We start from the raw sequence: 70,954 nt of genomic DNA, 5'->3' as shown, positions 1-70,954 counted from the left end.
GAGATGTCCTTGGCTTGGTAGAAACACTGCTCTGCAACAATTAAAACATCGGGATGTTATCAGCACTCTTCTCATCCTAAGCCAAAACACAGCATTCCACCAGCTACTAGGAAGAAAATTAACTCTGTTCTAACTGAAACCAGGACATCTATCCACCCCTTATTCCATACCATTTACGTCATGCTCAGGTTACACTCTTTTCCATACATTCTAATTAGTCACCTATAGTAGTCATGGTAGTGATAACATACAGTATTATATAGTAATTAACATGGTACAATTCAGTTCATGGGCTATTCTCACCCAGTATTAAATCTCCTTGAGGTACACACCGGACCTCTCCATTCTTTTGCATCACCCACCAAGTGTATCCAGGTCCCTGAGCAAAAGCAATTCCACGGATAGGTTTGCCTTTTCCTGAGGCAGGAGTAGCCCAGATTGTTTTACCCAGCATATTTCTTACATGCACTGCAGGGACTTTATCCCCATCTACAGTACGTAACAGGTTTGATTGGGCAGGTCCAGCTCGGTTGGCAGATCCCCTAGTATTGACTAACCAGGTGGCCTTTGCCAAATGCGTATCCCAATTTTTGAATGTCCCAACGCCCGTTGCTTTCAATGTAGTCTTTAACAGTCCATTGTATCATTCAACTTTCCCGGAGGCTGGTGCATGATAGGGGATGTGATACACCCACTCAATACCATGCTCTTTGGCCCAAGTGTCTATAAGGTTGTTTCGGAAATGAGTTCCATTGTCTGGCTCTATTCTGTCTGGGGTACCATGTCGCCATAGGACTTGCTTTTCAAGGCCCAGGATAGTGTTCCGGGCGGTGGCATGAGGCACAGGATATGTTTCCAGCCATCCGGTGGTTGCTTCTACCATTGTAAGTACGTGGCGCTTGCCATTGCGAGTTTGAGGGAGTGCGATGTAATCAATCTGCCAGGCCTCTCCATATTTATATTTCAGCCGTCATCCTCCATACCAAAGAGGCTTTGTTGTAGTTCTGCTCGAGTGGGCAGCTGAGCTCCACCACAGCCACTCTCTCACTCCCCCTCCTCAAAGAGGAATGGGGAGAAAATATGTGAAAAGGGGCCCAAGGGTTGAGATAAGGACGAGAAAATCACGCAATAATTATTGTAACGGGCAAAACAGACTCGGCATAAGAAGATAGTAAGATTTATTGCTCATTGTTAACAAGCTAGAGAAGTGAGAAACAAAGGAAAGAAACCAAAAGCACCTTCTCCCCCCATCCACCCTCTTCCACCTCCTCCCCCCGAGCGGCGCAGGGGAACGGGGGAATGGGGGTTATGATCAGTCTACAGCATTTCTTCTCTGCCGCTCCTTCTCGGTCACTCTCGTCCCCTTTGCTGTGGGGTCCCACCCATGGGACACAGTCCTTGATGAACTGATCCGGCATGGGCTTCCCACAGGCAGCAGCTCTTCCAGAACTGTTCCAGATATGGGTCCGTACCACGGGGTCCATCCCTCAGGAGCAAACTGCTCCAACCTGGCTCCCCCACGGGCAGCAGCTCCTGCCAGGTCACCTGCTCCTGTGTGGTCTCCTCTCCACAGGATACAGGTCCAGCCTGGGACCTGTTCAGGCAGGGATCTTCCACAGGCGGCAGCTTCCATCGGTGCAGGGCCACCTGCTCCACCATGGTCTCCTCCACGGAATGCACCATGGAACCCTGCTCCACCGTGGTACTCCATGGGCTGCAGGGGGACATCCTGCTTCACCATGGTCCTCACCACAGGCTGCAGGGGACTTCTGCTCCGGAGCCTGGAGCACTTCTCCCCCTCCTTCTGCACTGACCTTGGCACCTGCAAGGCTGTTTTCTCACTCCCTTCACTCTCCCGGCTGCTGTGTGCCGCAGCTTTTTTTTCCCTGTCTTAAATATGCTCTCACAGAGGCGCAAAACAACATCGCTTATTGGCTCAGCTCTGGTCAGCAGTGGGGCCCTTCCCAAACATGGGGCAGCTTCTAGATCCTTCTCACAGAAACCACCCCTATGGCTCCCTGCTACCAAAACCTTGACACATAAACCCACTACACGCATCACCTTCCCATAGATTGAGATCAGATTTGTCAAGCAGGACCTGGCTTTGATAAACCCATGCTGACTGGGCTTCAACACCTGATTGTCCTGAAAGTGTTGTGTGATGGTACTCAAGACAATCTGCTCCATGAGCTTCCCCAGCTCAGAGGTCAGACTGACAGGCCTGTAGTTCTCGAGATCTTCCTTCTGGCCTTTCTTTTACATGGCTGTCACATTTGCTAGTCACCAGTCAACTGGGACCTCCCCTGATAGCTAGGACTGTTGGCAAGTGATGGAAAGAGGCTTGGTGAGCACTTCAGCCAGCTCCCTCAGTACCAATGTGTGGAGCCCAAATAGACTTGAGTACATCGAAGCAGAATAGCAGTTCTCTAACCATTTCCTTGTGGATTATGAGGGCTTCATTCTATTCAATATCTTTATCTACCAGCTCAGGGGGTTGAGTACAAGGGGAACAACTGGTCTTGCTGCTAAATATTGAGGTAAAGATTGCACTAAGTACCTCAGTCTTTTCCTCATCTCTTCTTATTCTGTTTTCTCACATCCAATATAGGATGAAGATTCCCCTTAATTCTCTCTCTCTCTATCTCTCTTTTTTTTTTTTCCTTATGTATTTATATTTAAAAAACAAACAAACAAACAAAAAACATTTTTATTGTCTTTAAAAGTAATAGATGTATTGAGCTCCAGTTGGGCTTTGGCCCTTCTAAATTTTTTCTTTGCACAGCCTAACAACATTTAGGACTCAGCTTCCGAGAAATAACAGCATACATGAGAAGAACAGAAAGGTGGAATCTGGCAGCCTTCCATCCTCTACCCTTCTATGACACTGTGCTGGAGCTCCATTCAACTGGTTACTCCTCTACTGCCCAAAATCTCTGCAGCTGCTGATGCTTTTATCTTGTGAGAGACAGCACAGTTAGGATGAGACATCTCCCTGCAGACATTAACAGTTCACAGAGTGGGGCATTTGTCCAGGGGAACCTTGAGAAACTGCAGGATCTTACATACAAAAACCTCTTGACATTTACAAGGAGAAGAGCCTAGTCCTACAGAAGAGGAAGAGGAACCCCACATATCAGGGCAGACGGGGACCCTGCTGAGTGAGCAGCGCCCAGGAGGAGGAGGGGAGCACCATGAGGGATGCCATATGAACAGTGGTGCCTGCTCACCAGGAGCCAGGCCAGCATCCTACAGAGCTGCCTTATGAGGAGCATGTCCATCAAGAAAATACGAGTTATCAGACTCAGCTCCAATATGGTGTTACCCCACCTGCACAAGGCTGTCCCAGTGAGTAGCTCCTCATTTACGAGAGATGCAGGACTGTGCCCAGAGAGGTTGTGCCAAGGTGGGGTTCAGGGCCTAAAGCACCTGCTGTGTATAGAGTGTCTGAGAGACTTGGGTTTCTCTGGCCCAGTGGCATGGAGCATCCAAGTAGAGCAAAAGTAGCCTGAGACTGCCTGAAGGGTGTTTTTGGAGATGTTTTAGCTTTCCTCTGTAGGGAAAAATGGCATGACAAAGAAATAATGCTACAAAATTGACTTCAGGATGTTGAGACTGGACTTGAAGAGAAAGAAATTCTCATCTCCTACTGCCGCAGGGGGAGCCCTGAGCAAGGTATGAAAGGAAAATATCTCCCTTCCCAGAGGGTGGGCATCAAGGCCTACCCTTGTGCTTGGTGAAACACATCCACTTTGTCTACACCTCAGTGTCACCTTCACATTGCCTTTGTCTACTTGTCCTCACTGCCTCCAATATTCTGCTCTAACGAGCTCCAAGGGAGGCTGTGTCAGTGCTCGCCTCAGGGGGAAACTCCAGGAAACTTGCATCTAATTTGGGCTTCTGGAGAGATGTCTTCAATTGTCTCTGAGTGCCTGAGGTTCATGGGCTCATCACCAAAGCTACCAGAGGAGTCATTACAATGCTTTGGGCTGGGTCTCTGGTGCTGAGCTGGGCCGGGCTCCTGGGACAGAGAGCTCGTGGCAAGAGGACCCTGGTGCAGAGAGACAGCTCTGCCCAGGAGCAGCTCCTCTGCACAGTGCAGCAGGGCTGGGAGCTCTGACCGCAGCTGGCACAAGGAGAGGAGAGAAGGAGAGAGGGCTTGGAGGCAGTTGGCAGTGGGAGGATGCTGAGAGCTGCCTGCAGGAGAAATCTGCACAGCCCTTGACAAGGTAAGTGTCTGGCTGCAGGGCCATGCAGCTGCAGGTCCTGGAAGGGTCTCCTCCTGGGTCTTGCTTATGGGAGGGCAGTGAGCAATGCAGTAGGCTTTGAGACTGCTTCTGGGTTGCACTGCAACATGAGGAAGTCTGGCAGAAACCACTTGGAGTGCCATATCCCAGCTGCCCCTGGTCTTTCACAAGCAGGGTGGCCAAACCTCCTCCAGACACTGCAGTGGGATACTGGGACACCCCAGCTTGTGAATATCCAACTCTCTCTGTGGGGTGTTCTCCTGGGCTGCATGTTCCTCTCCGTCAGGTCTTACCTCTCTCATGGCATACTTGTGTTATCCAGGATCCTGAAGGAGAAGACACCTCCATGCTAAGGCGCTCTCCATGCTGCTGGATGGCTGTCTGTGGGCAGCTGGACTGAGGCCTCTGCACCCCCGGCTAGGAGGGAAGAGCTGAGATTCTGATCAGGTATACCAGAAATGAGGTGAGGATTCTGTGCAGCCTCACTTCGACTGGGGCTTCTCTGCTCTCAGCTGTCTCCACTTTCATCTTGGAAAAACACGGAAGTGTGATCATCGTCCTAAGAATTATAGGGCTAACTACTAGAAAATAAAGCAAAGAATTTACACCTTGCTCTACAGTGTTTTCAGAAGAGTTGCTTGTAACAACACTGCAAAGCTCATTGATCTGATAAGTGGATTGCACTTGAGTTTCCCCCACGTTCCTGCTTTCCTTCTGCTGCACAGCAGGAAGGACTCCTCTGCAGCCCAAACCAGCCCCTGCTCCCAGTGCCACTCTCAGTCAGCCCCAGCCACAGCTCAAGCAAGAGAGCTGCAGAAAGGTTTTCCTGCAAAGAGAGAGGCTCGAGCTGGAGGGTGCTTTTAGACTTGAAATAGGTTTTCCTCAGAGAGGTTTTCTGATTTTGCTCTACATACTCCTCCTTAACAGAAAACTGTGTTCAATGTCAGACAATGCCCAACATCAGCTCTGTGAGTGAGTTCCTCCTGCTGCCATTTGCAGACATGCGGGAGCTGCAGCTCCTGCACTTTGCGCTCTTCCTGGGCATCTACCAGGCTGCCCTCCTGGGCAACGGACTCATCCTCACTGCCGTAGCCTGCGACCACCGCCTGCACACCCCCATGTACTTCTTCCTCCTCAACCTCGCCCTCCTCGACCTGGGCTGCATCTCCACCACTCTGCCCAAAGCCATGGCCAATTCTCTCTGAGACACCAGGACCATCTCCTATCAAGGCTGTGCTGCACAGGTCTTTATATTTGTCATCTTGATTACAGCAGAGTTTTATATTCTCACCATCATGGCCTACGACCGCTACTTTGCCATCTGCAAGCCCCTGCATTACGGGAGCCTCCTGGGCAGCAGAGCTTGTGCCACCATGGTAGCAGCTGCCTGTGGCAGTGGCTTTCTCCATGGTGTCCTGCACACAGCCAGTACATTTTCCCTGCCCCTCTGCCACGGCAACGCTGTGGACCAGTTCTTCTGTGAAATCCCCCAGATCCTCAAGCTTTCCTGCTCAAATGCCTACATAAGAGAATTTGAGCTACTTGTTTTCAGTTTTTCTTTACTCTTCAGTTCTTTTGTTTTCATTGTGTTATCCTATGTGCAGATTTTCAGGGCAGTGCTGAAGATGCCCTCTGAGCAGGGCAGGCACAAAGCCTTTTCCACATGCCTCCCTCACCTGGCCGTGGTCTCCCTCTTTGTCAGCACTGTCCTGTTTGCCCACTTGAAGTCCCCCTCCATCTCTTTCCCATCCCTTGACCTTGTGGTGACAGTTCTGTACTCAGTGGTGTCTCCAGCAGTGAACCTCATCATCTACAGCATGAGGAACCAGGAACTCAAGGATGCCTTGAGGAAACTAGTGACCTGATAAGACCTGATAATCTTTAAAAAAAAAAAAAAAAAAAAGCCCATTGTCTTCTGCATATGACTCATAAAGCATTTCAGGAACAAGGTTATCTTTTGGTCATTTTTCATACTCTGGAGATTGCCATCACAAGCTCAGAGCTGTGGGGTGTACGGGCAGGGGGTTCAGCAATGACTGAGTAGGCCATTGCTCATTGTTCACTTGCTCTTCGGGGGATAGGATTTCCCAGAAGAGCAGGGCCTGATGTATGTGCATGGAAGACATGGAAAGAGAAACCCAATGCTGGTTCCAGCAGGCACATCATATGTGTGTGGAGAGATGAACACGAAGGAGCACAAAGGCCATCAGCTATTCCTAGAAGTCTCATGAAGGCCAGCTGGACAGATAGTGTCACAAAACCAAGTAACGTCCCCTGGGAAGCCACCTGAAGGCAGCTCTGGGATGTGCTTCCTTGAACGTCTCTGTGCCCATTCCTCATGCCTTGGGGTATCTCGGAGGAGGGCAGAGCAGGGCGAGGCACCGCAGGGCTGAGGTGCCTCCCAGCCTCTGGCAGTGGCTGCAGGAGCCAAAGGGACACTGCAGGCACTGCAGTGCACTGCATGTGGATGTGCAAGGCAGGGACCTGTGTCTCCCAACAGCCCCATGTGTATGAGGAGCATGGGAGGCCAGCTCAGACATAGGCACCTCACAGAGCCCTGACGCTGCCCTGTGTGACTCCAGAAACAACCCCTGTTGTCCCTGTGAAATTTCTGTCATGCCTCTTGCACAGATTCAATGCACATGCTCCTCTCCTCCATGTCACACTACCATGACTTTCTGGACTGGGCTTTCTGTCAGAGGTTTGGCTCAGAGATTTCTGGGGACTTGGAAAAGGCAGGCATCAAAAGCATCTTATGGAATGACAGTAAATAAATAATTAAATAAAAGGGCGAGGAGAATTGCAACTGTCACCTCTGCTCCTGCTGACATGATGGGGAAAGTCCTGCCACAGCCATCTTCAGGTATGTGGCATAAAAAATAAAGAAATTGCTGAAGCAGTAGGGAAGGGGAAAGAAGGCAATGTGGTGAACCTGGACTTTATCAAGGCCTTTGCCATGGTCTTCTGGAGTCTCCCTTTAGCCAGACTGGTGATATTTGGACTGAAGAAAGGGATGATGATGTGAGGGGGAGGGTGGCTGGACACTAGTGGTACAAAGTCCTCCTGCCACCCAGATACCAGCAGCACCCCTCAGTGATGGGCACTTGGGTCAACAACATTGACCCTCTTTTTTATCTCCCTTTATGATGACACGGAGTACATTTTCAGCTCAATTGTGGCTAATGCCAAGCTAGGAGGACTCCTTGAGCAACTTCACCTTGCACAGAGCACAATACTATGTGGGCTGCTGCAGGGCAAGTTAACTCCATCCCTGTCAGACCCAGTACAAGCAGACACTCGATTGCCATGCCGACTGTGAGATCCCCTCTGCCTACATACCCAGTAGGACCCTTACAGGAAGAAGACCTGGCTATAGATCGTCATGTTCCTTCTTGGTGGTACGGAACTGGACAGGCTTGAGAGGTTGCTTGCGGGAATCTCATGAGACTCCCACCTGCTCTCATGAGACACCACCTGGAGTACTGCGTTCAGCTCTGGGGCTCCCAGTACAAGAATGACTTGAAGCTATTAGAGTGAGTCCAGACAAGGACTACAAGGATGATCAAGGGGCTGGAGCAGCTCTCCTATTAAAACAGGCTGAGGGAGTTGGGGTTGTTCAGCCTGGAGAAGGCTCTGAGGAGACCTTATAGCATCCATCCAGTACTTAAAGTGGGCCAACAGAAAAGCTGGGGAGAGACTTTTACTCAGGGTGTGCACTGATAGGACAAGGGGAATGGCTTTAAACTTAAAGAGGGTAGATTTAGAGTGGGTAGTCAGATGAAATTCTTGATTTGGAGGTGAGGCACCAGAACTGGTGCTGTGGGTCCAGAGGTCACCCAGAGGGAGTTTGGATCAGCCCACACCCTTGTGTTTGAAGGAACAGCTGGCAGGAGTGGAGAGGCGTCATGGAAATCATGGCAATACAGGAGTGAGAGCAAGGTGGGGAAGAGAAGTGCCTGTCTGCAGCCTTCAGAGAGGTGTGGGACGGCATAGGAAAGTCTGCAGAGGAGAAGGCAGAGGGCTTTGACAAGAATGGAAGGCTGTAGCAGCACTGACACCTTTGTCCCCTTGGCCATGGCTTATGAGGAGACATGTTATACTTGCAATAAATGACTGAGTCCCAAATAGGATTGCAATTAAAGTTTACAATTTATTAAAGGAATAGAGGCAAGGAAACAGCACTGGGTGTGCCGGGAGTCTCTGATCCACCAAGACACACACCTATTACATCAGGTGGCTGGTTTTTATGCTCCTAGGCTAATACATATTCTACCCCACTTTTTGGAAAAGGCAGGGTTATTATAATTAGTTTCCCAGGATCCAAACCACCCCATGTGCGCATGCGTATCAGTCTCCAGTGGTTCCTCTGAGGGGTCGCTCGTACTGAAGGCTCATAGTCTTCCTTCCAGGCTTTGTCCTTCGATTGTTCTTCATCTTCCCCCCTTCTTCTTATTTGGTCATATCTTAGCTGGATATCAGAGACCCGTGCAGCGCCACATGCAATAGTTAGCAGTTATTTTGAAACCCCTTTGTTCTCTTATCCCAGATATCAGAGACTTGTCCCATGGAAAAGTCAGCAGTTTTTGGAAACTCCTTTGTTCTCTTATCCCCTAGACCCGAGTCTCACGATTTACCCTTCAAACCCTCTATTGACACAAACTTCTAGACTCTGTTTCACTTAGACGTGTGGTTATCCAAGGGTATGTAAGACAGAAAGTCACATTCATCATACCATGCAGCCCTAGCATTGTTCCATATTGACACGAGTCAGATGAACATATTTCACATACTCATGGCATTCGGACAATGTATTCTCCTTTCAACCATGTGAAAACGCTGGATGGTGTCATAATACTGTCCTTCACATGATATTATCGGCATCGTCCCCTACCCCACAGACTCCAGGAAGAGCCCTGAGTGAGACATGGAGGTGCTGGGGGTGCAGGATCTCCCCTCCCAGTGGCTGGGGTCAGGCCTTGGCCTTCTGCTTCGGCAAAACAAACCGAGACTTTTCTCAGCACAGTGTCTTTGACTGTCTGTAATCAGGGCCTCTAGTTATCTGCTGTAACAGTTCCCATGCGAGGCTTTCATAGTAACAGACTAGAATGGCCAACAGAGTGTAGAGAATAGAGCAGTCTAATACTACGGAATAGAGTAGCCAGCAGAGGTGAGACAGGTACTTTGATATAATGAAAGCCATCAGAAAGCTGATCCCAGTTAGATGACTGATATGGGGAGGTCAGGAGTAACCTGGCCAGGACATATGTGAGATTTGGGGGAGGGAAGAGAAAAGAGGAGGAGCTCAGAAGCTTACCTTTGCAGAGGTAAGAGGGTTCATGTCATGTTGAGGCTGCTGTAACACTGACTTCAAACAGTCTTGTAGGGCCTATAAACTATTTTCAACAGTAACAATAATCCCTAAACCTAAACATTACACAAACACCCTGACAGGACTCCACTATTGTAATGCAGAAATCAAAGTATCACCTGAAGAAAAACTCAGCCCATAGCCCCTTTCCCTTACATTTACTCTCTTGCTCACCTGAATCACTGCCCCTAACACTAACATTAAATTGCTCTATTTCATCCTAGACTTCTTGACAGATGTAAACAAAACCCTTAAGCATAATGTGTGCCCATACCCTAACCAGAGACCTGACACCACAAGCAGAACGCCAAACGCTCCATCTAAAATTTTGCTTAATCTCTAACCCAGAAAGGTCAAATCTAGTCCCTAGGAGAGTAGAGAGAGGTCAGCTCTACCTCAGGATCTCCTGCCCCAGCAGGAGGAATGTGACTGTGGCAGGGACTGTGAGGTCACTTCTGCCTCTGCACTTGATAGGGCAGCAGCAGGAACGTGTCATGGAAAGGGACTGTGAGGTCACTTCTGTCTGAAGCTGACAGGTCACCCTTACCTTCTCCCTGGGATCTGTACTTTTGTGCGGACATGTGCCAGTGGCCCTGCTAGGCCAGCAGAAGGCACCTGGTTGGCATGCTGACTGGGGGATCCCCTCTTCCTCCAGACCCAGGAGGATCCAGACAGAAAGAAGGCCCCCATATGGGTTGTCCTGTCCCTTCTGCTTGAGTCCATGACTGCACAGCAGGAGGCACAAGGCTTGGCTGTGTGTAGCCACGAAGCTGCAAGGCCAGCAGTAGGCCCATGGCATGGAAGAGGCTGCTGAGGTGACTTGTGTCTGGTTGGCTGCCAGGCCGCAAGGAGCCTGATGGGTTGGGATGCCTCTTCAGGAGTGGTTTCCACCCTGATGGAGCTTCCTTTGATATTAGCAAAGAAGAGGAGAGAATAAGCTGCCACAGAATGCAATATGGAAGGTTGGCACTGGCCTCAACGAGGAAGAAATGCTGGGATGAGAGCAAGGTGGTAAACAGAGATGGGTTTCTGCAGACTTCAAGAAAATAGGGCAAAGTGTGGGACAGCATTGGAAAGCTTGCAGAGGAGAAGGCAGAGGGTGCTGGCAAGAATGGAAAGCCCCAACAGCCCTGAATTTTTTTCCCCTTGTCTAGAGCTTATGAGGTGATGAGATGTAGTCATTACAGTGGGGCCTCCTTCCTTCCTTGCAATCCTTGCAGAGGCTGGAAGGTGTCATTCCAGTGTTCTTATGGCATCACGCTTCCCAGAACATCCCACAGATCGCCAGGAAGAGCCCTGAGCCAGACACGGGGTACAAGATCTCCCCTCCAGCAGCTGGTGGCAGGCCTTGAATCTTCTGCTTCACTAAAAGAAGCCAAGACATTTCTCAGCATAGCGCTTTGTCTGTCTGTAATCATGGCCTCCAATTATCTGTCCTAGCAAGGCCCTGGGGAGGCTTCGTTAGTAACAGCCCTCAGTGGGGCCCATTAATACTCCAAGTCACTTCAACTTTTGTGCCTCCTGACTTGACATGCTCAAGCGCTTACATCACTCTCCTCTCAGTACCTGAGCTTCATAGACTGAGCACCAAAATACACCATGGACCTCATTAAAATGGAGAAACTCCTAACATCTCTACCACAATTTTCTTAAAGACTTCAGGATTTGTTCAGCTAATTGCAGAGCTTGCATGATGTAGTTAAAGAAGAAGATTTCAAAAAGCACCTAATAAAAACTTCTTGTTTCAAAGTCTGAATTTTGCTGCATTTCAGTTTTGAGCATTGTTCTCCTATTGCTGTTCATTCAGGGTGACTTCTTTGGAGACCTCTATCAGGAGAAAAAGCAGAGTCTGGAGGTCTTACACCTCCACTGCCAGCAGTGGTCTTTGTCCCTGTAACTGCAGCTCAGCCCAGCACATGAAACCCTTTCTAAGACAAGTCAGTTGTACTTTGGGAACAAAATAAATAATAAAATAAAATAAAATAAAATAAAATAAAATAAATAAAATAAAATAAAAGCAAGGTAGACAACTGTTTAAGATCCTCCATCTCAAAGGCAGGTATGCCAAAGCCCCAGCGGTAGTGCCCTCTTGGAACTTTGAAGTTCCCTCTCCTGAAACAGTCTATGCTGAGAATGCACAGGCCAGTCCCAATGGGGTGTTTTTGCCATTCCTTCCCAGTTAGACTCCCTTCAGCCTCCAGACAGTTAACTGCTGGGATCCCCTTGTCACTCCAGAAATATAGGTGGGTTCTACCTCTTTAAGTCTTGATGGCATTAGGGTACACTGTGTAGAGCCTGAGACATTTGTGGGTGTGATGTGCCAGAAAACACCAGGAGAAGCATCCCAAGGGGTGGTGCTGCTGGTGAGGACACGTTTGTGCCAGCAGCATGAGTGGGCAGCAGCTGTGCGCAGGCGAGGGGAGGCCAGGAAGTGCATGCCAAGAGCACTCCTGCCAGCAGAGACAAGGCCGGGCCAAAGCCAAGGGGAGAGGCAGGTCCAGGGCAGGGGGCTTCAAGGGCCATGCTGAGCTCCCTGCCCCAGCAGCAGCCGCACTGGCCCTCAGCAGATGTGCTGGCTGGCACACACGGGGAGGTGCTGGCGTGCATCAGAGAGCAGCAAGGAAGGCGCTGGAGAGGGCCGGGGCGAGGTGGGTGGCAGAGCCCCATGCAGGGGCTGGCTGGGGTTCCCCTCTGCTGCAGCCACCGCACGAAGTATGGCAGGAGGAGGGCAGGCAGGGCTCATGGCCATGGGGCAGATCCTGGCCCTGGACGCTCTATGAGCGCCTTGCAGCTCCTGACAGGCTGCAGTGAGGTGCCCCTCAGCCTTCCTTCCTGTGCTCCCAGGGCACATGGCTGCCTCCTGCCCAGCTCACTGCCCTCCAAGAACGTCTGACAGTGCTGCTTCCCAAGCTGGGCCTTGCCCAGCATTAGTCCCCTGCAGGGGCAGAAAATGGCCCTTGTCTTCATGGCTTTTCATGGTGTTCCTTTTGGTACATGCTCTTCTCATCCTTTATCTCTTTTACTGAATAAAGAGGCCTAGGAGAACTTTTTGGTACAGAGTACTACAGAAAAAAACATCGAGTCCCTCAGCCACATCTCTGCTTTTCCCCCACATTGCAGCTGGTTTCTTCATTCTACAACCTCTGCTGTACCTGAAGAGAAATTATGAGAAACAAGACTCACAGAAAATGACTACCTGCTGGTTATTTTATTTGGTTAATTACAAAGCTTACCAGCACCTGTAAATGAGGTCTTTGGGTTAAAAAACAAGAAAGACAACAACAACAAAAGGTTGAAGAAATGAGATGGAGAAAAATATTTTTATTGGACTAGTATTGCAAAGAATGAAAAGCAATTTTGAAATACATGAACAAAGGTGTTTCTGCCTTGTCCAGGTTTATGTGAGGAAGATGTGCAGGTACCTCATTGATGGGGAAATACTGTAGATTAGAATAACATCCTCAGTGCCTCCTTTAGCTCCTTGTTCCTCGTGCTGTAGGTGAGGGTTTCGCTGCTGGAGGCAACACCGAGTATAGAAGTGAAACCGCCAGGCCCAGGAATAGGGAGGTGGTGGAGGGAGGCTTCAGGTAGGCAACCGTGGCAGTAATGCTATGCAGGGAGACCACGGCCAGGTGAGGGAGGCATGTGGAAAAGGCTTTGTGCTGGCCCTGCTCAGAGGGCATCCTCAGCACAGCCCTGACAACCTGCACATAGGACAGAGCACAATGAAAACAAAACATCCAAATGCTAAAAAGACACTGAACGCAAGTACCCCAACTTCCCTGAGGTAGGGATCTGAGCTGGAGGGCTTGAGTTGAGCTTTGAGGAGAGCCTGAGGAGAGCTTTGAATCAAAACAGAGCACTTTGACATGAAACAGCATATCTTTACACTTGCTGAGCACTCTTCTCAGCACTCTTCTCATCCTAATCCAAAACATAGCACCCTTCCTGCACCTGGGGCGCAATAACCCCAAGCAGAGCTACAGGCTGGGAGAGGAATGGTTGGAGAGCTGCCAGGCAGAGAAGGACCTGGGAGTGATGGTGGATAGTCGGCTGAATATGAGCCAGAGGTGTGCTCAGGTGGCCAAGAAGGCCAACGGCATCCTGGCTTGTATCAGGAACAGTGTGACCAGCAGGGCTAGGGAGGTGATCGTCCCCCTGTACTCAGCTCTGGTGAGGCCGCACCTCGAGTACTGTGTTCAGTTTTGGGCCCCTCGCTACAAGAAGGACATGGAGGTGCTTGAGCGGGTGCAGAGAAGGGCGACGAAGCTGGTGAGGGGCCTGGAGAACAAGTCCTACGAGGAGCGGCTGAGGGAGCTGGGCTTGTTCAGCCTGGAGAAGAGGAGGCTCAGGGGTGACCTTATCGCTCTCTATAGGTACCTCAAGGGAGGCTGTAGCGAGGTGGGGGTTGGTCTGTTCTCCCACGTGCCTGGTGACAGGACGAGGGGGAATGGGCTTAAGTTGAGCCAGGGGAGTTTTAGGTTAGATGTTAGGAAGAACTTCTTTACCGAAAGGGTTGTGAGGCATTGGAACAGGCTGCCCAGGGAAGTGGTGGAGTCACCATCCCTGGAAGCCTTCAAAAGACGTTTAGATGTAGAGCTTAGGGATATGGTTTAGTGGGGACTGCTAGGGTTAGGTCAGAGGTTGGACTCGATGATCTTGAGGTCTCTTCCAACCTAGAAATTCTGTGATTCTGTGATTCCACCTACTAGGAGGAAAATGAACTCTGTCCTAACTGAAACCAGGACAAGGGTGCACTCTATTCCATCATCCAGGCCACTGACAAATAACTTGAACAGGACTGGACTCAGTGTAGGTCCCTGGGAGACACTGCTGGCTACAGGCCTTCAACTAGACTCTGTTCCACTAAGCACGACCCTCTGAACTCTGCCATCCAGCCAGCTCACATCCCACCTCACCGACCACTCCTCCATCTCACACTTCCTGAGCTAGCCTATGAGGATGTTATGGGAGACAGTGCTGAAAGCCTTGCTGAAGTCAAAGTAGACAACATCTGCTGCTCTCCCCTCACCCACTCAGCTAGTCATTCCATCATAGAAGCCTGTCAAGTTGGTGAAGCATGGTTTCCCTTGGTGAACCTATGCTGACTACTCCTGATCACCTTCTTCTCTTCCACATGCTGGAGATGACCTCCAGGATGAGCTGTTCCATTGCCTTTCCAGGGATGGAGGTGAGGCTGACCAGCCTGTAGTTGCCTGGGTCCTCCTTCTTGCCCTTGTTGAAGACCGGTATGACATGAGCTTTCTTCCAGTCTTCAGGCAGCTCTCCTGTTTTCCATGGCCTTTCAAAAATGATTGGCCAGCAGTAACATCTGCCAGCTCCCTCAGAACTCATGGATGTATCCCATCAGGGTCCATGGATCTGTGGCTGTCAGGTTTGCCTAAGAGATCTCTGACCTGATCCTCTTCAACCAAGGGAAAGTCCTCATTTCTCCAGATTTCCTCCCTTGTCCTGAAGGTCAGAGATTCTGGAGGGCTGCTCTTAGCAGTGAAGACTGAAGCAAAGAAGGCATTCAGTAATTCTGCCTTCTCTGTATCCTTTGTCACCAGGTCACCCACCTCGTTAAGCAGTTGGCCCACATTTTCCTTCCTCTTCCTTCTGCTATTGATATATTTGAAAAAGACCTTTTCTCAGACAATGGCCCTATATTCTTCCCAAGTGGCTTGTCCCTTTTTTCCACATTATGTATACATCCTTCTTCCATTTAAGTCACTCCAGGATCTCCTTGATCATTCAAGCAGGTCTCCTGCCCTCTTTGACATTTTGCTCACAGGAATACATAGTTTTTGAGCTTGGAGGACTTGGGGGTCAGTGTGCTATCGCTGCCGGTGCACCATTGTGGCAGCCATCAGCACCTGCTCTTCAGCTCTCAGCAACCCCACAACAGAAGGGTCCCGTGTGAGACCAGGCAAGGTAGACAACTATTTGATGTTCTCTATATTCATGGCAGTTATGCCAACAGAACTATGGTACTCTTTTGTTTAGTTGTTTGCCCTTGGAAAAAGCCAGAAACGCAGTCTGGAGGCATATCATTAGGGTTACCCAATGATGTTCACATCACTCAAGAGCTATCATGACCAGCCCGAAAGAAAGAAGGGGAAGGTGCCATGCCTTGTTCCCTTCACCAAGTGGATTCATGAGCGTCATACCAGTAACACCTCAAATAATATTCATTGGTGCAGATTTAGGGAAAGCATCACAAACCCATATTTGCTTTCCTAGTGGTAACTTAGTAGTTTCTTGCAATATGTAGTTGCTTTACAGGGAAGGGTTGTACTGGGTCTGGCTGGAATGTTAACTTTCCCTGCAGCAGCCCATACAGTGCTGTGCTCTGCACTTGTAGCTGGAACAGCAGTGTTATCACACCAGTGTTGTGTCTACTGCTGAGCAGTGCTGGCACAGCATCAGGCCTCTCTCTAACCCTCCTAGGGGATGGGCAAAAAGTGAGAAGAGAAACATCACCAGGGCAGCCGACCTCAACCAACCAAAGGGATATTCCATACCATGTGATGTCACACTCAGCAATAAAAGGTGGAAACAGGAAGAAGAGGGGAGGGGTGCGCTCTCATTGTGAAAATGTCAGTCCTCCTCCTGAATACCGGCTACATGCGTTGTGGCCCTGCTTCAAGGACGTGGTCAAGCACCGCTCATTTGTGGGAAGTAGAGAGTAATTTCTTTCCTCTGCACTTCCACATAGACTTCATCTGTTTTATTTGTTTGTCTTCCTCCCTTTTCCTTTCCCTTTTTATTTCCCTTTAGTTAAATTGTTTAGTTCATAATAATCTTTCTTTAATTATTATTTCCCTTTAATTAAATTATCCTTATCTCAACCCGTGAGTTGTTCTTTGCTTTACTTCTCCCCCTCCTCATCTAAAGAGGGAGAGTGAGAGAGCAGTTGTGGTGTTTAGCAGCCCAGCACGGTAAAACCACCACAAGGGTTTGTAGCAATTTGTAATACAGACATTCATGAAAACAGAGCAACGAGGTGTCCGTGTCCTTGTGTACTATGGAATCCTACCAACCTACTGCTGTGATCCATGGGCGAGCTGACCCTTCTAGGTCCTGACCGTTGATACTGTGATGCCCTTGGAGAGGTCCTCAGAGCTGCAGGAGCAACCACAGACCTGGGGCTTGGTGACATCCCTTTGCTGCAGAGAACAGAATCAACCACAGGGGCTGGACGCTTCAGATGCTGGAGTGACAAGAAACTGTCTTTTTTTCTGCTCAGGTCTGCTGCCTCCTCGCACACAGCCAGGCCTGTGGCTCATCTCCCTGTGGAGGACAAGGAGGCAAAGCTCTGCTGGTGCCCAAGTAAGAGAAAAATACTCCACCTGTGGAAGGGCAGGGCTGGCAGGGAGGTGGCACAGGACAGGCACTGGTCTCTTTCTTCTATTGCCACTCAGGGAGGCTTGAGACCGCAGGTCAGTGTCCATACTGCCCACAGGTGCCTGCAGTCCTGTATCCTGAGATCCATCTGCTCTCCTTCTGTACAGAACATTTTTACTTTGTTTCTCACAGTTTGGGGGCTGCATTGGTGGACCTGGAACATGGCACTGAAAGGCTGTGTCTCCCACTGTGGGTTTTTTGGTGAGTTTTTCCCATTGCAGCAGCAGAGCAGCAGCTAATTGCTCCTGGAAGAAAACTGAAACAGCTTCTTCAGTGCATGTTTGAGCTCCTGGTTCCTCATGCTGTAGATGAGGGGGTTCACTGCTGGAGGTACCACTGAGTACAGAACTGCCACCACAAAGTCCAGGTATAGGGAGGAGGTGGTGGGGGGCTTCACACCGGCAAACACAATAGTGCTGACAAACAGGGAGACTACCACAAGGTGAGGGAGGCATGTGGAAAAGGCTTTGTGCAGGCTCTGCTCAGCAGGGATCCTAAGCACAGCCCTGAAGATCTGCGCATAGGACAACACAATGAAAATAAAACAGCCAGCACCTAAACAAAAGCTAAATGCAATAAACCCAACTTCCCTGAGGTAGGCATCTGAGCAGGAGAGCTTGAGGATCTGGGGGACTTCACAGAAGAACTGGTCCAAAGCATTGCCTTGGCAAAGGGGCAGGGAAAATGTACTGGCTGTGTGCAGGACACCATGGAGAAAGCCACTGCCCCAGACAGCTGCTGCCATCTGGGCACAAGCTCTGCTGCCCAAGAGGCTCCCATAGTGCAGGGGCTTGCTGATGGCAACATAGTGGTCATAGGCCATGGTGGTGAGAACATAAAATTCTGCTGTAATCAGGAAGACTAATAGAAAGACCTGTGCAGCACAGCCTTGATAGGAGATGGTCCTGGTGTCTCAGAGAGAATTGGCCATGGCTTTGGGCAGAGTGGTGGAGATGCAGCCCAGGTCGAGGAGGGCGAGGTTGAGGAGGAAGAAGTACATGGGGGTGTGCAGGCGGTGGTCGCAGGCTACGGTGGTGAGGATGAGGCCGTTGCCCAGAAGGGCAGCCTGGTAGATGCCCAGGAAGAGCGCAAAGTGCAGGAGCTGCAGCTCCCGCATGTCTGCGAACGCCAGCAGGAGGAACTCACTCACAGAGCTGATGTTGGGCATTTGCTGGTTCTGGACATGGACACTGCCAAATGAGAAAAATAAATAAATAAATAAATAAATAAATAAATAAATAAATAAATAAGGAGTGTTAGGAGTAAAGTCTGTGAGAAAAATTCAGTTAATTCCCAGTTAAAACCTTACATTTCCTGTTTCCAAGAGGACCTTTGTGTCTCTCCCTATCTGGAGCCCTGCTGTGTGCTTCCTGAGTGTCCTGTACACTGCAGCCTCCTCTCCCCATCAGCTCCCAGTGAGGCTGCTCTGCTGCATTCGAGGTTCCAAGAAGGAAGGTTCCTGGGAAGTGGCTCCCTCTGTTGAGTGAGGGGCGTTTGGCTGTGTGACTCTGTGTGCGTCTTCCCTGTTCAATACTCAGGAGACAAAATCAGCAGGTGGATCGTGCATGTCTGGCAGGGAGCATCTCCTCCTGCTTCACCCGCCGTTCACAGCACTCCTTGTCAGAATCAGACACCACCAGCTGCCATGCTGGGGAAGGGGGAGCAGCAGGCATGGGCAGGTAGGGCAGACCCAACCCAGTGCAGAAGCTGCGGTGTTGGTAAGGTAGAGGCTGTCCTCACAGACCTGTGCCATCTGGCTGGCACAGCCAGGAGAGGGACAAGAGCTCTGGCGTGGAAGAAGCATTTGGAATATGCTCCTTGTCATATGGTAGGAATTTGGGGGTAGGACCTCTGGGGAGCCAGGAGCTAGACTCGATGATCCTTGTGGGTCCCTTCCAACTCGGGATATTCTATGATTCTGTGATTCTGTGCCTTCTTCCATGGAGGAAGGTGGAAGGGGCCTGCAGCAAATGTGTCTACTTACACAGAGATTTAGGGTTCAGACACCCCATATTTTCAGCCCATAGGTTATATATGCCATGACAGAAACTGTGAAGGAGTTTCTGGGGAAGAGATGAGACCAGGGGCTGCTGCAAGGAAGGTGCCTGCACTGCAGGGAATGGCAGGGAGGGAGCAGCTCCCTCTCACTGCCTGCCAATGTCCCTGCTGCCTGCAGCTGTCCTGTCAACATCTCTTTATCTGTCCCCATGTCTCCTCCTGTCCATGCTCACAGACCCCATCCCATCCTCTGCGTGCCCAGCTCTGTCCTGCAGACACCTCCCGGGGATGGGGACAGCTCTGGGGACATCCCCCTCTCAGTAGGTCCTAAAGAACGGTTCTAAAAACGCCCTGGAGCAGTCTGTAAGGAGAGAGAAGGGAAGGGACACTCTCAGGTTTGTCACTAACCTGTTTATGTCTCATTCCAATGCAATAGGAAGCTCCACTACCTGTGCAAACCCAACCATTCTCTTAACACAGCCTACCCCACAATCAGACTATGAAAGCGCAGGCAGAGAGTGCAGAAAGAGCCTTCTCTTTGCAGGCAGCACCTGCCCTGCCCTTCCTTTGCTCAAGCCCCTGGGCAGCTCGTCAGGCAGGCTGAATGCTGTGTCTGGCAGGCAGCAGAGGCCATGCCCCGGCACACAGCCCCTGGGGCACAGCAGGGACCCTGCTCTGCACCACAGCCCTGGGCACCCCTGCAGCTGCCCTGAAGCACCTTCTCCTCCACACCGCACAAGCCACATGAGACATCCTGGCAGCTCCTGGCCAAGCATAGACATCCCGCATCCAGAAGCCTTTTCCAGGAACCTCCCCTGCACTGTCCTGCAGCCAGATACTTACTGTGGGCAGAGCTGTGAAGGTTTCTCCTGCACTGAGCTCTCCCTCCAGGCTGCCTGGAATCCCTTTCTGCCTGGGTGCCTGTGGTCAGAGCCCCCAGCCCTGCTGCGCTGTGCAGAGGAGCTGCTCCTGGGCAGAGCTGTCTCTCTGCACCAGGGCCCTCTTGCCACGAGCTCTCTCTGTCCCAGGAGCCCGGCCCAGCTCAGCAGCACAGGCCCAGCCCAAGACATTGGAATCACCCCTCTGGGGGTTTTGCTGATGAGCCCACAAACCTCAGGCACTCAGAGACAATTGAAGACATCTCTCCAGAAGTCCAAGTCAGAGGCAAGTTTCCTGCAGTGTCCCCCTGAGGGCCAGCACTGACACAGCCTCTCTTGGAGCTTGTTAGATCAGAACACTGGAGGCAGTGAGGACAAGGAGACAAAGGCAATGTGAAGGTGACACTGAGGTGTAGACAAAGTGGATGTGTTTCACCAAGCACCAGGGCCAGGCCTTGACCTCCAGCCTCTGTGAAGGGAGATCTCTTCCCTTCACACACTGCTCAGGGCTCTTCCTGGGGCACTAGGAGATGGGGATGTGCATTGTCAAGTGCAGGAGAATGGTACGACCCCTTCCAGGTTCATGGGTGGGGACAAGGAGACAATGAGGCCCTGGTGCTTTAGCAATAAGCCGTCTCCTCATAGGCCTCAGTGACAGAGGCAACAGCCATAGCCATGTACACAAAGACTTTGGTTCTGTTCAGACTTTCAGCCTTCCATAGCCCTTGCTTCTCTCCAAACCAGGATATCACAGAATCACAGAATCACAGAATTTCTAGGTTGGAAGAGACCTCAAGATCATCGAGTCCAACCTCTGACCTAACCCTAGCAGTCCCCACTAAACCATATCCCTAAGCTCTACATCTAAACGTCTTTTGAAGGCTTCCAGGGATGGTGACTCCACCACTTCCCTGGGCAGCCTGTTCCAATGCCTCACAACCCTTTCGGTAAAGAAGTTCTTCCTAACATCTAACCTAAAACTCCCCTGGCTCAACTTAAGCCCATTCCCCCTCGTCCTGTCACCAGGCACGTGGGAGAACAGACCAACCCCCACCTCGCTACAGCCTCCCTTGAGGTACCTATAGAGAGCGATAAGGTCGCCCCTGAGCCTCCTTTTCTCCAGGCTGAACAAGCTCAGCTCCCTCAGCCGCTCCTCGTAGGACTTGTTCTCCAGGCCCCTCACCAGCTTCGTCGCCCTTCTCTGCACCCGCTCAAGCACCTCCATGTCCTTCTTGTAGCGAGGGGCCCAAAACTGAACACAGTACTCGAGGTGCGGCCTCACCAGAGCTGAGTACAGGGGGACGATCACCTCCCTAGCCCTGCTGGTCACACTGTTCCTGATACAAGCCAGGATGCCGTTGGCCTTCTTGGCCACCTGAGCACACCTCTGGCTCATATTCAGCCGACTATCAACCATCACTCCCAGGTCCTTCTCTGCCTGGCAGCTCTCCAACCATTCCTCTCCCAGCCTGTAGCTCTGCTTGGGGTTATTGTGCCCCAGGTGCAGGACCCGGCACTTGGCTTTGTTGAACTTCATGCAGTTGACCTCAGCCCATCGGTGCAGCCTATCCAGATCCTCCTGCAGAGCTTTCCTACCCTCAAGCAGATCAACACACGCACCTAGCTTGGTGTCATCTGCAAACTTACTGAGGGTGCACTCATTGCCCTCATCCAGATCATCGATGAAGATATTAAAGAGGACCGGCCCCAGCACCGAGCCCTGGGGGACGCCACTAGTGACTGGCCTCCAACTGGACTTGGCTCCATTCACCACGACTCTTTGGGCCCGGCTATCCAGACAGTTTCTAACCCAACGAAGTGTGCGCCAGTCCAAGCCAAGAGCAGCCAGTTTCTTGAGGAGAATGCTGTGGGAAACGGTGTCAAAAGCCTTGCTGAAGTCAAGGTAGACCATATCCACAGCCTTGCCCTCATCCACCCAGCACGTCACTTTGTCATAGAAGGAGATCAGGTTCATCAAGCAGGACCTGCCTTTCATAAACCCATGCTGACTAGGCCTGATCGCCTGCTTGCCCTACAAGTGCTGCGTGATGACTCTCAGGAGGATCTGTTCCATGAGCTTCCCTGGCACTGAGGTCAAACTGAAAGGCCTGTAGTTTCCCGGGTCTGCCCTCCGGCCCTTCTTGTAGATGGGCGTCACATTTGCTAGCCGCCAGTCGATTGGGACCTCCCCCGATAGCCAGGACTGCTGATAAATGATGGACAGTGGCTTGGCCAGCTCCTCTGCCAGTTCTCTCAGTACCCTTGGGTGGATCCCATCCGGCCCCATTGACTTGTGCACATCCAAGTGCCGTAGCAGGTCACCAACCAGTTCTTCATGGATAGTGAGGGCCACATCCTGCTCCCCATCCCCTTCCACCAGCTCAGGGTACTGAGTATCCAGAGAACAACCGGTATTGCCACTAAAGACTGAGGCAAAGAAGGCATTGAGCACCTCCGCCTTTTCCTCATCTCTTGTAACTAGGTTTCCCCCCGCATCCAGTAAAGGATGGAGATTCTCCTTAGTCCTCCTTTTTGTGTTGATGTATTTATAGAAACGTTTTTTGTTATCTTTAACGGCAGTAGCCAGATTGAGCTCCAGATGAGCTTTGGCCTTCCTAATTTTGTCCCTGCACAGCCTCGCTACATCCTTAAAGTCCTCCCTAGTGGCCTGCCCACTTTTCCAAAGATTATAAACCCTCTTTTTTCTCCTAAGCTCAAGCCACAATTCTCTGTTGAGCCAGACCGGTCTTCTTCCCCGCCAGCTCGTCTTTGGGCACGTGGGGACAGACCGTTCCTGCGCCATTAAGATTTCCCTCTTGAAGAGCACCCAGCCTTCCTGGACTCCTCTGCCCTTCAGAACCGCCTCCCAAGGGACTCCACCAACTAGTGTCCTGAGCAGCTCAAAGTCAGCCCTCCGAAAGTCCAATACAGTGGTTTTACTGGTCCCCTTCCTGGCCTCGCCAAGAATAGTGAACTCCACCATTTCGTGGTCACTCTGCCCAAGACAGCTCCCGACAATCACATCCTCCACCAGTCCTTCTCTGTTTGTGAAGAGAAGGTCTAGCGGGGCACCACCCCTGGTAGGTTCACTAACCAGCTGCGTCAGGAAGCTATCTTCCACGCTCTCCAGAAACCTCCTAGATTGCTTTCTCAGGGCTGTGTTGTGCTTCCAGGATATGTCAGGGAAGTTGAAGTCCCCCATGAGAACAAGAGCTGACGATTTCGCAACTTCTGTCAGCTGCCTGTAGAATTCCTCATCCGTCTCCTCATCCTGGTTCGGCAGTCTATAGCAGACCCCGACCAGGACACTAGCCTTGTTGTCCCTGCCGATCCTAACCCAAAGGGACTCGACCTTGTCATTCCCAGCCTCGAGTTCCACAACCTCGAAAGACTCTCTAATATAGAGAGCCACACCACCACCCCTTCTGTTCTGCCTGTCCCTTCTAAAGAGCTTATAGCCAGTCATTGCAGTACTCCAGTCATGAGACTGGTCCCACCACGTCTCCGTGATGGCAACCAAGTCGTAGCCTGCCTGCTGAACGATGGCTTCCAGCTCCTCCTGTTTGTTACCCATGCTGCGTGCATTGGTGTAGATGCACTTCAGCTGGGCCATTGCCTTATCCTCCGGCCTTGCCATTGTTCCCCCTGGCACAGCCCCAACAATCCTACCTTCAGCCCCATCCCCCTTCCTACCTAGTTTAAAGCCCTCTCAATGAGCCCTGCCAGCTCCTGGCCCAGGATCCTTTTTCCCCTAAAAGATAGGGACCTGTCTGCGGCCATCAGGCCAGGTGCTGAGTAAAGTGCCCCATGATCAAAATACCCAAGATTTCTGCGTTGGCACCAGCCCTGGAGCCACGTGTTTAACAGGTGGGCTTTCCGTGTCCTCTCTGAACCCCTCCCTGCCACCGTAGGGATGGATGAAAACACCACCTGCACTCCCGCTCCATCCACTAACCGACCCAGTCCCCTAAAGTCTCTTTTGATAGCCTTGAGGCTTCTCTCTTCGATGTTGTCACTGCCCGCCTGGACTATCAAAAGAGGGTAATAGTCAGAGGGGTGTACCAGGTTGGGAAGCTTCCTGGCAACGTCCCTGACCCTGACCCCAGGGAGGCAGCAGACTTCCCTACGAGTAGGGTCAGGCCGACAAATAGGGCCCTCTGTTCCCCTAAGAATCGAGTCTCCAACAACAATAACCCTCCTGTCTTTCTTGGTGGAGGCAGTCCTGAGGCATGGAGTCAACCTCCTCGCCCTAGGCATCCTCCTGGGAACACTTGCTACCTCTTCCTCAGCTACTGGTCTGTCGAGCTCCAGGGCCTCAAACCTGTTGTGTAAGGGCACCTGGGAATGCAGGGCTGGAAGGGGAGGGCGTCACCTGCGATGTTGAGCAGGGACCTGTTTCCATTCCTCCTCAGCTCCCAGATCCCCTCCCTCTGCCCTACGGCTACAGGGCAGGGGGTCCACCCCCATTTGAGGAGTCTCACCTCGGTACCTCCCCTTGAGGCCCTGCAGGGAGTTACTCCAGAAGTCTATCTCTCGCTCACACTCCCTGATGGCAGATTTAAAAAAAAAGAAACAAAAAACAAACAAAAAAACATCACAGCTGCTGCTGTGCCTGCTCTCTTCCTACTTTCTTGTGCTTTGCCCCTCCCCTTTACCACTTGATTGGGTTTGGGTGCTGGGCGGGGCCAAAAGGTATATGAGCCCCAGGCATGGCATTAGAGAGCTTATTCTGCCTGGGCTGCTCCTTGGAGTAAGTGCTTTGTTTTTCCTTCAGTCAGTTGCAGGGTTGTTTAGGCAGGCTGGGGTCTATGGATTTCTGGATTTTAAGTGCTTGGAATTCACTTAATAGAGGAATATTAAGTAGAGGCTGCTGGCTCACTGTTTTTTGGGGTGGGGGGATACTCTTCTGGTTTTGATCTATATGTTAATCTCTAGATGTATACACCCACATGTGTAACTCTCCAGAGGATTAAAACCAGCTTGATTGCATGGTACAAGAGGCTCAACCACGTAGGTGCAGTATTACCAAGAGACTGAGCAGGATCACCTTTTTCATCTGCAAAGGGTAATTCTGTGGCTACCTCTGTTGGAGCTGCTGTGCATTCATGGCCTTTTGGCATTTGTTGACTTTAGGGTGTTTATTTATTTATTTTTTCTTCTAGCTCTGGTCTCTGTGTTTGAGTTTTCTGTAAGGAGCTATACTGTTTGCATGTACATCGTGGATATGACCTTCTCTCTTTGTTTCTTGTAGCTCAGGGCATAGGCACGGAAACATGAATGAGGCATGATGGTGAGTGGATGTCAGTGGGGACTCTGGGTTTTTTGGTGGACTGTGTTAGTCTGCTTCTAGAAACACCCCAGTTCTCTTGTCTGCACTCTGCATTCTGTTGCGCTAAGTCATATAAATAAGTAAAGAAACCACAGCTACTACTCCCCCTCTTTCTGTTTTTTTTTTTTTTTTTGTATTTTCCCAGGTGATTGGCTTCAGGTTCCAGGTGGGACCTAATGGTAACTGAGTTGCAGGTATGCCATCAGAGAGCTCCTTCTGCCTTGGCTGCTCTTTGGGGTAAGTGCTTTGTTTTTCCTTCAGTCAGTTGCAGGGTTCTTTAGGTGGTTCAGAGTCTATGGACTGATGCATTTTCAAGTAGAAACGGGTACGCATGTCTTTTTTGGGTGGCAACTGGCAGGATCTGTCACAGTAAAGCAACCTAGTAGTAGGTGCTTCTATTGCATGCAGCTCTTCCTCAGGTGAGTAATTGTTATAGCAGTGTTACAGATAGTATGGTGATGTTACTTTGTGTGTTTGCTTTGTGGTTCTGGGTCCCTTATGATATTGGCAGAATTACGGGGCTTTCTGTGAGTCTTTGCCTATATGTCAAATCTTACCAAAGCCACAACGTTGGTGGAAAAGTGATGGAGCATGGTTTAGGAGAAATGTGTCATGGAGGCTCCCTGTGTGAGCATGTATATGAAAAAGGCAGCAGTGGGCATGTAAAGGGTAGTCTGTTTCAGGTTTAGGGACAGTTTGTTATATTTTTGGATCTTTTGCATGTGGGTTTACTTGTGGGTTGAGTCTTTAGATCTTGCAGCCTTCTAGGCTTTAAGTGCTTGGAATTCACATATTCGATGTTCTTTTATGAGGGGTTGTCAGGTACGTTGTTTTTGGGAAACCGTGGGGTACAGTTTCTTGACCGCATAAGGGCAGTAGTGCCTAGGGAGTGAGCAGGGCACGTTGCGGCGCGGCGCCGCCCGGGCACGTTGCGGCGCGGCGCCGCCCGGGCACGTTGCGGCGCGGCGCCGCCCGGGCACGTTGCGGCGCGGCGCCGCCCGGGCACGTTGCGGCGCGGCGCCGCCCGGGCACGTTGCGGCGCGGCGCCGCCCGGGCACGTTGCGGCGCGGCGCCGCCCGGGCACGTTGCGGCGCGGCGCCGCCCGGGCACGTTGCGGCGCGGCGCCGCCCGGGCACGTTGCGGCGCGGCGCCGCCCGGGCACGTTGCGGCGCGGCGCCGCCCGGGCACGTTGCGGCGCGGCGCCGCCCGGGCACGTTGCGGCGCGGCGCCGCCCGGGCACGTTGCGGCGCGGCGCCGCCCGGGCACGTTGCGGCGCGGCGCCGCCCGGGCACGTTGCGGCGCGGCGCCGCCCGGGCACGTTGCGGCGCGGCGCCGCCCGGGCACGTTGCGGCGCGGCGCCGCCCGGGCACGTTGCGGCGCGGCGCCGCCCGGGCACGTTGCGGCGCGGCGCCGCCCGGGCACGTTGCGGCGCGGCGCCGCCCGGGCACGTTGCGGCGCGGCGCCGCCCGGGCACGTTGCGGCGCGGCGCCGCCCGGGCACGTTGCGGCGCGGCGCCGCCCGGGCACGTTGCGGCGCGGCGCCGCCCGGGCACGTTGCGGCGCGGCGCCGCCCGGGCACGTTGCGGCGCGGCGCCGCCCGGGCACGTTGCGGCGCGGCGCCGCCCGGGCACGTTGCGGCGCGGCGCCGCCCGGGCACGTTGCGGCGCGGCGCCGCCCGGGCACGTTGCGGCGCGGCGCCGCCCGGGCACGTTGCGGCGCGGCGCCGCCCGGGCACGTTGCGGCGCGGCGCCGCCCGGGCACGTTGCGGCGCGGCGCCGCCCGGGCACGTTGCGGCGCGGCGCCGCCCGGGCACGTTGCGGCGCGGCGCCGCCCGGGCACGTTGCGGCGCGGCGCCGCCCGGGCACGTTGCGGCGCGGCGCCGCCCGGGCACGTTGCGGCGCGGCGCCGCCCGGGCACGTTGCGGCGCGGCGCCGCCCGGGCACGTTGCGGCGCGGCGCCGCCCGGGCACGTTGCGGCGCGGCGCCGCCCGGGCACGTTGCGGCGCGGCGCCGCCCGGGCACGTTGCGGCGCGGCGCCGCCCGGGCACGTTGCGGCGCGGCGCCGCCCGGGCACGTTGCGGCGCGGCGCCGCCCGGGCACGTTGCGGCGCGGCGCCGCCCGGGCACGTTGCGGCGCGGCGCCGCCCGGGCACGTTGCGGCGCGGCGCCGCCCGGGCACGTTGCGGCGCGGCGCCGCCCGGGCACGTTGCGGCGCGGCGCCGCCCGGGCACGTTGCGGCGCGGCGCCGCCCGGGCACGTTGCGGCGCGGCGCCGCCCGGGCACGTTGCGGCGCGGCGCCGCCCGGGCACGTTGCGGCGCGGCGCCGCCCGGGCACGTTGCGGCGCGGCGCCGCCCGGGCACGTTGCGGCGCGGCGCCGCCCGGGCACGTTGCGGCGCGGCGCCGCCCGGGCACGTTGCGGCGCGGCGCCGCCCGGGCACGTTGCGGCGCGGCGCCGCCCGGGCACGTTGCGGCGCGGCGCCGCCCGGGCACGTTGCGGCGCGGCGCCGCCCGGGCACGTTGCGGCGCGGCGCCGCCCGGGCACGTTGCGGCGCGGCGCCGCCCGGGCACGTTGCGGCGCGGCGCCGCCCGGGCACGTTGCGGCGCGGCGCCGCCCGGGCACGTTGCGGCGCGGCGCCGCCCGGGCACGTTGCGGCGCGGCGCCGCCCGGGCACGTTGCGGCGCGGCGCCGCCCGGGCACGTTGCGGCGCGGCGCCGCCCGGGCACGTTGCGGCGCGGCGCCGCCCGGGCACGTTGCGGCGCGGCGCCGCCCGGGCACGTTGCGGCGCGGCGCCGCCCGGGCACGTTGCGGCGCGGCGCCGCCCGGGCACGTTGCGGCGCGGCGCCGCCCGGGCACGTTGCGGCGCGGCGCCGCCCGGGCACGTTGCGGCGCGGCGCCGCCCGGGCACGTTGCGGCGCGGCGCCGCCCGGGCACGTTGCGGCGCGGCGCCGCCCGGGCACGTTGCGGCGCGGCGCCGCCCGGGCACGTTGCGGCGCGGCGCCGCCCGGGCACGTTGCGGCGCGGCGCCGCCCGGGCACGTTGCGGCGCGGCGCCGCCCGGGCACGTTGCGGCGCGGCGCCGCCCGGGCACGTTGCGGCGCGGCGCCGCCCGGGCACGTTGCGGCGCGGCGCCGCCCGGGCACGTTGCGGCGCGGCGCCGCCCGGGCACGTTGCGGCGCGGCGCCGCCCGGGCACGTTGCGGCGCGGCGCCGCCCGGGCACGTTGCGGCGCGGCGCCGCCCGGGCACGTTGCGGCGCGGCGCCGCCCGGGCACGTTGCGGCGCGGCGCCGCCCGGGCACGTTGCGGCGCGGCGCCGCCCGGGCACGTTGCGGCGCGGCGCCGCCCGGGCACGTTGCGGCGCGGCGCCGCCCGGGCACGTTGCGGCGCGGCGCCGCCCGGGCACGTTGCGGCGCGGCGCCGCCCGGGCACGTTGCGGCGCGGCGCCGCCCGGGCACGTTGCGGCGCGGCGCCGCCCGGGCACGTTGCGGCGCGGCGCCGCCCGGGCACGTTGCGGCGCGGCGCCGCCCGGGCACGTTGCGGCGCGGCGCCGCCCGGGCACGTTGCGGCGCGGCGCCGCCCGGGCACGTTGCGGCGCGGCGCCGCCCGGGCACGTTGCGGCGCGGCGCCGCCCGGGCACGTTGCGGCGCGGCGCCGCCCGGGCACGTTGCGGCGCGGCGCCGCCCGGGCACGTTGCGGCGCGGCGCCGCCCGGGCACGTTGCGGCGCGGCGCCGCCCGGGCACGTTGCGGCGCGGCGCCGCCCGGGCACGTTGCGGCGCGGCGCCGCCCGGGCACGTTGCGGCGCGGCGCCGCCCGGGCACGTTGCGGCGCGGCGCCGCCCGGGCACGTTGCGGCGCGGCGCCGCCCGGGCACGTTGCGGCGCGGCGCCGCCCGGGCACGTTGCGGCGCGGCGCCGCCCGGGCACGTTGCGGCGCGGCGCCGCCCGGGCACGTTGCGGCGCGGCGCCGCCCGGGCACGTTGCGGCGCGGCGCCGCCCGGGCACGTTGCGGCGCGGCGCCGCCCGGGCACGTTGCGGCGCGGCGCCGCCCGGGCACGTTGCGGCGCGGCGCCGCCCGGGCACGTTGCGGCGCGGCGCCGCCCGGGCACGTTGCGGCGCGGCGCCGCCCGGGCACGTTGCGGCGCGGCGCCGCCCGGGCACGTTGCGGCGCGGCGCCGCCCGGGCACGTTGCGGCGCGGCGCCGCCCGGGCACGTTGCGGCGCGGCGCCGCCCGGGCACGTTGCGGCGCGGCGCCGCCCGGGCACGTTGCGGCGCGGCGCCGCCCGGGCACGTTGCGGCGCGGCGCCGCCCGGGCACGTTGCGGCGCGGCGCCGCCCGGGCACGTTGCGGCGCGGCGCCGCCCGGGCACGTTGCGGCGCGGCGCCGCCCGGGCACGTTGCGGCGCGGCGCCGCCCGGGCACGTTGCGGCGCGGCGCCGCCCGGGCACGTTTCTCAGGTGGAGCTGTTGAGCAGGTGAGGTAAAGGAGCTGGGAACAGAGAGGTATTGCACAACTGTATGTTCCATCAGTAGTAGTCAGCGTTGTGGTGTTGGTGGGTATTAGGGCTGGCATGCTAGTGAATGCTGGTTCTCTGCGTTTACTGATGGGGATGAGCCTGTTTAAACTAATTCTAGTTGAGAAAGTTTCAGTTACTAGCTTGGTGATATTGTAAATCCCTTATTAAAACCTGCAGAAAAAGCAAAAGGGGATTCGTGCTTCTAGAATCACCAGAGATATCTTGTCTGCTCTCTGCATGCTTTTGAGATAAAGTTGATTTTAAAAAAGAAAGAAAAAAACCCAGCTGCTTTTCTTGCTCTCTTCCTACTTTCTTGTGCTTTGCCCCTCCCCTTTCCCAGCTGGTTTGGTTTGGGTGCTGGGCGGGGCCAGAAGGTATATGAGCCCCAGGCATGGCATCAGAGAGCTCCCTCTGCCTGGGCTGCTCTTTGGGGTCAGTGCTTTGTTTTTCCTTCAGTCAGTTGCAGGGTTGTTTAGGCAGGCTGGAGTCTATGAATTTCTGGATTTCTAAGTGGTTGGAATTCTAGATTTCTAAGTGCTTGAAATAGAGGGATATTTAGTAGAGGCTGCTGGCTCACTTTTTTTTTGGGATGGTGGCATATGCTCCTGTTTTTGAGCTATATTTTAATCTCTAGAGGTATAAAACCACTTGTTTTAGTCCTCTGGAGAGTTACCCCCGCTTGATTACATGCTACATATGGCTTGACAGTGTAGATGCAGCATTACCAAGAGACTGAGCATGGTTGTATCAGAGTCACCTTTTTCATCCGCAAAGGGTAAGTCTGTGATTACCCCTGCCAGGGCTGCTGTGTGTGCATGTCTTTTTGGCATGTGTGTGTGCATGTCTTTTTGGTGTGTTGTGTGGCCTGGGCAGAGTTTGCAGTGGCGCTGTGAGCGAAGAATCTCAGAGCTGGTGAGCAGCTGAAGTAACAGAGCTGGGAAGAGAGAGGTATTGCAGCAGGTACACTGTGGCTATGAGGTGCCTCAGAGTGTGCTTTCCTCTTGTCTTTGCAGGTGCTTTGTGCAGTCGTGGACAGGGAAGGGAAATCTTCATGTTACGAAGCTCTGAGGGAAGGTGAGTGTTGTCGGCCTGGTCATCCCTTATCCGAAGTGAAGGAAAGATTGTTTGGTGTTTGATTGCTTTGGCGTATAATCTGTTCTGCACCTAGATGTTTCTTTCTACGTAAAAAAATGTTTGAGCTATTTCCAGTTAAGCAAGTTCCATTTACTTGCTGGGGGCGGTATTGTCCTTTTAATATTCAAAGCTGCACCAAAAGCATGGGGATTGTTCCTTCTAGAAACACCCCAGTTCTCTTGTCTGCAGTCTGCATGCTGTTGAGCTAAAGCAGATTTCAAGAAAAAAAAAAAAAAAAAAAAAAAAACAAAGAAAAACACACACACAAACAACAACAAAAAAACACCATTGGGTGACTTCTTGTGAACGCAGCGATCATTTAATCCCTTTGTTTTCCCAGGTGGTGTGGATGATACTGGCTGCACTGTTGGAGTTTGGATTTGGAGAGGATCACATGAGCACAATCATATGTAACATCAGAAGTAGTCAGCATTGTGGAGAAGGTGGGCATCATGGCCGGAGTGCTAGTGAATGCTGGTAGTCTGTTTTTGCAGCTGATGATGAGCCTGGCACTTGACTAAGATGACAATCGGTGCTTGTGCATTTCTTGAGGTGGAGGAACTTTACCATCCAGCAACCTGAGAGCTAAGTTGGGGGGCACCTGGTATTTGCATATCTGGGGTGGCTAATGGGAGCTGGGAGTCAGAGCAGCGTGGAGCCAGCTGGCTGAATAGACTTGGTGCCACTGTGAGGGTAGTTCAGGCTGGGTCACGTTCAGGCTGCTTGTGGCTGGGTCACCAGGCTAATAGAAGCAGCGGGATTATTTTGTAGCTTGAGTGCGTGTGCCAGGCATGACAGTTTCCTTCTGTTCGTCTGTCCTGTAGTGTTGCTTCTGCAATGTCTGTTCTGTGCTTCTTGGGTCTTGATATCCTCCTAGCTTTTTACACTGGACTGACTAGACATGCGACTTGATAGCGGTGCTGAAGGGCCTCAATGCTTGTTTTGTCATCATGACTCTGATCCAAGCACTTCTTGTCTTGCAGTTGCTGCTTGAAGTGCAGATCTGTTTCAGGTCTTGTGCATTGTATTCTGTTTGAGATCACATCTGTTTCCATCCTCACTCTTGAAGAAGTCATCTGGGCTGCATCAGGAGCTCTTGCTTTGGAATTGATTTCCTAAGTGTCTTCTTCAGGGGTTTTCACTCCCCATCCTTCTGGTCTCTTGTCTTGAAGGCAGGCTTTTTAGGCCTCCATCATCCCAGTTCTGGCAGTTGCTTCCAGTCTCCTGTCATGATATTTGAGTCTCTCCTTGGGTCTGCTACAGAGCACCTGTTCTGACTTGCTGTTGCCATAGGGCTTCCCTCTGGGGGTCGCTTTTTCTTGTGCATTGTGTTGTGTGTTTTGTTTGTAGTGTTTGTGGCGTGCCTGTGTGTATGTGTTTGGTCTGGAGCTGTCCTGCCTGGCAGTTAGTGATGGTAGCTAATGTCCATGGGTGTACTAATACATTGTCCGGGCTGTTTTGGCAAAGACATCCGGTCTGCCTCTGGGCATGTACTGAAGGGCAGCTGGCACAGTCATCTCTATGGTGTTTGGCAGATTTGGGGGGGAGGAGAGTAGTGCTGCTTGCGAGCAGCTGCTCGCATAGCGCTTGAACGGTGTGCTTGAGGAGGTCTGTCGAATCTTGAAAGCTTACAGATACGGGGTTTTGAAATTCTTATTTTTATTTCTTTTCTGTCCCCAGTAGAGTGTAAAGCTTTGGAGGAACCTGTCACAGGAAAGAGCTCCTTCTGGAACTGTCCAGCACTTGGTAGGCAACTCAGTGACTGGCTTGATCCCCTTTCCAGGTGCTGAGGCAAGGGGGCTGCTGTTTTGAAATGATAATATTGTAAATGGGGTTCCTTTGTGTTGTTGAGGGATGGGTGCTAATGCTGGCAGCTGAATGATTATCTTGTGACTGTGTTTTCCTTTGTTCAGGCTGAAACTCAGTATGTAGTCCAGGATGTCATGACCCGAGGTGCCTCTGGAGTGAGTGGTGTGATGAGCAGAGGTAGCTGTTATTTTTGGGGTGCGGTTGTCACTGCAGTTATTTTCTTACATCCAATCGAGTAAAATTCCACTTTCTCTTTTAGAGGTGCTATAAGTGGGTAAAGAGAACAGATGGAAGCATGTGCCATGTGGGGCAGGCAAGCGGCAGAGGTACAGGAGGGGATGAGAGTAACTGTCCCGAGGGCGCTGTGGCTTTTGCTCCTGCGATTGCTTTCTCTCCTGTTTATGAGGTGCCACAGACAAGGTGGGCTGAGATAGCCTTTAGAGTAGGAGGAAAGCAGGTCACTGGAATGCTGCGTGGTTCCTGAGAAAGGTGTTGTGTAGGAAAAAGGTTGTCTGGTGTGGCAGTTCCTGATGTCGGTCGTCTTTGGTAGGCAAAGAGGTGCCCGAAGCCCTGTCCTGTGTAGCCTGAGCACGCCTCACTGAGGATGAAGCCTGCTTTCCAGCAGTTTGCAAAACTGTTGAGGCTGAAATGCTGCATCTGTGTTTGGGTTGGGGTTGCACCTTGGTGAGTGTAGGGATGGGTTTTAAGCTGGTGCAGCGGAGGGCCTGGCCCCAGTGTCCTGTAGCGTGTTTTGACCCATCAGCATAGCCTTTGGTTTTCAGATAGCCTACTGAAGTAAGTGATTTTTCCTGTGAATGGAATGGAATTGATTTTGTTGGTGTATAATCTGTTCTGCTCCTAGAGTTTTCTTTAAATGTAAATAAAAGTTTGAGCTAATTCCAGCTGGAAAAGCTTCAGTTACTTGCTTGGTGGTATTGTCCTTTTAATATTAAAAGCCGTAGCAAAAGCATGGGGATTGTTGCTTCTAGAAACACCCCAGTTGTCTTGTCTGCAGTCTGCATGCTGTTGAGCTAAGCCTTATAAATAAGTAAATAAACCACAGCTGCTGCTCCTCCTCTTTCTACTTTCTTGTGCTTTGCCCCTCCCCTTTCCCAGGTGATTCCTTCAGTCAGTTGCAGGGTTCTTTAGGCAGGCTGGAGTCTATGGATTTCTGGATTTCTAAGTGCTTGGAATTCACTTAATAGAGGGATATTTAGTAGAGGCTGCTGGCTCACTGTTTTTTGGGATGGTGGCATACGCTCCTGTGTTTGAGCTATTTTTGAATCTCTAGATGAACCAACCCACTTGTGTAACTCTACAAAGGACTAAAACCAGCTTGATTACATGCTACAAGGGGCTTGACCACATTGGTACAGTATTACCAAGAGACTGAGCAGGGTCACCTTCTTCATCTGCAAAGTGTAAGTTTGTGATTAGCCCTGTTGGAGCTGCTATGCATTCATGGCCATCTGGCATTTGTGGACTTCAGGGTGGTTTTTTTATTTGTCTAGCTCTGGTCTCTGTGTTTGAGTTCTTATCAAGGAGCTGTACTGTTTGTGTGTCCATCGTGGATGTGACCTTCTCTCTCTATTTTTTGTAGCCCAGGGCATAGGCACGGAAACTTGAACGAAGCATGAGAGTGAGTGGACAGCAGTGGGGTCCCCGAGTTGTTCGGTGGACTGTGTTAGTCTGCTTCACCTGTTGGGCCGGCTTTGCAAGCGCCTTGCGACAGCAGAGTACGTCTCCTGCCACATTTCTGAGACCTGCCAGACATCAGCAGTTCCAGTTCCTGAAATGCTGGAGCTGCTCAGGGCGCAAGAGGAGCAGGGAGCATGATGCATCTCCTTGAGATGTTAGGTGAGCGAAGCGGTCGTAATGGGTTGGGGTACGTGGCTTTGGGGCTTCTTGGCTGTTGCAGTAGGGGAGGAAGGAAGAGGAGTGGGGAAAGACTGTTTTGTGGATCGTCACGTTTGTCTGTTCTTTCTCCTTGGTCTAAGCCCTATGACTTTGGCTCGGCACACTGAATGGAAGTGCTAAGCCTGGATCGGGAAGGTGAGTGGAGAAAAGGTGGAAAACAGGTATTGTTTTTGGTGTTGTAGTCTATTGGTGCGCCTCTGGGTGACTCCTCTTTTGCAGGGACGAAGAAGGTACTGGGAACATCCTAGCTGGCCTTTGTGGTCCACGTTGATGGTGGATTCTGAGCCCTGAGAATTAAGTCCGGGGGCAAATATTGTATGTTGGGGAGTGGTTGGCAGAGGGAGGCGGGGAGTTTTCTAGAGGGTATCTATCTGGTTTCAGAAGCGGAGCAGGTCAGTTGACTACGACTGTTTCTGAGGAGGTTGTTCTACTGGAAGAAATTTGGCTGGTGTGCTGGTGCCTGATGGCACTTTATTTCTGCAGGTGAAGAAGAGCCTGGTGCCTGAGGCAATGTCCTGGCTAGCGTTTGTGTTCCTTGGTGAAGATGGAACCTGCCTCCCAGCATTCCCAAGCTAAGTTGGGGGGCAAGTGCTATGTTTGAGTTGGGGTTGTGAATGCACCCATAGGGCGAGGGTCTGTGCTTCTAAGTCATTGCTTTGGATGGGGCCTTTCAGGATCGATCAGGTCAGGCAGAGAGATTATGTGTGGGGAGTTCTGTCACGTACAGTGTGAACACATGCCAGGCAGGGCAGTCCCAGTTTGTCATCTGTGTTCTGTGTTGTCTGTGCTGTACTGTGCTGTTGCTCTTGGTGTTTGGCAGGCCCTGGGGAAGCCATCCTGAGGGTACTGAACACTTAACATCATCAGAATAATGCTGATGTTCAATTGGGAGCTGAGCACCTCTCATCTTGCAGTGGGAGTTTAAAGGAATCACTTCTGTGTGTGTAATACTTTTTTGTATCAAACGTTTCTTGATATGATCAACATATGTTACATGCTCCTCAGGTCTTGATATCCGCATTTCCTTCTTCCACTGGACAGATTAGACGGGCAACTTGGTAGCCACACCGAAGTTCCTAAATGCTTGTTTCATCATCGTAGGGCTGATGCGAGCACTTGTCTTGCAGTCGCTGCTTGAAGTGCAGATATGTTTCAGGTCTTGTGCATTGTATTCTGTTTGAGATCACATCTATTTCCATCCTCACTCTTGAAGAAGTCATCTGGGCCGCATCAGGAGCTCTTGCTTTGGAATTGATTTCCTAAGTGTCTTCTTCAGGGGTTTTCACTCCCCATCCTTCTGGTCTCTTGTCTTGAAGGCAGGCTTTTTAGGCCTCCATCATCCCAGTTCTGGCAGTTGCTTCCAGTCTCCTGTCATGATATTTGAGTCTCTCCTTGGGTCTGCTACAGAGCACCTGTTCTGACTTGCTGTTGCCATAGGGCTTCCCTCTGGGGGTCACTTTTTCTTGTGCATTGTGTTGTGTGTTTTGTTTGTAGTGTTTGTGGCGTGCCTGTGTGTATGTGTTTGGTCTGGAGCTGTCCTGCCTGGCAGTTAGTGATTAACGTGGTAGTGCATCGGTGTACTAATACATTGTCCGGGCTGTTTTGGCAAAGACATCCGGTCTGACACTGGGCTACTGAAGGGCAGCTGGCACAATATATCTGTTTGCGAGTAACTGCCCGCGTACCTCTCTTTGTTTAGTAAATTGTAAACTGTAATTGCAATCGAATTTGGGACCCAGTCGTGTATGACAACTGGGGGATCGTCCGGGAGGGCTTTGGTTCCTGAATTCTTACTTGATCTAGGAGAGGCGCCCCACCATGTGGTGGCTGCTGTTCGAGTCGGGTCGGGACTAATGGCATCTTGAACCTGAATAAAGGTAAGCAAAGGTTGTGATTTTTCTTCAGCTCCCTTGCTGGTTGCAGCACTCTATTTTGCCTGTAATTCTGCGTGTGAAGATCCAAATGAAGACAACGTAGTCGTAAGCGTTTAAAGCATATACTGTTCTGTTGGGTGGGATTTGGTTGCCTGTGTAAGAGTGTGACTGAGATGGAATTTAGTTCCAAAGCGATTGTGGAGGTCTTCTAACCGCGGTTCCAATCTCCCGCGAGGGACTTGGCCGGTGAAGGACCGAAGCGATTCCTATAGGATTTGTGGGTGTGTGATAGATCTTAAACCCTCTGTAAGACACTCTTACTAATGTAACCAAGGGCTGTGGGAATTGCCACAGTAAAATTCCTAGATGGGTCAGACAAAATCGAAGACCAGGGACCAGAAGAAAGGGAGCAAATTACCAGACACACCACCAGAAAGTCCATTAGGAATAACGGTTAGAAATTGGAACGATAGAGGCCCCAGAAAAGGAAAAAGTAAAAAACAGTCCAGTATTGTGTGATAGAACGGCCAAAGGAGCCTTTAAGATCACGTCTTTCGGTCTGTTTTTCGATCCTTTGAAGACTGGATTTGTCACGCCTGAAATACACATGTTAATTCGAAGGAACCTTTTTGCCAGGAAGAAAGCGATTATGCAGGATTATGGATCAGGAGGACTTCATGTCCTTTTCCAGCCTCAATATTTACACTAAAAGCAGATAAGAAATTTGAAGAAGAAGAACAGGAAAAAGAAAAAGATAATAAACGGGAGCCGTTGGATAACCTACCATCTCCATATCCTAACAATCCACCTCCGGTGGCTGTGGTATCTCTAGCAGTACCACCGTTGCCCCTGCTTCCACCACCATCAGCACCAGAATGAGACCGACCTCTGGCTGCATGCATGAGAAGTAGGACTGCCATATCTGAGAGAGCTCCTCTATATCCCTTAAGGGAGGTAACTGGTGTATAACTGGGTTGGAGTTTTAACAGTTAGGGTTTTAAGGGTTTCAGGGTTATCGTGTTAGGGTTTTAGAGTTTTTTGGGTTGTAGTGTTGATAGGCTTTTTAGTGTTAGGGTCCTAGGGTTTTATTTTTGGTCAGTTATTCAGGGTTTTAAGATTTTTTTTTTTTTTTTTTTTCAGGTTAGGTTCTCCAGGGTTAGGGTTTTGAGTGTCCTAATTTTTTGGGTTAGGGTTTTGAGCATCCTACTGATTTGGGTTGGCTTTGGGTTTTGAGCGTCTTAATTTTGGGGTTAGGGCTTCAAGCGTTCTAATTTTGTTGTTTAGGGCTTTGAGAATCCTAATGTTTTGGGTTTGGGTTTTGAGCGTCTTAAGTGTTTGGGTTTGGGCTTTTAGGCATAGGACTTCAGGGGTTTAGTGTGGTAAATAGTTTGGGTTATGCCTGTAGGGGTTTCAAGGACTTTTAGTGTTAGGGCTTGTGGCTTTTTTGAAAGGCCGGTAAGTGCTTGGGTTACAGTGAGTGCTGGTAAAAGGTATTTCTCGAACACTCGGCCTGTGATTGGTCAGGCCAGCTGCCTGGGGAATGCTGGTAGGCGTAGTTTTCCGGCACTGGGTATCCGGGAGGCCATGTTTGGTGCCCATAGCATGCCGGGAGATGTAGTTCTCGGACTCCGGACTTCCTGGAGGCCATGTTGGGTGCCCAGAGCATACCGGGAAATGTAGTTCTAGGGAACTGGGGTTAGGGGTTGGGGTTGGGGTTAGGGTTAGATCCGGGTTAGGGTTGGGGTCAGGGGTGCAGGGCTCTGTGCAGCAGTTATTTTTCATTCTAAATCAGGGGAGTCGGTCAGGATGGCCTCATCCTTCAGCATCCTACTATCAGTTAACCATTTTTCAGCCTTCTGCTGGAGTACTTCCCTAACATTATGTGGAGTATGTATCTTCAGAGGTGCCCTACAAGCGACTTTTCTAGCTTCCTCAATCAGTAAGGCAGTAGCCACAATTGCCTGGAAGCACACTGGCTACCCCCTCCTCACAGGGTCTAAGAGTTTGGAACAATATCCCACAGGTTTCTTGATTCCTGCCCATTCTTGACTTAGCTGTAATTGCAACTAACGTATGCAGTTTGGTTAGAAACACTTACAAATAAATAAAAGGGTCTTTGTAAATCTGGGAGGCTCAGCACTGGAGCTTCTATTAACGTTTTCTTCATCAACCTCAACTTTTCCTCATCTTCCTCGTTCCACTTAATTTTTTCTCCAGTCAATTTTTCATATAAAAACTTTGCCTTTTCACTAAACCCTTCAATCCAGGGTCTACAATATCCCAAGAGCCCGAGCAGTTGCCTCACTTCCTTCTTTGTTTTGGGTGATGATAGGGCTAAAATCCCAGATACCCTGTCAGCATCCGATTTTTTCTTTCCTTGGCTAAGCCCATGTCCTAAGTACCTTACTTCTTTTTCCACGAATTGTAATTTAGATTTTGAGACCTTCAACCCTTTTTCCCTAAGAAATTAAGTAATTGGATAGTGGTTCTCCGTGTCTCTTTTTCAGTCTCCCCAGCTATTAATAGGTCATCCACATGTTGCAACAATTTCACTTCCCCCTTTACCTCAAAAAGTTGTAATAATTTTTCTAAAGTTTGGCCAAATAAATGTGGGGATTCAGTAAATCCCTGAGGAAGTACAGTCCATCTAAGCTGTTGTCGCCTTCCTGTTTCGGGGTCTTCCCATTCAAAGGCGAAGTAATTCCAAGACCCTTCACTTAATGGGCAGGCCCAGAAAGCATCCTTCAAATCTATTACACTATACCATTTATGCAGAGGTGTTAGGTGGTTTAATAAAGTGTATGGGTTAGCTGCCACTGGAAATTTGGTTATGGTTCGCTGATTCACAGCCCTAAGATCCTGAACCAACCTGTATGATCCATCAGCCTTTTTTACTGGCAAAATGGGGGTATTATGTGGGGACATACATGGTTCCAGCATCCCCTTTTGGAGCAACCTGTCTATAACTGGTGTTATAAATGGCTAAATCCCAAAATAGGATAATAATCAACGTTTACAATTTATTAAAGGAATAGAGGTAAGCAAACAGTGCTGGGTGTGCTAAGAGTCTCCGCTCCACCTAGACGCACACCCGTTACATCAAGATGATGATTTTTTTTTGCTCCTAGACTAATACATATTCATTACTACTTCTAAAAAAACAGGGTTATTATAATTAGTTCCAGAATCTGAACCCCCCTACTGGAGCATGCGTATCAGTCTCTGGTGGTCCTTCTGGGGGTCTCCCATGCTGAAGGCTCATAGTCTTCCTCTCACGCTTTTTTTCTTGTCCTTCTTTGTACTTCTTGGGTGCATGTCAAAAGCTTGCACAGCGTTCCCTGCAAGCTTTGTCTTTTAGCCGTCCTTCAGCTTTTCCCTTCTCCTTCATCTCCTGGCCAGGTATCAGGGGCTTGCATAGTGTCCCATGCAAAAGTCATAATAGTTAGCAGTTGTTCTGAAAGCCCCGGATATCAGAGACTTCAAGGAAAAAACTTACGAATACATTTTCCTTCAAGCTCTCTATTGACAAGAATTGTTCAAACATTCCTCACAGTCCCTTATCTTCTTTTTAATATCCTCAATTCGTGTCTCTTTTTCAACCTTTTCCATTAATAACTGGATTTCATCAGTCTGTTCTCGGAGGGTCCAGTTCTTAAGCATCATAACTGACATATCCCCTTCCTTTTTTAATGAAGTCATTACAAATGTACTATTTATTATCGGGCGTATCAATAATGTAAAGCAAGGTATCATACAAGGTATGAATAATAACATCATTACACCACATAAAAATAAAAATAACATCCTTTTAACCCATGGTCCACCAGGCAGCCATGAAAATAAATCCCTATCCATACCCTTCCAAGTTTGTGCTGGGACGTGGGCTCATTCCTAATTTCTTTTGTTATCTGTTTAACCACTTTCCCATTATCGTCAATTTGTAAGCAACAATTAGAATCATTTAGTTTCCCACGCACACCCCCCTCTTCTGCTAGTAAATAGTCTAAAACCATTCTATGTGGAAAGATAGCATTCCTCATCTGGGTGGACTGATCAGCTAAAAGATCCAAAGCTGTCGCTGTTTGGTTATTATTTCGAGGACAGCTTGCAACCTAATTATTCGATTCAAATTATAAATAGGTTCTCAGGCTCCAGATATTATCTCATTTGGGTTCCAGGTAGCTGGTCCATAATACTGTATGATTCTTTCAGGGGGCCATTCATTTTCTCTCCGTTGTTGAGCACTACCTCCGGCTAAGGAAGCATCAATAGATCGTTTTTCTCTATTCAGATCATCATATAATTTTATTCCTAAATGATTTCCTTGTATTTGTGACAATAAAAAGAACAAGGGTCTTATGTAGCCCACGTAGCATATTCCTGACCAGTCCTTTGGTAGCCTTTTGTAGGCCTGTTTGCCACACACCCAATAATGTCCCTTTAGAGCCCACGTCCCATTTGGAAAAGGACAGTCCCATTCTCTTTTATTCCTTGGGGTGTGAAAATACAAAGGGTTTTTGTTACCAAGTGGTCCTGTTACAATGTTTGCCCCATTAGTACTTGTATATATACACCTCCAAGCTCCCGCACTAGATTCCCACTCACAATTACAACTAAGTTCTCCTTCACGACTTGTCATACCACGAGCTGACCAGAAATGTTTAAAGAACACTTGTGTCCCATTCTCATCTTGCCGCCTCCAGCAGTAGACTCTTACCACATGCTGCTCCCTAGTGGTGTTATCACGCTGACAACTCGGGATTTGAACGTCAAATTGTCCCTTTGATTGTGCTCTTGCCATGGCTTCGCATCCAGGTCCAAAAAATTTCTTATATGAGCATTTCAGCCAAGTCCCATTTTTCAGCTGGACATGTGTAGCGTTCCATTTTCCTTTACTTGATGTACAGTTTATAGGTCCACATTCAGGATCAGTACAATCATATCCGGGAGATAGAGTCCATTTACAAAAGCTTTTTCCCACCTTTACTGTTCCTGTTCTGGTTAAACAGTATATACCCTGCTCTGACAAGTGCAATTGCCATGGGCCTTCTTCCTCTTTCCAGAATTGTGTACCATTATGAACTTCACTCAAATTACTAACCCACCACTTAGGTTCAACCGGGCCAGCTACCCAGGGCCAACTTTCAGTTCCCTGTGATCCCCCACAAACCCAGCAATTGCTAAGGTTAAAAGCCTTGGCCACTTCTTCCCCCAGAATGAACAAGTTATTCCCGTGGCTTAATTGCCCCTGTAAAAATAGTACCAGGAAGTATAACATCCTTCTGCGTCATCCAGGGGTTATCGTGGGGGTGTGAGAAATGCCTCCAATCAAGGGGTTGGGCCCACTTCAAGGATCTATTTGAGCTTGGGTTACTGTTCAGCCTTTGAGGGTGATCCAGCTCCTGGAAAACTAATTACAATAGGTTAAAAAATAATAATAATAATCATATTTATTATATAAATATATTTTTGTTTGCTTGTTTGTTTCTTTTTCCTGGGACAATCTGGCTTTAGTGTGGGCAAAGTCCGGTTGAGGCCCTCCCACTCGGCAGTCAATACCCGTAGGGGTTGCCTCCCTTGGTAGACTATACACACCACAGTGGAGGGTCCTGCCCCGGTCTTGCCTTCTCCCTTTCTTCCCTTCAGGCTTGTCCCCTCCTTCTGGCATTCTTAATTTATGCAGAGCCTTATTGCCAGAACATTAGTTCTTTTTTAGCTTTAATTTCAGTTCCCCAGGAGCAGACTCAACCCTCCAAGTTCGGGTATTTATTGGTCCTTTTACTCTAGATGCATGGGTCCAACCCCTTTCTGCTGTTCTCACAGCTGTTTCAGTGGTAAGTAAAACAAGGTATGGTCCCTTCCACCGGGCGTGTAATGATTCTTCCCTCCAAGTTTTTATTAAGACCTTGTCCCCTGGTTGTATTTGATGAATAGCAAACCCTAAAGGTGGTGTCTGAGCCATTCTTCCAATTTCTCTTAGCTCTTGCAATCTTTTCCCAATAGTAATTGCGTATTTCTGGATACTACAATCCTCAACTACATTGTTTCCCAGAGGCATTCCCTGTGAATAAGGCATACCATATAACATTTCATATGGTGATAATCCAGTCTCACTGTGTGGTTTAGTTCTTATGTTTAGAAGTGCCAATGGTAAGCATTTTGTCCAGGGCATTTGTGTCTCAATCATTAATTTAGCCAATTGTTGTTTCATTGTTTGATTCATTCTCTCTACTTTTCCTGAGCTTTGTGGGTGCCATGGAGTATGATATTCCCATGGATTACCTAATGATTGACACAATAATCTTACTATTTTAGAAGTAAAGTGTGTGCCCTGATCAGAATCAATGTACTGGATTATCCCATATCTAGGTATCAGGTGTTCTAATAAATTTTTTGCCACCATTTGTGCCGTAGCTGGTGCTACGGGATAAGCTTCTACCCATTGTATTAAATGATATACTATTACCAATAAATACGTTATCCTCCCTACCATGGGCAATTCAGTGAAATCAACTTGTACTTTCTCAAAAGGCCTATAAGCTGTTTTTCTTCCTCCCGCGGCTGCTTGTCAAAACACTTTCTTATTTATCTTCTGACAAGTTAAACAACCTTGTGTGATTTGCTTTGCTATTTCAAATACCCCTATGCAACCAAATTGTTGAAGTAAGTGATTACTTAATGCTTTTGTACCCCAATGTGTTTGTGTATGCAAACGTTCCAATCTTTGCCTTGCATAAGCTTGTGGTAATATCTCTCGCCCGTCTGGCAATGTCCATTTTCCTTGTTCTAATCTAGCACCTGTTTTCTCCAGTTTTGTCTGTTCTTCAGGAATAAACTTTTTTTCTTCTCCCTCTCGTCTTTCTTCCTCCTGTACTGTATTAATTTTAGCAGCCTGAGTTCTCAAGGCTGCTTCCTGAGCTTCTTTATCTGCTAGATTGTTCCCTCTGGTGTGGTAATCTAATCCTCTTTGGTGTCCTTTTACATGTACCACTGCTATTTCTTTTGGTTCTCTTAATGCCCTTAAATTTTTTATTATTAATTGTTGATGTATAAGATTCCTCCCTTGAGTAGTAACGAAACCTCTTTCTTCACAAATTTTTCCGAAGGTATGAACCACCCCACATGCATATTTAGAATCTGTATATATAGTTCCACTTTTCCCCTTTAATAGTTCCACGGCCCTATATAGGACATACAGCTCACGAGCCTGAGCTGACCATGATAGACTCAAGGGTCCTGATTCCACAGGTTCCAGGTGCTTATTAATTATTGCATATCCTGATTTTCTTTTTCCCTCCACTACTCAGGAGGAGCCATCTATGAACAGTGCTTCTCCCTTCTCTAATTCAGTATCTCTTAAATCGGGTCTTCCTTTAGTCTGGGTCTCAATTATATCTAAACAGTTATGTTGTAATTCCTCTGATGGTTTTCCGAACAAAAATTGTGCTGGACTCTGAGCAGAGCTTACCCTTAGTTCTAAGTCAGGGGAGTCAATTAGTATAGCTTCATACTTTAGGATCTGGCTGTCTGTTAACCATTTCTCTGCTTTCTGTTGTAAGACACTTCTGACGTTGTGTGGAGTATACACTTTTAAGGGAGCATTACAAGTGATCTTTCTAACTTCCTCTATTAATAATGCCGTAGCGACCAAAGCTTGGAGACAAGCAGGCCACCCTCTACTTACTGGACCAAGTAACTTAGAACAATACCCCACGGGTTTCTTAATTCCTGCCCAGTCTTGAGTATGAACTCCATATGCCGCCTGGTTTGATGTGTTCACAAAGGGATAAAAAGGTTTTTCCAGATCCAGAAGGCTCAACACAGGTGCTTGTATTAATGCCTCTTTTATTTCTTCAAATTGTTGATTATCTTCTGCAGACCACTTAAGTTGGTTCTTAATTAATTTCTCATATAAGAATTTAACTTTTTCACTGTAGCTTTCAAGCCATGGTCTACAGTATCCTAATAATCCCAATATTTGCTGGATTTCCTTTTTAGTTTGTGGGGGTCTTAAGGATAGGATCCCAGATACCCTGTCAGGATCTAACTTCTTTTTTCCCTTACTTAACCAATGTCCTAAGTATTTTACTTCCTGTTCCACAAATTGAACAGGAAGTAAAATACTTAGTAATTTTGTAAATACTTAGTATTTACTTTATTTTTATTTATATATAGTAAGTATTTTAAAATACTTAGTAATTTTGATCGAGACACCTTGAATCCCTTTTCTCCCAGGAAACTGAACAATTTCATAGGAGCTTCTCGGGTTCCCTCTTCAGTTTCTCCTGCTACTAATAGATCATCCACATACTGCAATAATTTTACCTCCCTGGGTAATGCAAAATCTTGTAAAACTTTTTCTAAAGTTGGTCCAAATAGATTTGGTGACTGTAAACCCCTGTGGTAGCACGGTCCACCTTAATTGTTGTTTCCGTCCCGTTTCAGGGTCCTCCCACTCAAAAGCAAAATAATCTCTGGATTTTTCATCCAGAGGGCAGGCCCAAAAGGCATCTTTCAGATCTATTACGCTATACCAAGTATGTTTGGGAGAGATATGACTTAGTAAAGTATAAGGTTTTGCCACCACAAGGAATTTAGTGACTGTTCGCTGATTTACAGCTCTCAGGTCCTGTATGACCCATCCGATTTCTTTACAGGGAGGATGGGTGTATTATGAGGTGACATACACGGTTCTAGAGTTCCTTTTTCCAGAAGTCTATGGGTTTTAATCCTTTTCGACCCTCCATTGGTATAGGGTATTGTTTAATTCTAATTGGACGATGTGGATCCATGTGAACATTGAACGATGTGAACACTTATGGGGTCCATTTCTATTTTTCCAATTTCCCCTTCCTTATAGCACACTGAAGGGTTAATGAATTCTTCGTCTTTTTGTGTCAAAGTGTATAATTTAATCTGCAATTTATCCCCTTGGCTTTGAATGCTTAAGTTTAATTTTAAAATCAAATCCCTTCCTAGTAAATTGTACTCTGTTTCAGCGAGCAAAAGTAAATCATTAAGACAGATTTTTTTATCTGTTTCTGTCTCTACATCTTTCAAAACAGGTACCTTAAAGGGCTCTCCTTTTGCCCCTATTACAGACATGCAACTCTTCCCTTCTTCTATTCCTTTTGGAAGTTTTTGAATAGTGGATTTTTCAGCCCCTGTGTCTACTGAAAATAAGACTTCCTCTTTATGGGGACCAATTAATAGTTTTATCAACGGCTCTGTTGATGTTGAAGTCCCCAGAAGATATAGCCCCTGACACCCCTATTCTTCTTTGAATATTTTCTCATCTTGTTCCCGCTTATGATATTTCCTCTGAACGTGTCTCTTCTTGTTGCAATAGTAACAGACGGGAATTGTCGATTTCCCTCGACAAGGCTGACCCCTAGGGTTTTTTTCTATTACTTTTTTTCTCCTCTCCCCGGACAAGGTCTTGTGGAATGAGGTTAAGCCACGAAAGACTGTATGAACTTGGAAGTGATGGGAAAACTTACAGTTTTTAAGAAGAATGTTAGTTGTGTTTAAGGCAGTAAATTAGATCATCCTCGTAGGAGCTTTCTAAACAGATCAGAAGAGGGCAAGAGTGTACTTAAGGACCGAAAAGGGTGTTGCAGTAGATAGCTGATGAGTTAGATTATGTGATAGAGCTCAGCTGCACACCTGCAAAGGAGCTCAGAGAGACAGTGAGAGGAGGCTGAGCCCCAGAAAATACTTTGCTCCTCCCTTCAGAGGCCCAGAGGAGCAGAGAGATGCACAGTGGCAGGTGGGAACCCGAGGGAAGTTCTTCAGAGGAAGAATGGCTGGGCCATGGACTAGTAAGGGAGAAGCAGAGTTGACTCCTTTGGAGGTTTAGTTAGGAAAACATTAGCTCAAAGTCTTAATAAGAGTAGCTTGAATACAAGGCGGGCGCCAGTCTAGAGGGAGAAGCTTGGTTAAAGTGTGTGGGTTTCAGGGAGCTGCGCAGTAGAGACTTGTAGAGAGGAATTTTAAATAGCACGTTGAATGGGAAATGAGCCCGGGGCAATTAATTGATGATCAAAATGCAAACTACAATTTTAAATCAGGAAAGAGCTAGACTATACTTTTATAATGAAAAATACGCCAGAAAAGAGTGAGGAAAGTGTCGGTGTTGTTATAAAGGAAGTTACTGGAACAAAGGAAAGGGTTAGAGGAGCAATAAAGCAGAGAAATTCATGCTTTTGTGATAGAAGTGTTGGAACACCAAGGACTGGAGATGGTAGTGATCACAAACTCATTTCCTGATCGCTCAGTTTTCCGTGTGCTGTCTGTATACCCCATGGCACCTACCTCGCATTCAGAAAGCAATGCAACCTTTGGGGTTAAAAAATAAAAACCAGAGAGGGCAGTGCTTTCCAAGAAAAAAAGATAAGTCCTTGTGGCAAACAGGTAGGTGAACGGAGTATGTACGTTCCTTCCTCGGTGTCCTGCTGTTAACGTGAGAGGATATTCACCAGAACCCAGTAGATGATTGCACTCTGGTTCTTGTGTTTTTTACCATCTTTCATGAAACAACTTCAGGTTACTTGACAGAAGCTAATGGCCTAAGCTTATGTGCATTTGGCATTGTTTTCTCATTGGTGAGCTTCAAGCCTGTGTCTGGCCCATTATTGCTCACAGAATTTGTGGCAGAGCTAGACTTGGACTTAGATTACTACGCTTAGTCTTAGCACTGCAGATTATTAAAACCCTTTCCATTAAATACTTTCTCAAACTAAGAAGTGACTTTCTGAAATAGCTGTTTTCAGAAGATCTGCATCTTAGCTAAGCAATATGACAGAATTTTGCCTGTTGTTAAACACTGAGGCTGACGACAAGTCCATCAGCAGTTTCAGAGAGCACAGAACAATGTCCAGATGCATGCTCATCTGCTAGGATTTGTGATTTCTGAAACGTGACTTGCATAAATTCATCTTAAGGTTTTGCAGGATCCACTGTGTCATTAAAATAATGCTAATACTAAAACTGACAGGCATCTGTGTAATGCATTTTGGATTTCATATAATTTGCAAAAGTACTTAATGATTCGGTGTCATTTTGTGGTACAGTACAAACATCAAGAGGAAGTGAGAACAAAGAAAATGGTGGTGAAGATGTTCCAAGGCGTTACAACCTTCGACAGAGTAAACCTGTTGACCGCTACCAAGCTCCTATGGAAAGTAGGTTGAACGCACAGTTTCTCTTAAAACCTTATTTCTTGCACATAAGTGAGATAGAATTTTTGAATGCAAAGACGTGTTTGCGCACACAGTTCTATTTCAGTTCTGTACCTTCATTCTGCACATGAACTTCCCTGTTTTTATCAGACACGTGTGTCCTGTGCACATTGTATTTCTTTGCTGTTTGGCGTACTTAGTGCTATGTATCCTTGCTATAACAGTAATTAATCACACTTAATGGTCTTGCTCTTGTGATTTTCAGTTCACCTTTAAACAGGGCGTAGTTTTCCACTTGTACCATGCACTGATGAAAAGCAAAAACAGTTAAAAATTCTTCTGGAATTAGGGATGAGTGAAACACGTGGCATTTTCTTTTTCTTTTGATATCCTCCTCTCTTAAATGTATCTGTATCATTATTCTAAATTCTTTCCTTTCAGTAAGACAAAGAGATCGAGAGAGGACTAACTCGGGCCAGCCGTGTTCTGTCAGACAGAAAGAGTCACTTGAAAATGCTGGGTCACAAAAATATAGAAGACGTGCCAGGTTGGTGTATGGCTAGTGATAGCTCTTACTTATCCGTAGAGCTGTCAGTCTCTTTACTGCATAATGCTTCAACGGGTTTTCAGTTTAGTGGTAATTACAGAGTAAGTTTATGATCAGTACTTTGGTAGTCTGAGGATAGAGAGGAAAGAACTATTTGGAGGGGAGGAGGTGGATACTTTTAAGTTGGTTTCTTTTTTAAATCCAATATTTGTGGGTCGCTGATAAGATGATTATGGAGGTAGTGTCTGAGTTTCTGTAACTGAAATTCTTTGGTTCTGGAACTGAAGCCGGAATCCCCCCTTAAAAATCTTAGTCAGACTATTTAATCTTGAAGGATACAAAGGATTTTCTTAAAACCGAAAATAATTTTATTCGATTTAGAGGGAGAGGCTTTATGGAAGTTTTGTTAGATTTAAAAAAAAAAAAAGTTATCACTCAAATACTGACTCTAGTTTCTGTTTGGAATCAACTAATGTTTCTATATGCAGTTAACCTTAAACAATAAAAGATCTAAATGAAATCATAAATTGCCTTAGTAATGATAAAGGCTTTTTGGATTCTGTAAGCAGTTAGTGCGTAGAGAATGCTGTTGATTGCCAATATTTTGTTGAGCATTCTTGAAAGCAGACAGTTGTCACGAGGAAAATCATGTCATGGCCTTTGAAATCAGATTCCTAAGGAGTACAGTGGACTGGAAAATAGATCTCAGAGGCAATTTTGAGATAGAATTCCCTTAATTTTTGGTGTTACTTAGTATCTGCTCTATTTTCTTTTTAACTTTCTGGTTTATATGCTTGCTTGCAGACGGAGACGTGCAGATGACATCAGTGATTCTACACCCTCTTGCTCATCTCCCTTGCTTAGCACGTGTGATACGGAGGAGGGTGGTGAGAGCAGTGAGGACGGCGAGAGCACATCTCCAAGAAGGTTGCTGTCGGTAGAGAATAGGGGAGGGATGAATCTCCTTCAAATGAATATTTAGCCATGTTTAAGTTTATCTAAATGTAACTGTGTAAGTTTATGTCAATTAATTAGGTCTTCTAATATATTAATTAATGTCTTCTACATTTGCTTGGCATTATTATGAAAAACAAAAATCTTCGAGCTGCATCTTAAAGAAAAAGAAGCCCTATAACTTCTCCTTAATTCAAATCAGGACTTTTCGAGTGAAACGTCAGAAACGGGACCTAAAGAGAGTTCAGAGGGATCAAAAGAAAGCTGGAGGAAGTCAGGGAGATGCAATGCAAATAGATAATGCGGTAAGTGGTAAACTAATCATCGTGTCAGCGAGTGTTTCCAGTGATTCTGAAAGATCTCAGTGTGCCATCTACAACTACCTTTGTTGATGGTTTTCTCTAAAGCAACTTCAAAAATTGCCCAGAATGTTTGCGTTGTGCTGAGATAATTTCTGATGAAACCTTGATCTAGGTTGCTGCTTTCTTTAACATACAAACTCTGTGGTGTTGAATTTCTCTTTAGATTGGATTTGAGAACGTGGGTGGTCTTTCGGAACACATTGCAGCTTTGAAAGAGATGGTGATTTTTCCCGTCCTGTATCCAGAAGTTTTTCAGCAGTTCAATATTCAGCCCCCAAGGTAACTCATGACAGTGATAAATCGTAAGTCAGCTGTTTTCAGGAGAAAGTTCAATTAAGGTATCAATATGCTTCCGTGCTTCAACATTTTTGGCAGCGGTGAACATTTGTTTTAGTAGTAGCAAAAAGTGGTTTCTTAAAAATGGATAAAATCCAGAATATTTGTAGGTTAAAAATATAAGCAATGTCTGAAAATTGTAAGTTTTACCATCTGGTGTTTTTAAAAAGTTGGGTTAGTTGGGTTGGAGTGGTTTTGTTCTCAGTTTTATGTACAAGTCAGCTTGATTAGTCTGTAAGCAAGAAGGGATTATCTAGTGTGGAAGTCAATTGTAATATGTTGCCTGGAAGCCCAGTTGTTTTTCCTGCCTACTTTTGCTTTCTTTTTTTCTTTTTTTTTTTTTTTTTTTCCTCTGAGTGCTAAGGCATCGCTTTTCCTTCCGGCTTTAGGCTTCCTCACTTGCCATCAGCAATAGATGGTCTGAGAGACCAAACCCAGTAACTTAATGCTTTTGAAAGGAGCATTAAATGCTTTACTATCAGATTCTGCATATTGTGAAAGCAAGAATATGCAGTTTATTGCTGCAGAATGAACTGGTGATTCACCATTCAGCCCATTCTCAGATTCTGTGCTGAAGTTTGCCCGTTTGGCTCCGGTTTGCTGTAATCACCCTGTTTGTCAGCAGTTTTGGAAGTGTCCTTCTGGGACAGTATGCTCTCTTTTGAAGTTTTTATACGTTTGAGTTACCTCCTTATTCATTTCTTTGGGTGAAAAAAATGAATTTTCTTGTGAAATGTTGTAAAAACGCGGAACTTCTATCTGTTCTGCCTCTACCCACACTTCAGCTATTACTGCTGTCTTGTACATGACGTGTTTTGGTTAGGAAAGACGAGTTTGTTCTAGAGACGATGGTTGTAGGAGGTACTCATCATGATGTTTTTTTTCCTATCTGGATCTTTTTTATTGCAGAGGTTGTCTATTTTATGGCCCCCAGGAACAGGGAAAACACTAGTTGATCGTGCACTTGCCAGTGAATATAGTCGAAGTGACAGGAAAATATCATTTTTTCTGAGAAATGCTTCGGACTGCGTGAGAAAATAAGTGGGGGAATCAGAACGCCAACTTCGTGTGTTATTTGAACAGGTAAGGTTGAAATGCACAGTGTATTCTGTCAGAGTTGAAACCATTATTTTCTGTGGTCAACGTTTTTAAGTAGCACTTGCTCTTTTTTTGTATTTTGTTATTTTTTTTTTCCCCCTGAAATGGAAATGCCAGTGTTTCTGCTGTGAATGTCAGCTGTAAGAACTACTGGAACAATTTGCTTCCTGTCACCCGGATACAGTGGGTTGACACAGACTGCTGTCTTCTGTTAGTCATGCCAGATACTCCAGTAGCTCTATCAGTAGAGGTCCCAGAGGCTAAAGTGAAAAATCTAGTTTAGATGACATTCCAACCATGATGTTTTTGTGCATTTTTCCTTTAAATAATGCTGTTTTACTCAGTGTTTTCCTGCTAGGCCTGTCAGATGCGACCTTCAATTATTTTCTTTGATGAGATAGATGGTCTCGCTCCTGTGCGCTTCAGTAAACAAGACCACATTCATAGGTATTACAGTTTTGCACCTACATAAAATCTGCTTGATCTTTGGGAAAAAAAAAAAAAAAAAAAAAAGGACGATGACCTGTTTAATTTACTGTGAACATGTTAATTTATCCTGAAAACTTGTAACTCAATGCCAAAACAGGTGATTCTAAACGATAGTAGAAACCAATTTACTAAGCCTGATATCAGCATGTGGTCTGTGTTAACTTACCTATTTTTTATGTCTTAAAATGAGTCTTGTCCTTAAAAAGCTTGTCCTTTATGACTACTCATGGAAGAAAGTCATGTGGAATGTAACAAAATTTACTGAACCAGTAAGTAAAACTTATATTTTTCTATTTGTTCCATTGTTTCAACTCTTCTGACCCTTCTGGACGGCATAGATAACAGAAGAGAGATCGTGGTAATTGGAGCTGCCAACAGACTGGATTCTATAGGTCCTACTTTACGAAGACCAGGACGCTTTGACAGAGAGTTCCTCTTCAACTTGCCAGATAAAGAGGTGAGAACTTAAATTCAACGTTAGTGCTACCATGGCAAAGTCCAACTTTATAGGAAAAAAAATTGACAACTTGAACGAAAGAGTGATATGTGGAGACACTGCGCTGTTCCATGGAGGGCAAATCTGGTACTGGATATATATGGTCAGGATGATACCACCAAGTAGTTAGTTCTATAATCAAACCTTTCATTCCCAAAGTTGTACCTGTTTGCTTAATTATTTAGTCCACTTGGGCGCTTTCATCATGAAGTTGTGTTTTTGGTCTCAATCCTTCACTTATGAGTGAATAGGGGACGTGTTTGCATTTGATTGTGCCCCGGATCAGTGGTAGTAGTTTGAGTCATAATTCTTTTCTTCTTTATAGCAATTGTAGCAATTGGAAGCATTGTGCCAGAAGTGCTTTCTGTGAATTTACTGGCTGGAAAGCAAATGTGATGAAGTAATGAGACTGTCCCAATGAAAGCTTGCTAAGTTTTAGAGAAGTTTTTTGGACAGCAAAGAAATGTTTCTGGATAAATTTTTCATTACGGTATTTTCCTCTGGGTCCTTAGGTCTCGTAGTTTGGAAACTTGTTATTGAAGCTATAAATGCCTTTTCTTTCACTGTAGGTTCCTAGAAAAAGTTCAGTATAACAAATAAGAACTATTCAATTTCCTGGTTGACAATGCAGAGTGTATATTAAATAACTGTAAAATACTTGAAAGTTGAGCAAGTAAGAAAAGTGTATTAGTAGATGAGGGGTTTTGAGGGAGGACTGTTTTGTTTTTTGTTGTTTGTTTGTTTGCTTTTTGGTTTGTTTGTTTCTTGTTGGTATTTTTAAGGAAAACTTGGGACAAGCGAAAATGCAATGATTTTGCTTCCAGGCTAGAAAAGAAATTGTCAAGATTCATACTAGTGACTGGACCCCTCAGCCACCGGACATGTTGCTTGATGAACTAGCTGAGAAATGCATTGGTAAGACTGAAATCAAAATGGATTCTTGCTTGTGACCAAGTTGTAAAGAACCTAGCTTGTACCAGGCAGTACCCATGCTCTTGTGCCTTGCTGCACAACTAGTCAACGAGGCAGCTGGCACGCCTTCATAGCAATCAGAGTGAGATGCTTTCATCTATTTACTCTTTGTTGTCGTTCCTCTTGTTGTCTGAGAACATTAAATGGTTCTGGGGCATCTTCCTCAAGAGTATAGTTTTTGATGAGGAGTCTGCTTCAGCTGCATAAGCGCAGGATATCAGGCAGTGAGCAACATGAAACTTCCCTGCAGAGAGTGGTATAAATGGCTCAGGATTCAAATTAGGATTAAATAAAAAAATAGGATTTATTAGAAGAATATAAAAGAATAGAGGTAAGCAAAAAGTGCTGGGTGCACTGAGAGTCTCCGCTCCACCAGGGCACACACCAGTTACATCAAGCAGCTGATTTTTTGCTCCTAGACTAATACATATTCATTACTACTTCCAAAAAAATTAGATTATTATAATTAGCCTCCGGGGTCCAGTCCCTCCTACTGGAGCATGCGCATCAGTCTTCTCTGGGGGTCTCTAGGGGTCTTTCATGCTGAAGGCTCGTAGTCTTCTTCTCCAAGTCCTTCCTGTTTGTACTCCTTTGGCACTGTACCAAGTTTATAGAACATTTTCTGCAGGTCTTGTCTCCCAGCCGTCCTTCAGCTTCTTTTTTCTTCCTCTTAATCTCTTGGCCCCCTGGCCAGATACCAAAGGTCTGCATAGTATCCCATAACAGTCACTAGTTGTTATCAGTTGTTATGAAACTCCCAGACATCAAACACAAATAGCTTTCTTATTGACACTTCACGAGTAATTAAAACATTCTTCCCCAGCCATTCACAGGGACAGTCACATCTATAGCAGTGTTAAGTTAATCTCGAAGAAGACAGGAAAAAAAAGGCTGTAACTGTTAGAAATAGAAGTCCGGAATAACAAAAGCTAACAGGTTCATAAATTTGAGGAGTATTTTCTGAAGACTTGATAAATTGACTAGAATGAGGGGGAGACTGGGACACACTGCATCTGTGGTTCAAGAATTAAATTGCCAGTGCAGGGCCCAGAGGCAGACAGGATTCAAACAGAATTGTTCTTTATGGACACGAAATGTTAAAACATTCCTCACAAGCGGTAGCACTTTGAATTCCCTGTTAAGCTGTTTGGTTTTGGCATTACAAATTCTTTAAATGTTGCATGTTGTAAACCTGGGCCTTGACTGATGTAACGTTTGATTTTTGTTTGTTAGGATACTGTGGTGCAGATATCAAATCCCTCTGTACTGAAGCTGTGCTGTGCTCTCTACGCCGATGCTATCCTCAGATTTATGCAAGTAGGGAGAAATTGCAGCTAGATGTTAATTCTATTAAAATAAAAGCGAAGGACTTTTTCATGGCTATGAAGAAGGTTGTTCCAGCTTCAAACCGGATCGAGACTTCGCCCGTACAAGCACTATCACCCATTTTCAAGCCACTTTTTCAAAGATCAGTAGAGAATATTTTACAAGTTGTGCAGAAGATCTTCCCGCATGCACAGCTTGCACTGAAGGAGGACCGACAGCAAGGTATAACCACAGCATCCACTTCTTTATAATTCTGCTAAAGCAAAAACTTGTGGTTTGTGCAATCAACTTATAGCTTTCAGACATAATGGTGGTAGAATTTTATTATTTGCATGTGCGTGTCTTGTTTTTGGGCAAGTCTGGAATATAACGCATAGGTTTTATTGTGGATTCGAAACTGAAATGCCAAATGGAAGCTCTGAATGATCAATACACAGTAAAGGATGATGCGTTCTCTACTGAAGCATGCTGCTTCTGACGGCAGCTAAGATAATTAGCATTTGTAGAGGTTGACTTGAGGTTTGAAGTATAAGGCACCTATTTTTCTTTAAAAAATCAAAACTCAGATCTTTGGAGGGGAAGCATTTCTAGGTCAATGTTTCTAATTCCTTTCTGAAGAATGTCAGGACCAGGATACAAGTATACCTGCTCTAAGCTAAATATTGTTTTAGCTATCATCCTTTTTAACCAGTCTCCTAATTTAAATGTTTGTGGATCGTACTATACACGTGAGATCAATTAGCATTGATACTTACTAGATGAATGGAATTCTGTGGCCATCACATCCTTTATCCCCATGCTTTCATTGTGGGAACCTCCTCCAGAAAGAAATGGTCTTGTTTGTTTTTTTTTTAGCTATTTAGCAACTGCAGAAAGTGTTTGTAATCTCCTTTATTCTAAGGGGGAGAAAAAAATCACCAAGAGTAGCATACCTTATATGTACACATCAGTGGGACTTAGTAGAGCTTTGTAGGGCCTTGTGCCATCTCCTTAGATCTGTGGTGGGCTGAACTCTAGGAAATAGCTTTCAGTGTGTGCTCTCAAATGAAGAAAGGGTTTTGGCACTGATTTAGAAGCTGTATTAATGGAAGAGAAAGAGACAAAGGCTATTCAGGAAAGTTAACAAACCTCTTTTGCCTTTCAGAGCATTTCAATCCTATTTTACAAGATGATATGTTTGACAGTGATGACGATGCATCCTTGGTTTCTGGAGATGAATTAAAAGATGGAATGCCTGACGGACCAGAGAAAAAACGCCTCTGTTTCAGCAGGTAAAGAAAGATAGATCCCTGTTACGTTTAAATTCTCAGGTCTGCTGAGTCTTTGTAAACAGTTCCAGCTGTTAAAAGTGCGAGGGTTGGTAGACGAAGGGGCAACATCAAGTTTGTGTGTTGAAGGGGTGCTTGGTATTCACAAGAAGAAAGGGTGGAGGGACTAAAGTTGTAATGAAGTTGCTCTGAATGACCAAATTGAAAAGCCCAGGCTTCTCTTCGTAAGCCAAAGTGATCCGTAGACTACCAGAACACGTTGACTTAATCCATGGCATTCTTTGAAAGACTCAAGACCACATAAATGTGCAGTCTGTCCTTTTAGCTAAAAATAGCCCAACTTTATGGGTTTGTGTTGCCACCTTTTGCCCTTCTGTTTTCCAGGATTGTTAAACCAGTAGTGAATTATGTAGCAGAAAGAAAACTGAGAAAGGGCTTGTTAAAACACCTTGAGAAAAAATTGAATGGTGTCTTTATTTGTTAAGCCACCAAGTTGTGTTAATCTTGTGCTATTTTAGTATGGAAGTCATGCAAGCCCACAGTTGGAAAGTTAGATCATGTTGTCACAGCTGGATCAGTTATTTTTCTCCGTTTCTATTGCTGTGCTGTCCAGAAGATTTTCTGTGCTTTAGAGCAAGGCTAAGTCTCTAGCATCTTTGATTTAAGCCAGCAGAGGTACAGCCTGATTGTAGTGGGGAAACAAATGCTCCTCACCAATTTATTTCCTAGTAGTAAAGCAAGATTGCAGGGATATTAATTTGCAGTCTTGGTTTAGTAAAGAATAGGAAACACAAGGGAAGAAGATGAAACAATTGGAATGAGTGAATAACTTAACTGGAAATCTTACATGTATTTAATATACCGCTGCCATTTGGATTATTTGGGGAGGGAAAAGAAAGTCTATAGGAAAATTACTTGGAACATCTGTGTGTCTATTCAGCACCTCATCTATAAACTTGTTTTCTTAACTCTTGTTCTAGGAGTGCTTTCTGGGAACCAACATCATGCCAGCCCTGTCTGCTAATAGTAGGAAAAGAAGGGTATGGCCAGGTTTCTTACGTGGCACCCGTGGTGTTGCACGCTTTGGAGAAGTTTCCCGTTCACACCCTGGACCTTTCTGTTCTGCTTACAAACGTTGCACCGCCAGAAGAAATCTGCGGACAGGTACCTTTTTTTCTTTTTCTTCTCATCAGATTCACTGACTGTATGTAAAAGATCAATCGAGTTGCAAGTAAGGTGAGCAAAATTCATTGGTAATGGAGGTGGCCTTGTTTTAATGTGCTGGGATGTTTGCTTCTGTCTGAAAATCCCCTTTTCTTTTAGACAGCACCACAAACAATCTGGATGTTGTACATGTCGACATTTTCCATACCCAGTTTTACAGTGAGGCTGTTGCTAGCAGCTCAGGAAGCTGGGCGGTGTTGCTAATAAACATCTCTTTGTGGAAAGAAATGCTGTTCATGTCACTGGGATCCAGAAAGTAGTTCTCATTGCCTCCTAAGACTGTGTGCTCCCAGTAGATGGCTCTGTATCAGACTGCATGTCGGCTACTTTTTGTAGGCTTCTTCTAAATTATATTAGTAAGGCAACCAAGGTTTGGGGCTTCTGTTTATTTTGTTTTCGCACGGACATGCACAACTTGTGCTGTTGCAGTATGTGCAATAAAAGCATTAACATTCAGAAAACACTTCATTTGCACGGTGATGTGGTTTTAACTAGAAAAAATGAACAGATTTGGTGTTTTTACTTTTAGGCAGGAAATCCATTTTCTTGTTTGGCATCACTACCTTAAAATATTTTTACCTTTAGTGGAAACGTTTGAGAGCCATACAAGTAAGGACAGACATGTTACACGACTGAATACTGATGTGTCCCTTAAGAGGGACATTTCCTTTCTTTGTTATGCGATGATTGTGGCTGTGGCCATATAGCTACGGTGTCTAGCCACTGCCTGAATATATCCTTCCCATCTTCTGACTAGAGTTCTCCGAATACTGATAATCTGAAAGGGTGCACAGAGAAATTCCTTATGTGAAAGGATGCTTGCCACTCTGTTCACGTAGTTTCATTTCATGGGGCAGTCAGATGGCTATGTAGCTATGTATTAAGAGGTTCTTGTACGTGTTTTAGTTTTCTTACCCAAGCTTTCCTTTTCACTAGCTGATCCGAAATGCTCAGAAGACAGCACCAAGCACAATTTATGTCCCAGATATCCATTTATGGTGGGACAACGCTGGACCTGCCTTGAAACTTACTTTTCTAACTCTACTACGTAACATTCCAGCATTTTCGCCAGTTTTGCTGCTTGCTCCGTCTGATGTACGTCACTCAGATCTCCCAGAAGAGGTATTTGTCAATACTTTTCTTACTATTTCTTCAGTGTCTTGTAATTTATGAATGCTTTCAACATCAAAATGCTGTGCTTTCTTAAATGCATGCTGTTATTACTCAGTCACCCTAACAAATCACTTAAAATTTGCTTAGAGAAAAAGAATACTGTGAAAGCATCTGCTTAAGGTTTTTTCTGAGTCAAGCAAGTGACTTTCACCCCTTTCTCACGCATGCAAATAATAAATTAATACAATAATTCTGATTGCTACAAAGTGGTTCAGTCAAGAATATGAAGTGCTTGAAATGACAAGAGGATGTTTTTACTGAAGAGATTTCTTCTGACAGTCTGCCATTCCATGCTATGTTGGGTAAACTGCTAATAATGCAATTTAGTAGAGAATTTAAACACTTTGATTAAAAATAAATAAATAAATCAGTTTCTTTCTTCATATAGGCCAAAGCTTTCCAAGCTGGAATGCTGAGTTCCAATTTCTGCTAAAGTAACTTTGGAATCGAATTCTAGTTGTATTCCTAAATAAACTGTAGTAAAAGTAGGTGCAGAACTTCATTGACTTCTGAGAGTTTACATTAAGGGAAGGTGCCCAAAACAGGACCACGCTGTTGTCATTCTGATGATTTGGTCTCAGTCATCGGGGGAAGAGAACGGGTCTTACCTAGACGTGTTTATTATCAACTGCTTTGAAAGTGCTTGAGTTCCCACAGAAGTTCTTGTACAGGCTGTAAATTCCTTCTAAAATAAGTAGTGAAATTCCTCACCTACCTTTTATTACTAGAACTTGAAAATGGAGGAAGACGTAGAGGTACTAACTACTTCAGACACCTTTTGGTAGAGAAATAAAAACTCAGCAAAAAGCCCTCACTTGTCTGCTGAAGCCTTTCTTTTCCCTCTATAGCCATAAAGGTTCTAAGTAAAGGATGCAGCAAGGCAAGTAAATACAAAGGAGGCGCTGTTGGATGTGGTGAAAGCCATTACTTTACCAGTGTAGCGTACAATCCCTTCAGCGAGCTTTAATTCTACAGGTGATTCTTAAAGGTGATATTTGAATTTGCCGTGCCAACCTGTGAAAATGTAGCGTTTTAAGGCCAGGAAGATAACTTTTTTCAGTTTGTGTTCTTCAGGTTATTCTTAATTTGAAAAGGTACTCGTCTTTTTGGAATCGAAGATGAGTTTTTTGTGGCCTTAAATCTGAAATGTCTCTCCTCCTTCTGCTTTAGATGCAAAAATGATTTAATACGGAATTTGGAGAAGTGTGCAATATTGAGTTGCCTGGTAGGGCAGAGAGAGCAGCCTTTTTTTGAGGACCTAATTCTAAATGAAGTGGCTAAGCCTCCTGTAAAGAAAAGAGGTGAGGAGGATATGAGAAGTACATCTAAAACTTTCCTATCGAAGTTACTAGCTCGTTGGTCTTTGCTTTGGTGGTCATTTTCTGTCAGTAATTTGTCATATGCTTGTATTTGAGTACTGTAAATTGGCTAATTTTTCCTGATGAATTGAAGTTGATCGGACATTGGAAGTTGTGCCTGTAGCACCACCAGCTGAGCCTCAGAAGCCACAAGAGGAAGAAGTAAAGATGCTGGAGGAGGAAGAGAAGGATACCTTGCGTGACCTTAGAATTTTCTTGAGGGACGTTACTCACAGACTTGCCACTGACAGACGTTTCAGGGAATTTGCAAAGCCCGTTGACCCACAGAAGGTAAAGTAGTGCTGATCCGTGTGTGTCTGTAACTTCTCAGTGTTCATACTTCTCAGCGTTTTGGGGAAGGTTCAACTTTGTTTTTAGGGCTGCACTGTTAGGATTTTGCAAGAAGCAGAGGCAGTGCTTTTACTTCTGCTGACTCTCAAATGTGTCTTATGGGATTATTCGCTGAAAGCCCTGGTTTCATTCTAAAAAGCCAGTCCAAATGCCAACACAGTTTGCTCGTGAAAAAGCTTTGATACATAGGCGTGTCACAGCACTGCAAAGCACAGAGATCTTTCCTTATAATGACAAACAGTATTTACAGGAGTACTTGAGTGAAGTCTGAAGCCCCTTCTTGGACTGTCAGTTCCTGTGGGAACAGGAATAGGAGCAGCAGTTTGTAAAACTAAGTTTTGAGATCCTGTTCTCTGTTTCATCTGGAACTCCTCAATAGGAATCAACCATAAGTGCAGTGTGTTTTCTTTTTCCTCCAATTGGCTGCTTAGATGCCTTTTTCTCCTTAATTTATGAGATAAGCCTAAACTAGGGGCGTATATTTCAAAGACAGATGTAACTTGAATGTACCTGGGGATCAGCAAAGTCGTCTTCATGTGGGCCTCCACTGGCTTTTCTTCCCCTTTTCTCCTAGGTTCTTGAGCTGTGAAAAATCTAGACAGATACATATGTCCTCATCTGAACTGGTCATTAGTCTCCTCTTCTGGTCTGAGGGAAGAAATGAGCACCTCAGGGCCCAGTTATCTCATTCTAAAGTAGATGCCTGCAATAGGTACTTCACAGGTGCAATTCATGCACCTTTTCCTCAATGTCGACAACAAAGAGAATGCCGGATGGCTTGCTCAGCTTTCACTGTTGTGATTTTCTGAAGCAAAGTGAAATGAATCTCCCACCCTCAGTGTTTCTTCTCTACCATGCACGTGCTTCTGACCTCCCTACTTCTTGTTGTCCTCTCGTGGCCGCTCTAATGAAAAATGAAAAAGCCCTTCCATTTTTGAGAAGCAAACTGGTTAATTTCAGCATCTTCTGATGCATCGCAAATGTTCAGAGTTTTTAGGAAGTCGTTTATTTAAAGTCTTCAGAATAATTTTGGTAGACAGTGTGCAAGGTTAAGAAAACCTCTGAATGCTTGTATTTGATCTGCAGGTACCTGACTATGCCACAAGGATTAAAGAGCCGATGGATCTTTCAACAGTTCTGACTCAAATTGACTCGCGCCAGTACCTCACTGCCGGAGACTAGCTGAAGGACATCGATCTAATCTGTAACAATGCCTTAGAGTACTACCCGGATCAAAGATCTACAGGTGAGGATGTGCTTTTTAGCCCTAGTTTAAAAAATCTGTCAAACATATAGATGGATAAATGCTGTGTGCAGACAATAGACTTCGGATGGATTAGATGATTTTGGACGTCCAGACTGTAAATATTTTATCATTTTGCTACTTGGGCATGGAATTGTGATATAAGTGTTCCCAAGGAACTAGTGCTTTTGTTTTAATTAACTTCGATGTTGTTATGCTGAAAATATTCACTGAGAGAACCTTTTGGAACCAACCTATGAAGAAAGCAATTTTCTTCTGTGATCAAAACAGTTTCATTGGTTGGTAGACAACATTCAGTTAAAGTGTGTAAAATTTCAGATCGTCACAGCGCCTATGTTTTGGAAGGCACTGCATATTCAATGGTGAGGAACGAAACGGATACAGAGTTTGGACGACTTTGTGAACCAATTAAAGAATCTCGTGAGAAAAGAGGTACGTGCTTTAACGCTAAGGATTTGAAGACTTGTCTCTGCATTTGTAACTGAAAATGCACGACGAAGATCTTTGGTATCTATTCTTTCTTGCAAGGTTGCACCTCTGCAGCGTGTGCTCCATGCGACAACTCCAAGTCACCACAGCAGAACCCTGCTACTGAAGACGAGAAACCAGATGAAGAGAGTAATGAAAATGAGGAGATGCCAGTGGCACCTGTAGATGCCAGTACACCCATTTCTAATGGCAAGTTGCATTTTATTCAGCTGCTCTTGTCGTTCATACCTTCTCTGTTCTTGAGGCGCAACAGGTGTCTCTGATGCCTGGCTCTTTATGGCAGAGGTATTTTGTTTTCAAATTGACTTCCAAATGGGAGAGAGAAATCCAGAGGTCATTCATTCAATATAGCGATGAATTAAAGTTCAAAGAAAGTTGGTTCATTTGATGTACTCTTACTGGAACTTCATTTTGTAAACAGAACGACCCCTCACTCAAGGATATCACAGCTTCCCTCCCGTACTAAAAATGATAGTACTCACCCTTGTAGGAGCAGCAATGTGAAGAAGGTCAAGGGCAGTAAGAAGGGTTCGAAGCTTTGATATAACAAGCCTTTCACTTTTTTTGACAGAGCTCCTAATAAGCATCTTTAGCAAGGTCTGGAGATGGGAGAAAAACTCAAACTAGATTTTAATTCTAGGATGTAGAATGTCAAGCTTGACTGTTCCTCTGAACAGTCAATTGAATTTAAATTTTTTTAATTTAAATTAATTAGTTTATTTTTTTTAATTTAAATTCAACTGAATTAAAAGTTTTGAATTTAAATTCCAATTGAATTTATTGAAAAAAATTCCAATTGAATTTAATGTTTTGTTGTTGTAGTTTTTCACGAAACACTAAGTTTATGTGAAAGGTTTTGCTGCAATATCTTTTTGCCAAGGATATTAAGCTTAAGTTATCCACAAGAAAACGGTGGGGAAAGGGAAGCTTTAGTTTTGAAAGCTTTTTTTTTTTTTTTTTTTTTTTTTCTCTCCAGGTTTTTCTTGAGCACAGCAGCGTTTCAGTGTCTGCCTGCCATTAGTTGCCCCACTACCAAGTCAGGAGGGTCAATTAAACTTGCGTGAGGCAGAATTTCTTTATCTGAATCTACGTGGTTCACATAAATATATTCTTGTTTCCTTCTTTCCCTAGGATTATTCTTCTCCCAGTATTGAATGTTTCAACGGACACCGTTTAAGATCAATGAGCAAAAGCATCCTGCGGTGTTCAGTCTCCAGCTTTGAAGAAAGTATGGCGATACTGAGGGGAAATGTCAAGAGAAGACGCTTTTCAAGGTACTGTATTTCTATATGTTCAATCTCTGTTTGATTTGTAGATTGAAAAGCAAGAGAGAAAGCATGTGCAGTGAGTTGTGGCCTGATAAACCTCCGGCTAAAATCAGCAGAGGCCTATGAGCATGCTGATGGCGTACCAGTACCTTAAAACTAGAATCCCTCTTCTCAGTGAAAGTTTTCCGCTTTTCTAAAACAAACCTGTTTTTTTCCCCAACCCCTTTGAGGTGTTGTTGTGGTTTAACCCGGCCGGCAGCTAAACACCACACAGCCCTTCTGCAACCCTCCCACCTCCCTCTCTGGGATGGGGGAGAGAAACGGGACAGTGAAGCCCGCGAGTTGAGATAAAGGCAGTTTATTAAGACAGGAAAATAATAATAATGATGATGATGATGATGATAGTACTGCTACTAGTAATGTGTACAAAACAAGTGATGTACAATGCAGTTGCTCACTACCCGCTGACCAGTGCCCAGCGTAACCCCTAGCAGCCCGGCTGCCCCGCCCTATCCATGGTGCAGCGTGTTGCCATAAGGCATAGAATTCTTTGGCCAGTTGGGGTCGGCCATCCTGAGTCTGTCCCCTCGCAGCTGTTGCTGTGCGCCGATTCTGATCGCCAGTAGGACAGTGAGACACCGAAAGGTCCTTGGCTTGTTGTAAGTACTGCTCTGCAGCAATTGAAACATCGGGGTGGTATCAGCACTCTTCTAAACATCCTTTCACACATCCTCAGCCAAAACATAGCAACCTACCCGCTACTAGGAGGAGAACTAACTCTGTCCTAACAGAAACCAGGACATGTATCTTTTCCACTTGGGTGCTATTGCTCATAATTTTGAGAATTCAACATGAGCAAGCTAGGAAATGTGGGTACATACAGAACCGCGTGTATATGGCACACAACAGACTTGGGATGTGGATCCTGCGTGAGGCCTACAGGCTTCTCTTTGTATACCATGGAGCACTGGCTTGTAAACATGGTGAAATTTCCCATCCTTGATGGGTCTAATACAACAAGTCTTTTCTCCCTTTTCTGCCCTGTCCTCTTTCTTAATGTAGGCAGTTGAGAAAGCCAAAATTGGAACGAAAAAAAGAATATAGCACAGATAAGTGGCTGTAAGTCCCCGGGATACCTATTTACGCTGGTTACTGAAGAGGATGGCACTTGGTCACTCCATGGCTTTCATTTGATCCTAGCAGCACAGTGGTATAGCTCTTCCCTTCCCCTTGTCCTCTTGGCTCTTTTAATGATAGTGCAAGCAACAAACCTGTGCCAAAGGGTGCTGTATGGCAAACAATGGGCAGGCTTTTTTCTAAAAAGCACGAGTTTGAGTTATGTGGTGTTTGGGTGTTTCTCTTGAAACGATTCTTCCCTCCTTGAGCTGTTAGATCCTAATGCAGGAAATGGAAGTGCTGCATGCATAAACAGAGTAATCAAACATACACCTCTTAGGAAGAGGCTTGCAATGTCCTAGTGTTTGTTTTGAGCACTGTTAGATACAGTTTGACATGAATGGAGTGAAAACACCTTAGAGAAAGGTGTTGATTGTTCTCACTTTTCCAAGAAATAAGTGGAGTAGATTTCCCTCCTGCATGGAACAAAAGTTGCACGTTTGTTTTTGTCTGGCTAGCTTTCAGTCTCTTTAAAAATCTCCCTACAGGTCCCAGTTTTAAGTAGACAGTTTAAACGTGCAGAGCGATAAAGAAGTGGAATGCAGTGGTTGTGACACCAACTTCTGATCTGAAATGTAAAGAAAACTCAATCCACTTCAGGGTGCCTTTTTTGTCTGTCTGTTTCCATTTTACAAGAGCAACGGTGAAATAAGGAGAATCCCATCTTCACTGTTTCAAAAGACTTTGTTTCTGCGTTTCAGTCACCAGAACATTGAGGAGTAGAGCTGGTGCAAAAACTGTGAGACGAGTCCACGGAGAAAACAGGGACTTGGAGCTGCGCCGCAGCTGTAGAGTCGGACACAGTCGGTACTCGACTACTAACTCGTCCATTCTATTTGACAAACTTATGACAAAGTAAGTCATCTTTTCTTGCAGACCTCTTAGAATGATCTTTCTTCGCAAGCCTTTGCACTATGGCATGATGTTGGCCTCGACTTGCTCTTTATTTTGACAGCAAAGAGGTTTGGCTGCTCCTGGCATTTCCTTCATGTTTACAGGGAGACACCGTTACCTGGCTAGATAAACAGATTTTCTTGAAGGTGCTATTTCAGCATATAAGAATTGACACTCGTCAGCGCCGCTGATTCTGGTTTATCACTATTTGCATTGCAAATCTCCTTGTCCAAAGCTTAAACTGATGTATGCACTGCTTGAAAACAAAACCTGAAGTTGCAGAGCAGAAGACTCAAGTCATTATGTTAGCAGCTGTGTAACCATACTGCTTTCCAAACATAAGATGTCCAGCTTATTTTGTTTCTATGAAGAGTTTAAATGGCTCCCGTTAAGCAAAGATGTCCCCACACTGATACTTACTATTAAGCAAGGATTCCACCTCCTTTGGCTGAGGTCTGCTCCCTTACTCACATTGGAACATTCATCCAAGTAGCCTGCAATTCCACACTGTCGGGGGAAAGTCCATAGAATAGAAAAGGTTCCTCCAGTCTCTACCTCAGCCTTTTTTTTTGAAGCATGCAATAAAGCAAAACATTCACAGGCTGCCCTTCCATGCAAAACAAGGCAAATTAGTAAGACAGGAGCCACAAAACTGATTGTCCTTTAAAGTTAAAATGAGATTTGAAATAGATCGAGTTAGCAAGTGTTGTAAGTCTGTAGCTAAGTCTGGTTTTGCCAATGCAGCACAATTCCCTATCACGTAGCCAGAGCTGCTTCTGTAGCTCCAAGAAGCAAAACTGCTTTGACAAAATACTGTGTCATCAAAGCATTCGTTGGCTCAGTAGGCACGGCTCAGGTTCAAGAAGTTTGTGAAAAAATGAGTACTAACAGAAGCAGCAGGGTCCAAAGAAACACTTTATGTCCCCACTGCGAAATGAGGGGCTTTACCTTGAGTGTTATGCACACTGTCAATAGAAAAGCACTGTAACAGAATCTGCCACGGCAGTTTGCATGTTACTGAAAGACCATCAGAGTGGGACTGCAGCAAGATCATTGCGAAGTTACAAAAAAACCATGTGGGGGTGGGAGTTTAGTTGCGTTAGATAACACAATCTTAGATAAAGATTTTGGTCTTAACGTAAAAGTAAGGATGTCTACTGATCTCTTCAACTCCAACAACTGAAGCCCAAGTCTGAAAAATCACCTTTAAGAATGCAAAGAAAATATTTAACTCTTCTGTATGTTCATACTTTGCTATCAAGCAAAGGAATGAATGCTGATGCCTTAACTATGTAGGGCTGTAGCTTTAAAAACGTTAAATGTACGTGAAATTATTTGGGGGTGTTTTCACATGCAAAGCCTAATGCAGTGCATGCAAGCCCTGTCATCTTCTTCCTCTAGTAGTGTCGTGTTAAGGGGTGTAGCCGATTGACCGTCATGGGTCCCGTCAGATTCAGGGTGCTGAACTATCACGGTCACGGATTCACCAACAACGCAGTACGGCCTCGCTCTAGTCGCATTCAAGGAGAACTCTCACAGCTAGGAAGAATGCAATTAAGTGCAATTTCTTACGGCGACAGGTACACAGGTTCTTTGGATTGTCAGTGATAAATTCACTGTCTGCAAAAGCAAGCTAGCGTGCATGAAATGCACAGGTACACAGCCTAGGTATTAAGACATGAAAAAGCATCAAAACTCTAGAGATTTCTAAGATTCCACAGAGACGCCTGGTATAAGCAAGCGTTCAGATCTTACCCCACGGCGTCCCAATGGAGTGGGGGTGGGGGAGTGAGAGGCTCAGCCTGTCGAGTGATGTCAGAAGGAATCCTTCCTGATAGTATCTTCCCTAACATCCCCTTTCTCTTAAAGCAATTGATATTATTTTCTATCTTTAAGGTGGAGCTTGAGTGACTCTAGTCATGCATATCTTGGTTGTGCTTGGTAGAAATGATCTCACTTGCGTTTAAAGGTACAGGCTCTGAGAAATTCCGAGGGCGTGCTCAGTGAGGGGTGGTTGCACCTTGGAGGCGGGTAGCTTTTGGGATGGAGGTGTGCTTATGATGCCTAGTCGCTTAAGGCGATTACTCCACAAGTAGTAACTTAGTGTTGATTTAACTACAGCATATCTAAAACATAAGAAGGATGTTAGTATGGAAGAAGCCGATGAAACCAGTCCTTAAATCTTACTACTTATTGTGCGTGAGCAGACTGGCGTGAGTTTTAGCTATACTGGCAAATATCAAACCACACCTGTGTCGTCCCAGAGCTGGGAAAAAAAAAACAAAAAAAAAAAAAACAAGGAAATGTTGAAGCAAATAGGGAGGCCTGTAGCTTGTGCAGTCTTTTAGCTGAGAAAATAAAGAAGGAGAGAGACAGGTAGCCTTGAGCTAGCAGAAGCAAGGAAGAGAAGGGCTAAAAGGGAAAAAACAGGAAGGAGAACACGAGCTCCAGACTGACCTATAGTAACCTTTTTCTCATTAAGGGTCATTAGCACATTAAAAATCACACCTGTCAAAATGCTAATCTATGCTAATGTGGGATTCGGTGTGTGTCCCCCCTCTCCTGTTCCCCCTCCCCCCCGGTATTCCTCTGTAATGCACAAGCTCAGTGGAGATAAGTTAGGTGAGCTGTAATAACCAATCCAAAGGAGCCAAAGAGAGAGTTTTCACAAGTTTCCTGTGTATAAATGACGGTGATTCGAGTCAGAGGTGTGCTTGCTTTGCGAAAGATGGCCAAGTACCTGACTCTGCAGAGTTCTATAAGTAATTCTATAATTAAAAGACCTTCGTGTGCATTCCGACTCTGGGTGCTTATTGGCGCGGTGCACTCTGCACGAACCTGCAGACAACATCTGTACTCAGTGTCATGCCTACAGACAACCCTTTACTGTTGGGACCTGCATATTTTTCTGTGCATTCAACACAACCCCTTTGGCACAACTAGTTAACCACGTAGCTGCCAGTCCACCACTCAGTTGCACTTGTGAAGAGGAAAAGCTATTTCCGTCTACTGGAGGAGCACATCCTCTAAATGCAAGCTTCACTCAGCTGGTCATTTACTGCAGGACAAGATTTGAAAAGTGTTGTTGAGTTCTGGGTTTCCTGCTTACAGGAAAAATTAAGTGCTAGATCGCCCTCTACTCCGCTTTGTCTGCTGCATTTAATGGAGATTAAACTGATTTCGTTTGCTCCTCCGTTTATGGACAATGAGCTGAAGGAACAGGTACAGCACATTAGCCTGGAATGCCTTCCCTCCCAACCAAAGTAAACTGGAGCTGTAACTAACACAAGCAGAAGCAAGGCTTCTGTGTTTTCAGCTGAATAAAGTTCCAACAAAATCATCCTCTGGGATTTGAAGCTTACTTCACATGACATGCCAACGACTCTTTTCCCTCCATTGTAAAGCGGATCCCTGCTGTTAGTTGCTCTAGAAGCAAAGGAATCATCGGTTTGGTTACCAAATAGCCGCTTCTGCAAACGAGAAGTGTTGTGCTCTCTCTTCCCTTTGAATGACTCCACACTTCTCATCAGCTACTGGATTGCTGACCTAGAATCAGAGAACATCCCAAGGTGGAAAGGACTCCCAATAATCACCAAGTGCAACTCGTGGCTCCACACAGGACCACCCCAAAGTGAGACCCGATGTCTGAGAGCATTGTTCAACACTTGTTGACCTCCGTCAGGCTCGGTGCCATGAGCAGTGCCCTGGGCAGCTGTCTCAGTAGCCAGCCACCCCCTCAGCGCAGCACCTGAGGCGCACGGGGCTCGGCGGGGCGGCCCGGGAGGGGAGGACGGCGGGGCGAAGTGGCAGCTCCCTCAGAGCCGTCTCCCCGCCGCCTCGGCCGCATGTCGTGGCTTTTTCGTGTCGGGGCTTTTTCATGTCGTGCCCTCGGTCTCTCACCGTGGGTGAGATGCTGCTCCCCAGCGCGGACCCCTTGCGCGCGGCGGCGGCGGGAGGGAAACCCCAACCCCAAAGCCCTCCCGGCAGGGAGAGCTCGGGGTGAGGGCCGATCCGGCACCGACAGTAAACACACGCCGGAGGAAACGCTCTGGTTTTAGCCATGAGCAGCGTGGCCAGGTTCACAAGGCGTCACGCTGGAGCTCCGAGTTCGGCGGCGTTCCGAGGCCGTTGTGGCGGTTGTGGAGACGGCCCCGGCTGAGGTGGCTGCTGCTGTCGCTGCTGTCCCCTCTGTCCCTGCTGTTGCCGCTGTTGCCGCTGTTCCCGGACCTTGGAGACCCCCGGCGGCTCCCTGTGCCAGGCCCTGTGGCCCCGGGGAGCTGCCCGCCGCCTCGTCGGCCAGCCCGGCAGCAATCCTGCCAGCACAGAATAGCCCACTGCGTTTCAGGGTAAAGTGACGATTAATTTCTATTTCCTGGCCTGGGTGCTGCTTTCTTCTTTAAGGAAGCTTCAAGGTTAAAGGTTCAACTCAGTTATGTCAGGGTTCAACTCCGTTTCGTGAAGGGGCTCTTGTACGAAAGCTTAAGCTGGGATTGACTCTCTGCTAAGCGGAGGCCAAACGTGGACCTACTGAGAAGCAGGTCCTAAGTGATAACATTTTCTAAAGAGACTGCTAAACACATCTGAAGAGTGCTGCTGCAGAACTCTGAATGGGGGGATAGCAACTGTCTTAACTGATCTGGAATCTTGAATTTACTTTTCAATGGACAAGAGGTGTGTCTCTCAAGGCAAACAAAGAGAGGAGTAACACCCTCTCTTGTCACTCATGTCAACATAAATTTATGCTCAGAGCGTAGGTGTAGGAACAGCATCGGTATGTATATGGAACATCGGGAGAGGAAGCTCTATCGGTATTTACAGTTTTTCTACTATCTTGCCAGAGAGACGTCATCTCCAAATGAGAAATGGATGTATTTTGAAACAGTGGTGGTGGATCGGATTTCTTCTTTCTAGTGTTAATATTTGCTCTTGAATCGTACTTAATACCTGGTAACACCTCAATCAGTTGTCAAAAATAAACTTAAAAATGTGTAAGGCTTATCTCATTGGTCAGTATAAAGATCAAGGTCTTCCCTTCCCTTCCCTTCCCTTCCCTTCCCTTCCCTTCCCTTCCCTTCCCTTCCCTTCCCTTCCCTTCCCTTCCCTTCCCTTCCCTTCCCTTCCCTTCCCTTCCCTTCCCTTCCCTTCCCTTCCCTTCCCTTCCCTTCCCTTCCCTTTCATTTTCCCCAGTATTGTTTTTCTGTTCTCCTTCTCACTGCAGTCTTGATTTTGTTTCTTGTCCCTTAAGTATGTTTCCAAAGTGTTGCTGAAACATTTTCCCTTTCAATCCTACAAAAGGAGCTGTCACTGGTGAAGATCGGAGCTTATCCCTGAGCCCAGGAGCTGTCACCTTAGTCTTCCAATCGGACAAGGACGACTTCATTTCTCATGTAAATGCATTTGTCAGGTTTGCGTATTGTTTTTTCAGGAATGGAAAGTGTGTATAGAATGGATTTAAAATCAATTTTAAATGTAAAACGTCAGGGCAAAAAAGTTCTAATTACAACCTCTGCACACAATTTGCCAGCTGTGGGACTAGGAGTTTTCTTATTTACTGTGTTTTGTTTAACGTGTCTGAAGTTTAATGGACAGCAATCAAGGCGTGCTAGAAATCTGAAAGCACTTTATGCTTTGTTCTCTCCGTCATTTTGGTATAACAAACTAGCTTATGTTTTAAACCCTCCATGAGGTTAGTGGTTTCCCTAAAGGTAACAAGTCCCTGTGTGCTACAGTAAGACAGTAACAAAACATGAAGTATAGAAGTTCATCCTGTCATTATTCAGCTTCTGCCTATGGACACACAACTACGCTTATTTAAAGCGGTATCACCTTGAAACCTAATCAGCATTTTAAAAAGGACTTTGTAGCAGTTATTGGCTTTTGTCCTGGAGGGCTGAGGTTTGTTTTGTTTTGTTTTACATTCAGCATTTCCGTTTCTAGCTTACATTCCCCTGTTGTTTTGCATGAGGAAAGCGTGCAACTTTAGAAAGGAGAACGGAAAGAGCTGCTTTTTAGTCTAACTTTTCAGTTTGTCGTAGGAGTTTTAAATGTGGTAGGAGTAAAACACCAGAAGTACTGCTGCCAAAGTTATATTCAAACTCGTCTTTCTTGGAGAAGCAGAAGAAGCTCAGGGAGAAATGAATTTGCAAACATGCTCTTCATGCTCTCCTTTCCCAAGATTTCTCTGAGATATAGCCCATCCTCTGTGGGTTTTGAGGTATATGGTTCCCAGGAGTGAAAAGGAGGGCCAAACATCTCTCCTCTTGGA

The 70,954-nt window shown here is 47.8% G+C and overlaps 1 protein-coding gene and 1 long non-coding RNA gene across 2 annotated transcripts; both read left to right on the top strand.

The window, feature by feature from the left end:
- Positions 1-32,585: 32,585 nt before the first annotated feature.
- Positions 32,586-50,284, top strand: LOC311428564 (ATPase family AAA domain-containing protein 2-like; the record flags this gene model as incomplete). The annotated part of the gene is made up of 10 exons (XM_084539954.1): positions 32,586-32,610; positions 32,778-32,850; positions 33,965-34,094; positions 34,274-34,530; positions 47,537-47,647; positions 48,086-48,191; positions 48,996-49,118; positions 49,348-49,450; positions 49,671-49,786; positions 50,233-50,284. Exons 4-10 carry the CDS (start codon positions 34,506-34,508, stop codon positions 50,282-50,284), a joined length of 636 nt encoding a protein of 211 aa, XP_084396080.1. The 5' UTR covers positions 32,586-32,610; positions 32,778-32,850; positions 33,965-34,094; positions 34,274-34,505.
- A 536-nt stretch (positions 50,285-50,820) lies between these two features.
- LOC311428562 lies at positions 50,821-51,888 on the top strand. The gene is made up of 3 exons (XR_014687767.1): positions 50,821-50,926; positions 51,286-51,388; positions 51,769-51,888. It is a non-coding gene; the product is annotated as an uncharacterized lncRNA (long non-coding RNA).
- The last annotated feature ends 19,066 nt before the right edge of the window (positions 51,889-70,954 follow it).

The sequence above is a fragment of the Aythya ferina genome, assembly GCF_964211825.1.
Source record: "Aythya ferina genome assembly, contig: HAP1_SCAFFOLD_94, whole genome shotgun sequence".
Lineage (NCBI taxonomy): Eukaryota > Metazoa > Chordata > Aves > Anseriformes > Anatidae > Aythya > Aythya ferina.
Note: the sequence above shows the minus strand (reverse complement) of the source record. Positions and strands in the feature narration are given on the sequence as shown.